Source organism: Camellia sinensis, chromosome 1 (genome assembly GCF_055761805.1).
Source record: "Camellia sinensis isolate YWXY chromosome 1, ASM5576180v1, whole genome shotgun sequence".
Lineage (NCBI taxonomy): Eukaryota > Viridiplantae > Streptophyta > Magnoliopsida > Ericales > Theaceae > Camellia > Camellia sinensis.
The window spans coordinates 95,899,806-95,971,894 of NC_138961.1; positions in this window are offsets into that span (position 1 = coordinate 95,899,806).

The following is a 72,089-nucleotide window of genomic DNA, read 5'->3' on the forward strand; positions in this document are numbered from 1 at the left end:
GGACTCTTCAGCATCAACACACAGCTTATGCATTCCAAGATGACCTCTCTTGTACAGTTTACCCCCGCAGACGATGAACTAAGCAACCATTCTTCGAATTGCCCTCTTGTCTTTGGCATTTGCCCCTGGTGGATACGCTTCTTTTTCCAAGAAGTTCCAGACATCGTAATACCAGGGATTCTCCTCTTGTACCTCATTTATGGCAGCAAGCAGCTCGTAGGCCGGCACAAATTTCTGTTCGATGATGATCTGACGCATCCGGACTCCAAAAGGGATGTCTATCATAGAAGATAGAGTTGCTAGTGAATCAGCGAACCTGTTGTTCTCTCTTAATAAATGGGCAAAATTCAGTTTCTCAAACCGACGAATCAGCACGTCCAAGGTCTGGTGATAAATTTTCATCTTTTCTTCTTTGACTTTCCAATCTCCTTTAGCTTGAGATACAACAAGGTTCGAGTCCCCGATGACATCCAACCGTATTGCCCCTAGTTCTAGGGTGGCTTCTAAACCGGCAATACATGCCTCATACCCTGCCTCATTGTTCGATACTTTGAACCAGAGTTTGAATGCTAGAGGTATGCGGGAATTATTGGGTGCTATCAGCAATACCCCAATCCCATACCCGTATTGGTTTGACGCTCCGTCAAAGTACATCGTCCAGGTCTCTTCCTCGACATGCAGAATGGCCTTGTCTGGGAATAGGTACTCAACTGCTTCATCCCCTTCAACTGGGTGATCGGCTAGGAACTCCGCTACCGCTCTCCCTTTCACTGACTTACACGTCACATACTTCAGATCAAATTTAGAAAGCAGAAGCAACCAATGAGCTAGCCTACCCGTAAGTGCCGGTTTCTCGAAGAGATATTTGATGGGATCTAATCTCGAAACCAGTATTACGGAGTGAGCTAACAGGTAGTGACGTAGCTTCCTGGTAACCCATACCGAGGCCAAACAAGCCTTCTCTAGCGAGTCTAACGGGTCTCGTACTCCAACATTTTCTTGCTCAGGTAGTAGATAGTTCTCTCCACTTTGTCCTTAGACTCTTGTGCAAGCATGCAACCCATTATAGTTTCAGTCACTGAAAGGTACAGAATCAACGGTTTCCCCGGCTCAGGCGGTGACAACACAGGTGGGTTCTATAGATATTGCTTGATCTGCTCGAAAGCTGCTTGGCATCAGCCGTCCCATTGGAATTTCTTTCCTTTCTTCAGGAGACCAAAGAGTGGTTCACAAGTCAGGGTTAATTTTGCGATAAACCGTCTTATGAATTGCACTTTACCCAGAAAGCCTCGCACCTCCTTTTCAGTCCTCGGTGGTGGCATTTCAAAGATGGCCTTGATTTTGAAAGGATCGACCTCGATACCTCTCTGTGTGATCAAGAACCCCAGCATTTTCCCTGCTGTAACACCGAATATACATTTCTGAGGATTCAGTCGCAGCCTATACTCTCTGATCCGTTGAAAGAATTTCTGCAAGGCGGTGTAGTGGCCTTCTCTTTCCTTGGACTTGACAATCATGTCGTCCACGTACACCTCAACCTCCTTATGGATCATGTCATGCAGTATTGTGGTCGCAGCCTGTTGATACGTAACTCTAGCATTCTTCAGCCCAAATGGCATCAGGTTCCCAATGTGGTGGTAAAAACAGTCTTCTCCCGGTCTTCGGGTGCCATCAATATCTGATTGTAGCCTGAAAATCTGTCCGTGAACGAGAGCAGCGCATGCCCAGCAGTGAAGTCCACTAATTCATCGATATGTGACAGAGGAAAGTCGTCCTTCGGACTGGCTTTATTCAAATCCCTGAAATCCACACATACCCGAATTCTGCCATCTTTCTTCTACACTGGAATGATATTGGCCAACCAAGTTGGGTATTCAGATACCAGCAGGAGCCCTGTGTCAATTTGCTTGGTGACCACTTCTTTGATCTTGACAGCCCAATCTGGGCGGATCCTTCTGAGCTTCTGCTTGACAGGTCGGGCCTCTGGGTCAAGAGGGATCTGGTGCTGGACAATCTCAAGATCGATTCCGGGCATGTCTTCGTAGGACCACGTGAAAACATCTTTGAAATCTTTTAACAAAGCGACTAAGCGCTCGCGCTCCTCCGAAGACAACGTGGACCCGATCTGGACCAACTGCGAGTCCTTCTCAGTACCAACATTAATTTGGGTGATTTCATCAACCAAGGGTTTTACAAACCTCTCCTGCTCTTGATCAAGCAAACATTGCAAAACCGGAGCAATTTCTTCCTCGTCGTTTTCATCAAAATTTTGAAAATCCTGATTCATGCAATAAATTAAGGGTACAGAAAATTAATCGAAGGCCATAGCCGCACAGTTCTCATTAAGCACTTCCAAATCGTCTAATTCCTCTGTTACAATAGACTCAGAGGAAAAAGAAAAAGACGACCTAGACAAGACTGTGGCATCCGGGTTGTCACCCCCAAGAATACCGGACTCAGACTCAGACTCAGACGAGCTGGAACCTGATTTTGACTCACTAGACTCAGTTGAATCAGATTTTGGCTCACTACTTGACCCGGTGCTACTTGATAAGAAGCCCTCCTCGTATTGCCAAATGAGGGAGGGTACGATAGATGCATCTAGAATGTTTGAAGATGGGCTCACAACCGTTTCATTCCCGATCACGGACACTGAGAGGTCATCCCCCAAGCAATCTTGTAGGATCTGAGGATCTGAGAGTAGACAAGCCAACGCTACCCCCATTTCAAACTCTATGCCCTCGGAAACCTCCTCTTTGAACTATTTAGCCTTAGCTATCGGGTCTGTCTGCTCCTCAGCAACATCATCCCCAGACAATTGCAAGTCAAAGAAAATCTCGAATCCCTGCAAGCGCTGCTTCTCTGCATTCAACCATGGCTCTGGGAAGCCGCAGAACGTGAAGTCCTCCCCCTCTCGGATGAAGCGTCCGTTCAGGGTACCCTAGATTGGTCGGTGCATTAACTCAAAATGCTTCCCCGCCTGCTTAGTCTGGCTCTTCTGTCCATTTCTTTCCCTTTCCTCACGTAGTCCTCCTTGGTAGGCAGATAACCTAAACCAAAGGTATGTGGGTTATGCGACACGTCGGCCGATATAGCAACGCCTTTCTGGCCATTGCGTCCTAATCCCATTCCGGGGATATGCCGGAGCTTGTTCATAAGGTAGACTGATTGTGCGCTAACATAGAGCCCCTCATCAACAGCTAAGATACTATGTACAACCCGAGCCTCGGCTAAGGTAAATCCTGACAGGAACACATCCTCTGTACCGTGTTCAATTTCCAAGACCGGTGTGGAAACCTCTGGTGGTGGATGGATTGAAGAATTCCCGAAAACAATGGCCACCCCCTTCCCGTGGGGGTATTTGAGCATCTGATGCAGGGTAGAAAAGACCGCCTTCATCTGGTGCAGCCACAGCCGCCCCAGGAGTAAATTGAAGGTTGCGGGAATGTCCAAGACATGAAAGTCAATATCATGTTGTCCTGGACCAACCCGTGTCTGAATCTGTACAGTCCCCATCACCGCTCTGCTGGTATTGTCATATGCCCTTATCACCTGGGCAGTTGGCGCAAAATCCGCGGGCTTCATCCCAATTGCATATGTTGTCCTTGACGGGCATACATTAATAGCAGATCCTGTGTCAACAAGAACTATTGGTATCTACTTGTCTCTACACTCCACAAAGATGTAGAGTGGTTTGTTATGGTTTGAGCCCTCAGGCGGCAACTCCTTGTCTGTGAAGGTCAACGTTTGGGAAGCTCCTCCCGAAAAAACCAATCATACCTGCTGCTCAGGCGTTGTGTCGATTGAAAGTTTAGCCCTGTCCATTGCAGAAAAGACAGCCTGTCAGTGAACTCTTGAAGCCATAAGCAGTCCCCAGATGCAGATGTCTGCTTGTATCTTCTTAAGCTATTTCAACACAACCTCCTCTTCGAGTAACTTTTCTTTCTGCTTCTCCGCCTCTTTGTCCTTTCTGGACGCCTCTGGTTGATCCAAGTGTCGGGGCTTAAAATACCGCCCACTCCTAGTCATGTGGTCAACCTCTCCCACGTACCAGGTATCATCCAGCTAGTTGTTCCCCCAATCTTCCTCTATGTGGGGAAGACATAGGTCGTCATCTTCCCACCACATGCCATCGGCCATCGACAAGCAGCTATCTGGTTCTGGTACAACTATTCTTGTGCCCACAGCGCATTCTGCTCCCGTGCTCACAGCACATTCTGTTCCCGTGCTCACAGCACATTCTGTGCCCACAGGGGTGTAGCACGCGCTCGCGAGGGACCCCGCGCTACACGCTACAGTTCGGACTCGATTTTGTTTGCGGTTCTAAATCTGAACCAAAGAGTCCAAATCCGGCAAATCGTTTTGAGAAAACAGATTTTTGAAAAGAAGTGCCAAACATAGACTACTTTGCCAGATACAGAGTCGCCACCTAAATATTTTAATGGGGAAATTTAGGAAACCCTGACTCGGTGCCAAAGGCCACGTGTCCGTCATCACCAAAGTTGCCTCGGCTCGAGAACTTGGGTACGATCGGAAGGTCAGCTATGAGTACCCCCTCTCGCCCGATCCGAAGACCGGCCTCTACTAACCGTGATATCCGTTTTTGAAAACATTATGTGTTCTTATTCCAGTTATTAGCCTAGAATTACTATGTTATGCGCACAGCAAACAAGTATAGACTAGATTGCCTAATTTGGAAATAAGCATTGCATATCCGTTTGTCTTGAAAAACACTTTGGAATTTGCTACTCGCAAGTAGGCTAAAATACGGATTTCAACGAGTTTTTCCAACTCAGACAATCCAACTTTCACCCACAGGCATTCAAACAGTTTATCACATAAGCATCTAGCCACATGGTAAGCATGCTGTCACGATAGCATTCACACGCATGCGATATGCTAAAGCATGAAAATACTTACATCGTACTCCGTGCCAAAATAATAAACTAGTTAGCCAACATGCATGGTCCTAGTTCATGTCAAATTGACTAATGCAACACATACAGGATGCAATTAGAGTAGGCTCGGCTAACCTAAACATGGCATGTGAAATGCAATCAATTGATGCAAGTATTCAATTTGGAATTGAAGTACAAATGCAGTTAGCATGATGTACCGAGCCCGGTGCATGCAAGACAAATGTATGGATGCACGCATGCATAACATAAGGTATGCTAATTTAAACATGCCCTAATCTACCTTCATAAGCGGGCAAATAAAAGCGAAGAAAGAAGTGGGGATTGGAAGACATGCACACACACGCACCCACACTTATTACAGATTCGCCCTCGCCCGGAGGGACGAAATAAATATTACAAATAATTAACCTACAAGCTAATTAAATATTACAGGCCATCTAATTAGCTAAGCAAATTAACTAATCTAGAGAAAACATATAAACCGCCTCGGGAAGAGAGCCCAATGCAATGCATGCTCGGTCCTGCTCGAAAGTACAATGCCATGCGCAAGCTGCCTCTGTTTTCCCTGCTATACTCCTCTGAAGACTGCCAAAAGTCTCAGGATGTGCTTACTGGATGTTGAGGAGTGCCACCGGCTGGAGGGAATCATCACCGGCTCTGATTTGGTGTCCATCGGCACACAATGAATCCATCGGCCACCGATTTATTGCCGATCGGCACTCTATGCAGTCGATCGGCAAGAAGTTCCTGCAGAACCTGTTTGACAGCAGCAGAGGACAGAACTTTGCATGGCAATGCAATTCAAGCCATATATGCATCAATCATGTCCCTTATCATGTGAGTGAGTCAAAGGGACATGCTCCTTGGTTCTCAGACCATCAATCGCGCATTTCCATGCGTGATGGCCCAAGGGACCAAGTGTGCACATTTTGATGTCAAATGCAATGCAAACCAACAAACCAAAGCCCAATTCCTATCACTAGATCAAGGAACAAGACATGCATGCTAGATGCAATGCAACCTAGGCATGCAAGCAAAGGATGCAACATGGGAATGCAAGATGTACATGCAAGCATGCAAACAAACATGCAAGGTAAGCATGCAAGAAAGCAAAGGATGGACTTAAGCATGATTTAGGCAGCTCTAATTAGGCCCAAAACAGTGGCCATAAGTGCTATGAAATGAGGACTAAATACACATACACACATGCACATGTTAAAGGGCTAACACTCAAACACAAAAGGGCAACTCTCAAGCACACTTGAAAGAGGCATAACATGGACTAATGGCATGCAAGGCAAGCATTGAAAATCATGTTACAAAAGGTGCTAAGCCAATTAAACAAGATAAACAAGACATGCAAACAAAGCCAAAAACCCAAGACAAGCCAAGAGGCTTAAACCAAGACTAAGTCAACCAAGCCTCACAAGGCTAAGAGGACTTAAAATAGGTCTAATGCGAACCTAAACAACACCCAAGGGGCACCTAGATGGCATCTAAGTGGCTCAAATTCAAAAGCATACACAAAGGCCAAAACATGGAGCATGCAACACAAGCTTTCAAAGCTTCAAAGAGGCATCCAAGGCAAGCATACAAGCTTGTTAAAGGAACTGAAATAACATGGCAAATGGTCCCAACCCACTAAATTAAGGCAAGGATGCATGCTATACATTCACACACTTAAGGCCAACAAACCAAAAATGCAAAGGGGCTATACTAAGCATGCCAAAGTCGACCCAAACAACTAAGGACAGACCTCAAACATAGCAAAATAAGCACAAAAGCTTCACAAAGCCAAGCCTAAAACATGCTAGAACAATGGTTTACAACCTAAGGCATGTTAAGGCAACAAAGTGGCATTACAAGGCATGTATGCTAAGCAAGCATGGTGTACCAAAACCAACTAAAAACCGAGGCATATTATGACATAATAAGCACAAAAATCAGCTAAGGCATGGTCAACAAGAGCCTAAGCTAGATGCTCCCTCAAGAGGCAAAAATGGTCCTTTTCAAGGACAACAAGGAGAGGGGGTGACACTCTCCTTCTTGGGACTTCAAGGCACCATCCTCACCTCTGAAATCCCTCAAGATTTCAGTGCTAAGGAGGCCCAAACACCAAGGTCTCGGAGCTTACACAAAATGGCACAAAATGGAGCCTTACAAGGCTTAAGAGGGGTCAAACAACCTCAAACCATAAAACACTCTAAACAAACTATTTGAAGGGCCTAAAAACAGAACTTTTTTATGTTATACCCTAAACACAAAAACAGTTGTAAGGTAGGCAAAAATACAATGCAAGAAAGGGGTAAAAAGGGGCAAAGTTGCTTACCCTTGAATACCCTCTTCAACAAGGGAGCTCCAGCAGCTTCTTTAGGTTGAAATCAACTTCAAAACTCTAAAAACAACTCTCAAAGGCCTTAGTTCCAAGGAAAGGTGTGATAGTGTGTGTTTGTGTATAATACTATGAACAAACACACCTAGAACACTCAAGAGAGAGAGGTATAGAGATAGAATACATATATAAGCCCTAACCCTAAAAAATCAGAGCTCTCTAACCATTTTTTCTAACCCTAATGCCAAGAGAGGAGACTCTCTCTTATAGAGCTCTCTCTTGTAAAGCTTGTCAAATAAGCTTGTCAAGAGAGAAATCCCTCCATACACAGAGTGGGTGCCAGCTATCACAGCTGGCACAAAATATCTACCAAAAGTAGATGAACAGTGATCGGCCATTCAAAATTTCCATTTTGGCAAAATAAATGGCCGACCGGCAACAAAGAGTGCCGACCGGCAATATACATTGCCGATGGAACAAAATCACTAGCCGGTGGCCTCAAGCCATGGCCGGTGATGTGTGAGGATGCCTCACAAGGCATTCCCTGCCCCTCCAAGGCAAAACACAAGTGTTTGGTGCAAAACCAGACACAACACGGTTGAGTCAAGAGATCCTGAGGCAAGGCGCACAACCGAGACCTCCGGGAACTCAAAACGAACACAAACAAGGGTAATCACCAAGTGTTCCAATGGTGACGTCCAAGTCTTGAGGACGGTCAAAAATGGGGTGTCTACAGTTGCCCCTCTTTGACAGAACTCGAAAGTCATAACAATGACGGGAGTGAATGTCAAAGCCTAGAGACGACCCATTTTTGACAAGGCCGAAGACTTAAACAAACATGCAAGACAAACAAGATATGCGCCCAAAGGCAGGGGCAAAATGCAAGACAATGCACAGAGCCGGACATAACTTATGATCATGCAAAGAAAGCTGTAACGAAGCATACATGCGACAATTTTAAGCTAGCATACACCAAACTACACTATAATACAGAAAGGATGTAAGAGAATTATGCAATTCTCAATACATTTCACTCGGAGGATACAATACCTGTGCGGTTCGTCTGGTTGCACCAGCCTCAAATGAACCGTACATACAATATCGTGCCTGTAAAGAAAACAACTCAACAGGTACAATGTTATTAGCAACATGCATAACATGCAAAATGAATGCAAGATGATATGCAATATATACAAAACTATGCATAAACAATGCAAATGAAGATGCAATGTGATTGAAACAATGCAAACTATATGCAAAGCAATTGAATCATGATCCAATCATGAGCGGTTCGAAACCACACCTATGTCAAATAGATTGATAGAGGCAACAAGTCTGTCTACCATAGAACAGTCAACTGAACTATGAGTAATGTAGACGGACACAAGAACAAGTATTGGGGGGGATGACAAAGGTGGGGAAACGACCCGCTGGGGAAAAGACTACGATCCGAATGCTGGATGCAACAATTACACTACAATGTAATATATACAATGAAAATGCTGGGGAAATGGCAATGGATATGGCACGCGGGCCAAACCAGATCTTGCCTAGGCAAAGCATGTACGCATAAAAGCCACGTCTAACATAGAACGGTCCACTGAACTATGCTTCGACACGAGAAGTATGGGCACACACCGGTCCAAGCTCAACATGGAAAGGCGCAAGCCATAGGTGGAGGTGATGCAATGAATGCATGCAAGCTACAATGAAATATCTACAAATATGCAATGGAATGGAAATAGATACGATGGATATGGCCTGCAGGCCAAACCAAATCTTGCCTAGGGAAGGCATGTACACATACAAGCCGTGTCTAACATAGAACGGTCTACTGAACTATGTTTCAACGTGAAAAGTATGGGCACATACCAGACCAAGCTCAATCATGGAAAGGCGTGAGCCATAGATGGAAGGTGATGCAGTGAATGCATGCAAGCTACAATGCAATATACACTATATGCAATGGAAATGGATACAATGGATATGGCCTGCGGGCCAAACGAAATCTTGCCTAGGAAAGGCATGTACACATACAAGCCGTGTCTAACATAGAATAGTCTACTGAACTATGTTTCGACGTGAAAAGTATGGGCACATTCTAGACCAAGCTCAATCATGGAAAGGCGCGAGCCATAGGCGGAAGTGATGCAGTGAATGCATGCAAACGACAATGCAATATACACTATATGCTAATGATGCATGACAATGCAACTATTTACGATGATGCATGACAATGCATGTTTTTTTTGTTGTTTTTTGAAACGCAAATGATGCATGAAATGCATGTTGCATGGAATGCGCGACAACACGCGATTTTTATGATACATGACAATGTAAATGGACTGTGCACATCAATGCGCCAAAGGTTTTGCACCTTCCAAGGATTTAAGGTCTCCTAGGCCGTGGAAATCCTCGATATGTCTCACTCGGAGTATATCATACCTGTCCGGTTCGTCTGGTTGCACCAGCCTTAAATGAACCGTACATATAATATCGTGCCTGCAAAGAAAACAAACTTAACAGGTACAATGTGATTAACAATATGCATATTAATGTATTTGAAAATGCGTGACAACGCAAAGCAAGCGGGAAGCATAACAATGCTGTGAAGGCACAGACATGTAAGTGGAGCACGCGGTCTACACAGGCAACGAAATTGATCGTAAGCATGTGGTCTACGCAAGCCATGAAATTCATTATAAGCATGCGGTCTACGCAAGTAAAACATGCGGTCTACGCAAGTAATGTGTGCGGTCTACGCGAGTAAAACATGCGGTCTACGCAAGCAAAACATGCGGTCTACGCAAGTAATGAATTTGATTGCAAACATGCGGTCTACGCAAGCAAAACATGCGGTCTACACAAGTAATGAATTTGATTGCAAACATGCGGTCTACACAAGTAACGTAATTAATCATAAACGTGCGGTCTACGCAAGCAAAACATGCGGTCTACGCAAGTAATGGAATTGATTACAAACATGCGGTCTACGCAAGTAATGGAATTGAACAAACATGCGGTCTACGCAAGTAATGACATTGATTACAAACATGCGGTCTACGCAAATAGTGTAATTAATTATAAACATACGGTCTACGCAAGCAAAACATGCGGTCTACGCAAGTAATGAAATTGATTACAAACATGCAGTCTACGCAAATAGTGTAATTAATTATAAACATGCGGTCTATGCAAGCAAAACATGCGGTCTACGCAAGTAACGAAATTGATTGAATGCATGCAAAATGCAATGAGATGCGCAAAACCGCGCGATGCGTTTTAGACAACGTGAGCGCACAAGACAGTGCGATTGATATGCGATACGCATGGGGCAACTTTTGAGTTTTGTAAAAGCCAAAAGGATACAAAAAGGATACACCTTGCACAAATTCGAGTGCCACGCACAGAAGACACGACCCGAGGTCAAAACGGAGGCCGGTTGAGCGTTGGAAATACATTGTTTTGCACTATTTTGAGCACTAAAGGCCCTGGACCCCACACATAACTCAAACAAGGGTGTAGGAGGCTCCAAAATCACTGTAGGAGACCACCGGATGTCCACCGGCCTTCAAAATGCATCACCGACCGTCCATCGGCCATCATACAATTTCCATCGGCACAATATTTTGCCGACCGGCAAAGAGTGTGGCCGACCGGCAAAAATTCCTTGTATCGAGGCAGTTCTGTCATTTCGCTACGGGTCTTTTAAAATAGGGCTTCTAGTCCTATTTTGTTCACTTCCTTTTGCTCGAAAATCCTCTCCCTCCCTCTCTAGAGTGTTTTCCTCCTTCGATTCTCTCATTTTCGTGCGTTCTAGCCCCCGTTTCGTTGTCCGATTCGCGAATACCTTCGCGTTTCGAACGTTTTGAACCGATTGAAATTTCATTTCGGTGTCTCGTTCTTGATTTTCGCCACTCGGGGCTCGTTTCCCTCGAGTTTTTCTTGATACCCGTGCCTTTTCTATACTTCGACTTTTTCGGCCTTTTCTAGCCCTCTCGGGGTTGACTTTCTGTTGACTTTTCACATTCTCGCCCGGTTTTTTGTCTTCCGGCAATTTTCACACCCCCTTCGAGATGGCGGACGATCTTCCACAGGGCGGGACCCCTCCAGAGCTCGAGATGGATCCCGAGGCTGACCCCTTGCCACTTCATATCCGGCCGTTTGATCCGGAGACCTACAGGCCTGCAGTTCATGTGATGCTCCTCGATGGAGTACGCCAGTTCCGGAGCTTCGAGAGGGGCGTGGCACCCGACCTTCTCCTGCGTGAGCCCACCTCCCATCTGTCCTTCGGCACTTCCGAGGTAACATTCTTTCTTCTGTTTTACTATTTTCTACAATGTAGAACATAACTGCCATTAGTTGATTCTGTTCTCTAATTGCTTAGCCCGGATTCACCGATACACTGTACACTGTAGTTGATTGCAAACAAACTTACAACCAATATCTATTTGAAACTTACACGTGCACACACACTGCACTGATCCTGAATCACCCAAACACACGACGCACACTGTATTTCACTGCATACACACTGGTACCCGATATCTGCTTGAGTTTGAAAACATGCACACATGCTGTATTTGCCCTGAACCACTCAAACACGCTGACGCATCACATGTTGTAGTTCACTGTAAGTACACCGGCACCCGATGTCTCTTTGAATTTGAAAACATGCACACATGTTATACCTGTATGCTTCTTAAAACTGCGTTTTGAATATTGCCTCGCAATTGTTTTTGATTACAGGGGGATTCCCATACCATCCGCAGGTATGGGAATGTCGTCGCTCGGGATTGGTACCTAGAGCTTCCAGACGCTATTCGTCGTATCGTTGACGAGGCCAGCTTCGGCATCTTCTGCAGGGGGCTCTCCCGGCTCACGACCTGCAGGCCCTTGCTCGCCGCTCTAGTGGAGAGGTGGTGGGATACCACCAACTCCTTCCACTTCTCCGTTGCGGGGGATATGACGATGACCCCTTATGATTTCTCGATGCTCATCGGCGTTGGGGTAGGGGGTGATTTGATCCCCTTCGGCACCGATATGGGTGAGTGGGACGCCACCCAGCTATACCTTCTCGGCACTCAACCTCTCCTCGCTCAAGCAGGGTTTGTTAGGTACTCGTGGTTTGAGAGCCATTTCCGGATCCAGCCGGCCTTGGCGGACGAGGCGCAGATGACCCCAGAGGAGGTGGACCAGTATGCGCGGGGCTTCATCATGTTCCTTTTCGGGACGACTCTCTTCGCCGACCGGGCGAACACCGTGCCTCTATGCCTGTTGAGCGCACTGGTGGATATCAGGCGGATCCGTCATTACGACTAGGGTGGCACCGGCTTGGCCACTTTGTACGGTTACGTGAGCTCTTCTTCCCGCCTCAGCGGACAGCTTCTCGGCGGCTACTGGCGAGCTTGGGAGGTACATCTTCTTCCCCTTTTACATTTCTGCTTCACATTTTCTGTATTTCGTACACTGCACACACCACGGTCTGCCTCTTACTGACTATATACTACACACGCGGCTCAAATATACTCTGCTTTACTTTGACTGTATACTGCACACACTGTATACTCTGTACAATACACTGCACAACACACGGCTCTGCCATTTCTGCTTTGTTCTATATTTTTCTCTATCTGATAATCATACTTATATCTGTTCTGCAGTTGTGGGTGTATGCCTATTTTCCCAGGCTTGCCCCAGTACCTGACGTGGAGACCCCACTCGGTGTCCCCTTTTCTCATCGCTTTGACGTGCGATGCGTGCGGAGGCCACGGGAGTCTTTCATTTTCTTCCGCCGCTACTTCGACACCATCACCGCCGCGGAGGTATGTTCAACTTTAGAATTTTCTTAGGCTTCACTTAGATAACAAACTGCATTTCATTTTCAGATCACCTGGCAGCCCTGGGCTCCGTTGCCGGTCGTGGTGAGGGATCACTATGAGGGTGCAGGGGAGACTGCCCATTGCCGAATTCTGTTGGAGGGCCCGGTCTGTCGGGCTTGGTACCTGGGCGAGCGTTTCTTGCGTCAGACTCTAGGTTTACCGGAGCAGATAGTCCCGGGTCCACCTCCTACACACATGAGGCATACAGAGGGGTTCTCTCTTGAGCAGATGAGGGACTACACTGTCGGCTGGGGTGCAGAGCATCACAGAGGCGAGGGCGACTACGCGGAGTACGTCCAGACCTACATTATGCGACCCTTGAGCGGTGGTCACCGAGTTGAGGGAGAGAGGCCAGCGGCGCCGGCAGCTGGAGCGGGAGCGGGGCTGGGGTAGGAGCGTCGAGGAGAGCTCGAGTCCGCGGCAGGGGTGGAGTTCAAAGAGGGCGGGGGACCAGCTGGCCTGCTCTACCCACTTTACTGACATACAGAGGGCAGGATGGGGCGACCTACCAGATCCCCTTTGCTCCTCTCCCGGCTGATCATGAGTTAGTCGGTATCCCCGACTTGCCTCCGGTATGTATTACTTCATTTTTCATCTTGCATTGGTATTTCATTTCAGTTTATTTGATATTCCGCGGAATACTGATACATCTTGTACTCTTGCAGGCGTCCTCCGAGTACACCCGGCAGTCCGTGGAGTTGAATGCCTCCATGATGGGGATGCTACAGCGGACCTTCGACCTCCTAGCCCTCTATAGTATTCCGGTATGTCCTTCTGACGACGGTCTCAAACCATTCATAAGCTGATTCACGTAATCTGATGCACGACACAACACCTGACACACTGATCTCACAGCATCTGATACACTGCATACACTGCATTTATACACTGCACTCTGCACTGATAAACTGCTCACGGCATTCATACACTGTACTCATACACTGCATTCTGCACTGATAAACTGCTCACGGCATTCATACACTGTACTCATACACTGCATTCTGCACTGATAAACTCTCGCGGCATTCATACACTGTACTCATACACCGCATTCTGCATTGATAAACTGCTCACGGCATTCACACACTGTACACTGCATTCTCCACTGATACACTTGCTCACAGTATTCTGATGCATTTGCCTTTTGTGCTTTTCCGCCTCCCTTCCAGATTCCTCCGGTGGGTGGTGCTCCGGCTGGGCCCTCTATTCCTGCTCGAGGAGGGCGTGGAGACGTTGTACATCCCCGTACCAGGGGGCCGTGTTCATGTCGGGAGTAGCTCTCGGGCGCCGACCCCTGATGATGACGATGATGATGATGACGTGTCCGAGGCAGAGGCAGAGGCCGGGTCATCTGAGGAGGTTGGAGACGACTCAGACTCAGGCTCAGATGACGATGCTGATGACGATGCCCCTGGACCTTCGTCAAGAAAGAGGGTGAGGACAGATCCCCGGGCCCGAGACTACTGATGACGATCCAGATTGCTGCTTTTCTTCTTTTTTGTACTTTTTGTTTTTCTTCTTTTTTTCTTCTCTTTGCTGGTAGTTAGATTACCTTGTACTGTCGCAGGCATATTTTTGTTTTCAAAGCTATATACTTGAAAAAGATAATGAAATGAACAAACTTTTTTCTTAAAAAGTGTTACATTTACATATCTCATGTATTGCATCGCATCACATCATGTCACAACTCAATGTCAATGGAATTGACTTGTTGTTTTTAAAAAAATTGAGCATTTGTACTATAATGATCAGATAACCAAATGGCCTCATAGCAAAACAGCCTAAGCAACACACTGCTCAAACTGAACGCACAGCCCATACTCTGTTGGGGATTAGTCTGCATACAGCCCCTAACACCACACTCGGTTCATTCTGCACACAGCAAATCCTAAACAAACGGCCCAATCTGACAAGACGGAACACAAAGACGGGACCAGTTGAAGTTGAAGCACGCTCAGATGCCCCCAAATTTTTTTCTTCTTCTTTTGCTTCGCACAAATGTAGAGAATGGCACAGCACTCTGAGCATAAATGATTTTTGAAATAAAACGAATTTTCAACCGGGGTATCGAGCCTACAACTGAACACAGCGGGGAGGACTCAAACAAAAGGGTATACGACCTAAACACAATGAGACACGCTCGGAAATGACCCAAAACAAAAGTTGAGGTGAACAAAACGGAAGACACGACACGCGGACATGTTCAACGAAAGACCTCAAATCTCGAGGAGCCAGTTCCTCCGGGTATATTTCCCACCCTTTCTGATTTGTGATTCTCACATCACTCGGTCCTCAGGCTCGGTTTTTTCCTCTCAAAACCCTTTTTCTTACTTTTCTCTCAACTTACACCTCTCTATTCTTTATTCTCTCATTTTTCGTCCCTCCCCAAGGTGATTGATGAATGAATAGGAAGTTGCAGGTTCATGCCTAACGTCGTTAGCTCACAGCTATTTCTTCTGGTGGGTAGAGTGCCCTCCTGGCAAGTATGTTGACGACAGGGGAAAGACAGAACGCCTGACTCACCTGTGCCCCTAGTTCATCATTTTGACCATTTTTTGTTTTGGTTTTTCTACTAAAACAGTTTTGATCAAGATGAGAGTCGGATTAACGTACTGGTTCGATTTTTGATTTGAAAACCATGCAGGTCAGGCTATAAGCACTGAAAATTTTCCTTTTTGGATCCAAGAAAATGGTCCAGTTTTGGAAAATGAAATAATTTTCAAGAAAACTTAGTCAACCTCAGTAAAAATTCTCAAAAACTATTTTTGCAAACGACCGGTGCTAAACAAGCGCGGAACTTACCCTCGAGATGCACAACCTCGATCGGAGGCAATGGAAAATTGCCCCTGGCTTGGAAGGGGTGGATGGCAACGGAAAGTTGCCCCTGGTTTGAATGGCGACATCATGGCAACGGAAAGTTGCCCCTTGTCTAGATGATGTCGCAGCATATTGTAAACAGTCCTTGCCAGTGATGATCACGACCGAACTTTCTCGGATACGGAGAAGACGAAGATGGTCAAAACCAATATATGGACATAGTCACTTTGAAGGTGCTGAGGGCTGGACTTCAGGACGAAGTTGCCTATGTATCCGGTTGCCACAACCGAACTATCGGATTCAGAGAAGGCAAGGATGATCAAAACCATTACATGGACTGAGGCGCTATGAAAGCGTTGAGGGCTGGACTTCAGGATGAAGTTGCCTACGTATCCCAAACATGGGAATCAAGCCTTACGTAGTTCCGATTAAGGTACACTCGGGTATTTTAACCTTCACTTTTTAGGCTCTAACTTTTGCCAAGGCGCCCGATGCGGGTTTTCGACCTTGCGAGCTTCTTTTCATTCTCTTTTTTTTGTTTTTTTTTTCTTGATTTTTTGTATTTTTTCTTTCTTTTTTGATTTTATTTCTTCTCTTTTTTTGCATTTTTTGTATTTTTCTCTTGCTCTAACTTTTGCCTGGGTCCCCCTTCTGGGTTTTCGGCCCAGTGAGCCTCTTAAAAGGGTAAAAGTGTAACAAGTCCATGCCAAATGGTTTTTGAAGTTGAAGCCTCTCTGTATCTAGGAGAACGGCTGTTGAAATGATTTGCAGAAGAATCCATCATGGCTGCTTCACATGCTTCTTCCAGTGAGATCTGATCTTCTTGATCTGATTTTGGTGCCTCTCGTTCGAGGGCTGCTTCAAAACTGGCCACACGGGCTTTACATGGCGGTTGACCGTTGAACGTTCTGAACGGGTTCAAGGTTCGAAAACAAACGGGTAGAATCTTGAGGCTGAGAGCGATCCTAGGCTGCACAATCTCAAGAGCGATTCCACACAGGTCTTCACAGGGCCGTGCAAAACATTTGTTTTTGAAAGTTTTTAAGAAAGCGACAAATCGCTCGCGCCGAAGATGGTGTGGAACCGGTCTGGATCAAGCCAGGGTCCTTCCCAGTACTCACGCTGACAAGCATGATTTCATTCATTAAAGGCTTAGCATGCCTCTCTTTCTCTCAATTGATCAAATTTTTGCAAAACCGGAGGAATTCCTTCCTCTTCGTTTTTATCGTAATGTTTCGAAAAACGTTTTGAAGAACATAGGTCAATGCAATAATTCTCAAGGCACAGAAGAGCAGGTAGAATGCAGGGCCGTTCCATTCAAAACCTCTGGCACAACTAGCCCAAAACAAACAATAAGCACGGAAACATGATAGCCGCGGCTGTTTCATTCAGGTTTCTCGAATGTAACTGGCTCCACAGCAGAGACAGACTCAAAAAGAAAGCAAAAAGGGTAAATACAAAAACGGTGTTCGAGGCAACAACCCCGGAATCACTCGACATTCGATACAACGGGACTGACTCGGTACCACAAGCCAGACCCAAAAACAAAAAGACTGACTCAAAGCAAAGAGGCAGACTCAAAAACAAAATAGAGAACTGACTCAAAACCCAAGCCAGAAGCTACAAAACTGCATTTATAAATGCTCAAAAAGTACGTGCCAGACGCCACATCTGAAATACACCGAGCGCCGCCCGCAGGTGGTCCAACCCCTGATCACATACTTGCCGTATCCTCAAAGTCCAACAGCTCGGTGGTAACAGACTTCGCTAAGGTAGGTGGAAGAATGACCTCATTATCGATCAGATCCTGCACTTCATGGCGAAGGCGGAAATAGTTGTCGGTGGCGTGACCAGTCTACTGGTGGTACGCCCAGTACAAAGCAGCATCATGCGTGAGAGGGAGATTCTTCGGGAGAGGTCGAGGTTCAAGGGGTTTGAGGTGCCCCCTTTCGGCAAGAGTCTGAAGTGCCTTAGATAGAGGCATGTAGAGAGCATGAAAGATCCTCCGCCCTCGGGGCAGGTACTTTGAAGTCTGAGTATTCTTACTAGACGCATAAGCAAAAGGGTCGGCAGGCACTGCCTTGGATTTCTGATCTTTCCCAGGTGCAGGGTTGGGAATAGGAGGAACTGTTCTGGCATGACGGGGCCTATCCTGATTTTCTGACTGACTTGAACTACCCTCAGGTGAAGTGGGGAAAGCATCCTCCACAGTTTTTGCCACAACTGCGGATATCTGTTGCTTGTTCATCCCCCCGGCTTTCAAAGCCTCGACTGCCCGTAGCAGTTGTTCAATGGGATCGGCATCTGCCTTCATTTTGTTCTTGCCTCTAGCCTCAGCCTGGTCAAGGGTTTGGGTTGCTACTTCAGAGCGAAGCTCGGTTGTTGCTAACACGTCGTGGCTGTAGCTGGAAGCCACCTCTAGCTGGCTGAGCTCTATTGCAATCCGCCCCAGTAGCGGGGGCTCCTGTGGTATGAAATTCCCGACATACGGTGCCACTGGCGGTGAAGCTGACATTCCATAGGCCAGATCGGCCACGGATCTCTGGAGGTCACCAATCATTCCCATCAGCTCAAATGTAGTGGGCTCGCGAGCCTGATACAATTGGGGAGTCCAGATCGGGTGCTCGACAGGCGACCTTGGCGGATGCGATACATCAACATTGGTTTCATCCTGCAGGGTGATCCCTTGATCTAGCGTAGCTGTCATAACCACAATCTCTTCTGAATTCTGCGTCATCATAAGTCCTGCCTCAGCAAGGGGGAACACTAGCTATTCTGTATCAATTCTCTGGACACTCTGAACTGAAAGGAAAAACAGACAGCATTTCAGCCCAAACAAATCAACCACAGGTGTAGCCGAACAACTGGACTCTATTGCTGATCACTGTTCCCCAGAATCACTATCCCCAAAACTGAACCTGATACCCACAGATAACTGATTCTCATAAACTAACACTGATGCCCTCAGGTCTAATACTCAAACTTGCAAACTGATATGTACGTTCCTGTAGAGATACACTCTAAAGCACATAGCAGATAAGTGAGAGCCAAAACACCCCTATAAAGGGGTAGGGTTTCCCTGTCCTATTTTGTCAGGAGCTAGGGTTTCACTTCGCACACAGCGATTTCAAACAACCTATAATCGGGTAAGCAACCTTTCCTAACTTGGAATGGTCACTGTGGATCCGAATATGCACTAGGTCGAATTGTCGAAAAGGGTGCCCCGGTAAAAATCGGGGTTTGTGTTCCCATACTGTTAAAGCCCATAACCGGTCAGCCTTATGGTCATGTCTTGACAAGACAAGCCTCCGGCAAACCGTTCAGGAACGGCAGTTGGCAAACACGGTGTCCTAGGTGCACCAATGCACATGCAATGCAAAGAGACACATAAATGAGATCAAAACAGGATATCATGAGTTCGAGTCAATCTCTCTAAAATCCCCAGCAGAGTCGCCAGAAACTGTAGCACGCGCCTGCGAGGGACCCCGCGCTACACGCTACAGTTCGGACTCGATTTTGTTTGCGGTTCTAAATCTGAACCATAGAGTCCAAATTTGGCAAATCGTTTTGAGAAAATAGATTTTTGAAAAGAAGTGCCAAACATGGACTGTTTCGCCAGATACAGAGTCGCCAACTAAATATTTTAATGGGGGAATTTAGAAAACCCTGACTAGGTGCCAAAGGCCACGTGTCCGTCATCACCAAAGTTGCCTCGGCTCGGGAACTTGGGTACGATCGGGGAAGGTTAGCTATGAGCACCCCCTCTCGCCCGATCCGAAGACCGGCCTCTACTAACCGTGATATCCGTTTTTGAAAATGTTATGTGTTCTTATTCCAGTTATTAGCCTAGAATTACTATGTTATGCGCACAGCAAACAAGTATAGACTAGATTGCCTAATTTGGAAATAAGCATTGCATATCCGTTTGTCTTGAAAAACACTTTGGAATTTGCTACTCGCAAGTAGGCTAAAATACGGATTTCAACGAGTTTTTCCAACTCAGACAATCCAACCTTCACCCACAAGCATTCAAACAGTTTATCACATAAGCATCTAGCCACATGGTAAGCATGCTGTCATGATAGCATTCACACGCATGCGATATGCTAAAGCATGAAAATACTTACATCGTACTTCGTGCCAAAACAATAAACTAGTTAGCCAACATGCATGGTCCTAGTTCATGTCAAATTGACTAATGCAACACATACAGGATGCAATTAGAGTAGGCTCGGCTAACCTAAACATGGCATGTGAAATGCAATCAATTGATGCAAGTATTCAATTTGGAATTGAAGTACAAATGCAGTTAGCATGATGTACCGAGCCCGGTGCATGCAAGATAAATGTATGGATGCACGCATGCATAGCATAAGGTATGCTAATTTAAACATGCCCTAATCTACCTTCATAAGCGGGCAAATAAAAGCGAAGAAAGAAGTGGGGATTGGAAGACATGTACACACACGCACCCACACTTATTACAGATTCTCCCTCGGCCGGAGGGACCAAATAAATATTACAGATAATTAACCTACAAGCTAATTAAATATTACAGGCCATCTAATTAGCTAAGCAAATTAACTAATCAAGGGGAAACAGATAAACCGCCTCGGGAAGAGAGCCCAATGCAATGCATGCTCGGTCCTGCTCAAAAGTACACTGCCATGCGCAAGATGCCTCTGTTTTCCCTGCTATACTCCTCTGAAGACTGCCAAAGTCTCAGGATGTGCTCACTGGATGTTGAGGAGTGCCACCGGCTGGAGGGAATCATCACCGGCTGTGATTTGGTGTCCATCGGCACACAATGAATCCATCGGCCACCGATTTATTGCCGGTCGGCAATCTATGCAGTTGATCGGCAAGAAGTTCCTGCAGAACCTGTTTGACAGCAGCAGAGGACAGAACTTTGCATGGCAATGCAATTCAAGCCATATATGCATCAATCATGTCCCTTATCATGTGAGTGAGTCATAGGGGCATGCTCCTTGGTTCTCAGACCATCAATCGCGCATTTCCATGTGTGATGGCCCAAGGGACCAAGTGTGCACATTTTGATGTCAAATGCAATGCAAACCAACAAACCAAAGCCCAATTCCTATCACTAGATCAAGGAAAAATACATGCAAGCTAGATGCAATGCAACCTAGGCATGCAAGCTAAGGATGCAACATGGGAATGCAAGATGTACATGCAAGAATGCAAACAAACATGCAAGGTAAGCATGCAAGCAAGCAAAGGATGGACTTAAGCATGATTTAGGCAGCTCTAATTTGGCCCAAAACAGTGGCCATAAGTGCTATGAAACGAGCACTAAACACACATACACACATGCACATGTTAAAGGGCTAACACTCAAACACAAAAGGGAAACTCTCAAGCACACTTGAAAGAGGCATAACATGGACTAATGGCATGCAAGGTAAGCATTGAAAATCATGTTACAAAAGGTGCTAAGCCAATTGAACAAGATAAACAAGACATGCAAACAAAGCCAAAAACCCAAGACAAGCCAAGAGGCTTAAACCAAGACTAAGTCAACCAAGCCTCACAAGGCTAAGAGGACTTAAAATAGGTCTAATGCGAACCTAAACAACACCCAAGGGGCACCTAGATGGCATCTAAGTGGCTCAAATTCAAAAGCATGCACAAAGGCCAAAACATGGAGCATGCAACACAAGCTTTCAAAGCTTCAAAGAGGCATCCAAGGCAAGCATACAAGCTTGTTAAAGGAACTGAAATAACATGGCAAATGGTCCCAACCCACTAAATTAAGGCAAGGATGCATGCTATACATTCACACACTTAAGGCCAACAAACCAAAAATGCAAAGGGGCTATACTAAGCATGCCAAAGTCGACCCAAACAACTAAGGACAGACCTCAAACATAGCAAAATAAGCACAAAAGCTTCACAAAGCCAAGCCTAAAACATGCTAGAATAATGGTTTACAACCTAAGGTATGTTAAGGCAACAAAGTGGCATTACAAGGCATGTATGCTAAGCAAGCATGGTGTACCAAAACCAACTAAAAACAGAGGCATATTATGACATAATAAGCACAAAAATCAGCAAAGGCATGGTCAACAAGAGCCTAAGCTAGATGCTCCCTCAAGAGGCAAAAATGGTCCTTTTCAAGGACAACAAGGAGAGGGGGTGACACTCTCCTTCTTGGGACTTCAAGGCACCATCCTCACCTCTGAAATCCCTCAAGATTTCAGTGGTGAGGAGGCCCAAACACCAAGGTCTCGGAGCTTACACAAAATGGCACAAAATGGAGCCTTACAAGGCTTAAGGGGGGTCAAACAACCTCAAACCACAAAACACTCTAAACAAACTATTTAGAGGGCCTAAAAACAGAACTTTTTTATGTTATACCCTAAACACAAAAATAGTTGTAAGGTAGGCAAAAATACAATGCAAGAAAGGGGTAAAAAGGGGCAAAGTTGCTTACCCTTGAAGACCCTCTTCAACAATGGAGCTCCAGTAGCTTCTTTTGGTTGAAATCAACTTCAAAACTCTAAAAACAACTCTCAAAGGCCTTAGTTCCAAGGAAAGGTGTGATAGTGTGTGTTTGTGTATAATACTATGAACAAACACACCTAGAACACTCAAGAGAGAGAGGTATATAGATAGAATTTATATATAAGCCCTAACCCAAAAAAATCAGAGCTCCCTAACCATTTTTTCTAACCCTAATGCCAAGAGAGGAGACTCTCTCTTATAGAGCTCTCTCTTGTAAAGCTTGTCAAATAAGCTTGTCAAGAGAGAAATCCCTTCATACACGTGTATGGAGGGGAGCAGAGTGGGTGCCAACTATCACAGGTGGCAAAAAATATCTACCAAAAGTAGATGAACAGTGATCGGCCATTCAAAATTGCCATTTTGGCAAAATAAATGGCCGACCGACAATATACATTGCCGATGGAACAAAATCACTGGCCGGTGGCCTCAAGCCATGGCCGGTGATGTGTGGGGATGCCTCACAAGGCATTCCCTGCCCCTCCAAGGCAAAACACAAGTGTTTGGTGCAAAACCAGACGCAACACGGTCGAGTCGAGAGATCTTGAGGCAAGGCGCGCAACCGAGACCTCCGGGAACTCAAGACGAACACAAACAAGGGTAATCACCAAGTGTTCCAATGGTGACGTCCAAGTCTTGAGGACAGTCAAAGATGGGTTGTCTACAAGGGGCTTTGGCCTTTCTAGCCTTTTCCAGATCTTCGATCTTTTCCTGCTCAAACTGTTTCAGTGCAACCTGCTGCTCAATATCCTCTATACTCAAAATACTCTGATCCCGAGAAACATTCTTATCACCGGTGCTCTCTAGTGGTTGCTCCTGATTCGCAGCCATTCCAGCCACTATTGATGTCCCCGTTTCTAACGGTCCTTGTTCTAGCTGAGGTTGTTCAATAACATCTGGCTCGTCACTGAGCCATCCAGTGGCTTCCGCTGACCCTTCCAGATCAAACCAGTTGATAGTCATGTCCCCTGAGTCCTGTTCATTAAAGAATTGAAAGTTGGCTATGTCCTCTTCCAATTCTGCTAGGTCATCTAGCCCCTGATTAGGTCCATCCTCCCGTACGACATTGATCTCTGCCCCCGCTGGCATTTCCACCTTTAGCTTAGGCTGATCTATTAGTGTGATGTAACCGTTTAGGTTATACACAAATCTCGCAGACCCCTCAGGCTCTGAATGATTATTCCCATCTGCTCCCACAATCATCCCGGTTCTATCCTTGATAGTCACCACCACCGGCTCAGGTTGGGTTTGGAAGGTGCTCAACATGCACAAATATGTGCTATCCGGAATGAACACCTCTAGCTTGGTTAAGTGAGAAGGGGTGATATATATGCTAGGGTCGTATGACACAACCCCAGTTTGGATCAAGTTGATGCGCTTGGGAGGTGGAGCTCGGTTATGTGGTGGGAGAGGGTTGGTTATGACGTTTGGTTTTTCCGGAAGTGCGATCACCTTGTTGTCGATGAGATCCTGAATCTCATGACGTAATCGAAAGCACTAGTCGGTTTCATGACAATGATGTTGGTGATAGGCATAGTACTTTGCTGGGTTATGAAAGGGAGGAAGTTTTTCTGGCAATGGTCGCGGCACTAGGGGCTTCAAGTGCCCTTTCTTGATCAAAACCCCCAAAGCTTTGGATAGGGGCATATATAGTGGAGTGAAGGCTCTTTGGCCTCTGGATGCATATCTAGCTGTTTGTGAGCTACTACCGGACGCACCGGTGAATGGGGTAGCTGTAAGGGTTTTTGGAGCGGCGATGGTGACCATTCCTACATCTGAAGTTCTGGCAGCTGTTGCACTGCTTGTGCCTGCATTCGTACCACGGTTGAATGCCCTCTTGGGCTGCTCTCTTTCATGGTCAATCAGACCCTGTTTCACGGCGTCCTCGATTTGCACCTCAATCTTATGAGATCTGCAAAGGTGGGAAGGGGGAGGATGATCATCTTCTGCATGAGCTTGGGCTGGAGGTTGCGCACAACCATCTGTATCTGATCTTTGTCAATCGGCCTGATGGTCATCATCGAGGCCTTGGCCCTTCAATGGGTTACGAAGTCGGAGAAGCTCTCCTTCGGTTCCTGCCTGGTTGTCTCGAGATCATGAGTTGTGACCTTGATCTGCGTGTTATAGGAGTATTGAGCAATGAAGGCCACAACCATCTCCTCCCAATTCTTGTTAATAGAGTCTTCCAATTTTGCATACCAAATAGCTGCTACACCCGACAGGGTCCGACCAAACAGGGAAAGCTTCTGCAATCTGGAGAGGCCCATCAGCCTTAGGATATCTGAAAACAGCCGCAGGTGCACCATAGGATCCCTAAACCCATCAAAGCGGTCTATGTGCGGCATTTTAAACCGGTCTGGCAACATCACGACAGAGTCGGTATATCCATCCTCTATATCCGGAATGGAATGAACTCCTTGAGACTTCTTGAAAATCTTTTCTAGCTTGCTTACTTTTAGCGCTGTTGGATCCACCTCAAATTCAAACGGTGAATCCACTAAGTTGGTGGGCGCTTTGGACAGCTGAGGTAGGATTGGGGGCGGAGCTGGCCCCGTTGGCACGTCCGTATTTGCCTAGACGGTGGCAGTCTCCCCGGGTGTTGGAACTCCGAGTGGGGAAGGAGCTTGGTGTGAAGCAGATGCTCCGGTTTGTTGCTGTAGCCTGGCAATTAAATCTGCTTGTTGTGCCACAATCTCTGTTTGACGGGCAGCAGCCTGTTGCATGTTTTTCATAGTCTCCTGGAGCTGACGTATCATCTCTTTCATTTCGACTAAAAAGTGTGGGTCTGACTGAACTGATGTGTATTCCCTCTCTATGGGAGAAGCAGAACTCTGATCCCTACTGTACTCAGGTGGGGTAGACAAAGCCCTCAGAACTGGCTGCTAAACTGATATCCTCTGCCTAACTGCCCTATGTCTAGTAACCGGGGGTAATGAATGGAACACTGGTTGTTCGTCTATCAGATCCTCAGAACGATTAAGCCTTCGACCTCTAACCCAAAGTGCTCGGGGAATATCTACCTGGTTGGAAGCAATAGTGCTAAACTACCTTGTAAAAAGATAAATAAAGCATAATAAGGAAACAAACAACCAAAACGTGTAGTGTGCTATGTTATGAGCTGAATAAATTAAAGACAACACACAGTTGGCCCGACAACACACAATTGGCATTTGTAAGCTGAACACACTGTTCTCGACACTGATCACTGTTCCCCAAATTGCTGCCCCAAAACTGATATCCTCTGGTAAAACTGATTCTTCAAATACTGATGCCCGTAGGCCTGATACCCAGACTTGCAAATTGATACACACAACCCTGTAAAGACACGCTCTGACAGCACATAGCAAGCAAATGAGAGCCAAAACACCCCTATGGTGGGGTAGGGTTTCTATGTCCTATTTTGTCAGGAGCTAGGGTTTCACTACACACGCAACGGTTTCAAACTACCTACAGCAGGATAAGTAACGTGTCCTAGTTTGGAATAGTCACTATGGATTCTGATATGCACTAGGTCGAATGGTCAAAAAGGGTGCCTCAACCTTATGGCGCGTTTCTCAAAGCAAGCCTCCGGCAAACCGTTCTGGAATAGCATACAGCAAACACGGTATCCTAGGCGCACCAATGCAAATGCAATGTAAAGAAACACATAAGTGTAGTCAAAACAAGGTATCATCAGTTCGAGTCAAGTTCTCTAACTCCCCAGCAGAGTCGCCAGAAACTGTAGACGCGCCCCGAGGACTCTCCGACGCTCCGCACTGTGAAGGCAAGAAATTCGGTTTCGCTCTCTAGCTACTACAAGTTCGGACTCATGTCACGGTTCTAAATCTAATCTCACAATGTGCGATGTAAGATCGATAAATCACCAAAGAATCCAAATAAGGCAAATCGTTTTGGAAAACTGATTTTAATAAAGAAGTGCCAAACATGGACTGCTTTGCCAGATACAGAGTCGCCACCTAAATATTTTGTTTTTGGGGAATTTAGAAAACCCTGACTCGTGTCAAAGGCCACGTGTCCGTCATCACCAAAGTTGCCTCGGCTCAAGAACTTGGGTACGAGAGGGGAAGGTCATGCAATAAGCAACCTCGCTCGCCCAATCAAATATCGGCCTTTACTAACATGATATCGGCCTTTATTCTGGTTATTAACCTAGAATTTACTATGTGATACACACAGCAAACAAGTATAAACTAGATTGCCTAAGTTGGAACAAAACATTACATATCCATTTGGAAAAATGGTTTAAAGTTTGCTACTTGCAAGTAGGCTAAAATGTGGATTTCAATGAATTGTTCCAATTCAAGTAATCCAACCTTCACCCACATGCATTCAAGCAGTTAATCACTTAAGCAGTTAGACTCATGGCCAGCATGCTTTCATTGCAATCAATAACACACATGCAGTATGCTAAAGCGTAAACACTCACAGTGTACTCCGAGCCAAAACAAAGAACTAGCTAGAAATCATGCATGATCCTAGTTCATGTTAAGATGGCTAATGCAACACATGCGAAAATGCAACTAAGATAGGCTCGGCTACCTAGAATATCATGTGAAATGCAACTCGATAACATGTTGTTGAACACGTATTCAAGTAAATGTATTGAAAATACAATGCAGTTGGTATGATGCGCCGAGCCCGGTGCATGCAAGACAGATGAATGGATATAAACATGCGAGCATAAGGCACGCTAAACAAAATATGCCCTAAAACTAACCATCGTAAGCGGTTAAGTAAAAGGGAGAAAGAAATGGGGTTTGGAAAACATGCATCATACACACACACGCTTATTACAACAATTGGCCCTCTCGAGGGAGAGACCTAATAAGAAGCTGACTAGCTAATCTAAGCTAATTAAACTAATTATTACACAACAAAATTAATTAACTAATCCTAGTTAACTAATTATTACAAAACAAATTGAAATAGTTAAACGCATTAACTATTAAAGTACAAAACGAATGCCTAATCTAGCTAAGCAAAGAAGCTAAATAAAGCAGTAAAACAGGAGGTTCTAAGAGGGAGAAGAATGGATGCATGCCCGGTCGCCTCGTTCGGAAATCTGTCGCGATGCCCCAATTTGCCTCTGTTTGCAATTGTCCTCAGAACTTTGCACAAAGCTGCAGAAAGCTGAAACTCCACCTTGGGAACCTGTAGGAGGGTGGCCGACCAATTGTTGGTGTCTGCAGCCACCTGCCGACCACTTTTTGCTACTGCAAACCAGAAAAAGTGGTCGGCCAACTAGTTTTTCTGGTTGGCCGACCAATTGTTGCTGCACGTCACCAATTTGCTGCAATAGAGAGCAAGAAAGGGCATGGCAATGTATTTGCAAGATATGTATGCGCAGCCACCCTCCCTATCATGTCATGAACTCAAGGGAGTGTGGTTCTCGACCCTCGGGCCACCAACCGCGAATTTCAATGCATGATGGTCGAGAGGCGAAGTTGCACAATTCAATATGAAAATGAATGCACAAGTAAACACATAAAGTCTAAAACTCTATCATGTATGATCAAGAGCGTCGGTGACCGATAATTGAGGCATGTCTCATCACTTTAAGTATGAAACATCCCTCGCTCCTCGTGTTTGGACTAACACTTAATCCAAACAACAATGCAACAAGTAATATGGCAAACATGCAATGTAACTTAAACATGCAAACATGCAACTACATGGCATACACAATGCAATGTGATATGATCAACTTAACAAAGCTAATGACATGCAAACAATGCTAATGCATGCATGCACAATGCAAGCTACAAGGGCAACTTAGCAATGTTATGGACATGCATACTCAATGCAAAGAAACAACTTGGCATACACAAGGCAAATAACCACATGGCATGCACAATGCAATGTAGGATGGCATACTCAATGCAATGAACAATAAGCATGCGAACAATATGTAAGTAAACATGCTAAATGGACTTAAACCAAAAGGGGTAGACCTCAATCATGCCCAAGTTGGTGGCCATTGGTGATAAAATTAAGGCACATAAAGCACATACAAGCATATACAATGCAATGGCCTATCAAAGAGGCCTAAGAGCACAACTCTCAAGAGTGCTCAAAGAGTGACAAATGCAGAAGTGTAACAACACTAAATGCACTGAAATAAGGTAAGAAATGATGCCAAATCACTCAAACAATACAAGTATAGCATGCAAGAATCCTAAAGCATGAAAGCTAATAAAGATGACTACAAAGGAGGCATGCAATATATGGAAAATATGCATGAACCAACCACAAACAGAGCTCAATTAGGTCAAGACAATGACCAAAACATGCTAAGATGGAGGCTCAAGTACCTAGGCAATATGGCATACATGCTAAGCCACAAACTAGGCAACAATGCACAACACTCAAAGGCACTTAAACAGTGAATGAAGTGGGAACATGGCAATGCTAAATGCTCTGAAATGAAGTATTGAATGATGTCAAATCATGTACACAACACAAATGAAGCATGCTATGGTGCTCAAAGCTTGAAGCAAGCACGAGCACTTGCACTATAGCTATTCAAAACATGAAGCATATGGCTAAGGCAACCCAAAACAGTCCTAGAACATGTTAAAATGAGTATAAAACATGCATGGAAGGAAGCCAAAATATGCTAGCATGGAGGGCATAAGGCATGATGCATACAAGGAAAATAAGGTGGATTACACTACACCTATTAAGACCAAGCATGGGATGACTTAAACAATAAAAATCAGAGTTATATCATTGCAAAATAACCACAAAAACACATTGAAATGATAGCTCGCAAGCTTAGGCATGAAGGCATATACAATGACTCATGTTAAGGCATAAAAGGGGGAAATCCTCCAACGCATTGAATAAGTGAAAGATGTGAATGCATGACCATGAAACATGAACTGAAATCACTTTATAAATGATGCCAAATCATTCAAATAAGCCAAGCAATGCATGCTAGTGGACTTGATACACAAAGCTAACAAGCTAGAATGCACTATAGCTATACAAAGCATGGCCTGCATGACCAAAACAACCAAAATTAGAGCTAAAGCATGTTAAAATATGGACAAAAGCTTCTTGAAGTTAAGCCAAAAGCATGCTAGAATGACATGTCAAAGCAGGATGCATGTTAGGCTATTTCATGGAAATGCACTACAAGTGCATGGAGCATGCAAGGGGCCAACCAAACCAAACCCAAACAGAGGTATGACATAGAAAACCATCACCAAAAACATGCTGAAATGGAGTCAAACCAAGCTAGAATGACATGCTACTTCATGAAGCATGCAAGACTAGTTTGTGTGATTTACACTACAAGTGTATTAGGCATGCATTGAGTGACAAAACCAAGCAAAAACGTTGGTATGCCATAGCAAAATAACCACAAATACATGCTAAGATATGGCCAACATAAGCTTAACAAACATGCTCACACATGAGGCATATGAAACAAGTATACAAAATACAAGGAAAGGGGATGACCCTCTCCTATTTACGACCCCAAAACCACCTTTCCACCACTAAAATCCTCTGGATTTCATTGGTAGAAAGGTCATGCAAACGCTACAACAAGAGCCTAAATGGATGGCTCAAAACAAGGCCTAACAAGGCCTAAGAGGGGGTAAATCACTCCCAACGAAAAAGTGACCTTAAACAAAGATTTTAAGCATAAAAAAAATAACTTTTTCCAGTTAAGAGTTAATCTTAAAATAGTATGCAAATAAGGCTAAAAGCTTAAGCAAAAATGGGGGATTTAAGGGTTAAGAACTCACCTTTGATGACCCTCTTCAAGGCTGCAACTCCAGCAGGTTTTTCAAGCTCAAACCAACCCAAGAACACCAAAACCAGCTCCTAAGCACCTCAGCAACCAAATGATGGTGTTTGAGTGTGTGTTTGTGTGTTAAAGTAAGACAAAATGACACTTTAAGGCACAAAAATGAAGAAGAAGAGCAATATAGAGACAAAGCTATATGTATAACTCTCAAGCAATTTTTCTGAACCTAGAGGAGGGAGGAGGAGCCTCCCTCTTATAGAGAGCAAAAGCACAAGCTTCTTGAAGAAGCTATGGCTCAAGGCCATCCCTCCATACACGTGTATGGAGGATAGTTCTTGTGCTCTCCAGCTGTGCCAGCTTGCGAAAAATATCTCCAAAAAGGTGACAAAAAGCAGCCGACCACTTGAAGTGGTCGGCCAGCTAGTTAAAGTGGTCGGCCGACCACTTCAAGTGGTCTCCCAAGAAGACAACTAGTCGGCCATAGGTGGGAGTGGTCTACACACTAAATGCAAGGTGGTGGTATGGTGGCCGACCAGAAAAGATGGTCCAAAGACCAAGAAAGCAGTTATCCGACCAGAAAACAGGCTAACAGGAGAAAAAGTGGTCTCCAAGGGGAAAAACTGGTCTCCCACCCTTGTTCCACCTTCCAAACAAGGAAAGCAAGGTTTGTACCAAAAACAAACCAAAACAGATGCAAGACAAGAGATCGGGAGGCAAAGCACGCGGCCGAAAGCCTCGAAAACTAGTCTACGGGCAACAAAAGTCGTCTATGACCACAAAAGTGGTATCCTGGACCACAGTGTCCCTCTAGCCAGAGGCAACAAGGTGTGGTTCAAAAACCATGCCAAACGAAGAACGTTAAGCTGTCCCGAGACAAGGCGCGCGGCCGAAGGCTCCAGAAATCGAAAACTAGTCTCCAAACGGAAAAAGTGGCCTACGACCACAAAAAGTGGTCTACGACCACAAAGAGATGGTCTACAAGACCTCTCCCTCCCTCTAGGAAAGAGAAAACAAGAATTGGTCCACAAACCGAGCCAAAGCACAAAGGGTTCAAAGGCCCGGAGGCAAGGCTCTCAGCCAAAAACTCCGAAACCTCGAAACGAGCACAACATGCACCATCACTGAGCGCTCAATCGATGACGTCTGAGTCTTAAGGTCAGTCAAAAATGGGGTGTCTACAGTTTTCTAGTTAGTTATAGTGTTGTAATTAGTAATTAGCTTAGCCAGTTATTCATTTGATTTGTAATAATTAGTCTAACTAGCTTAGCTTAGATTACCTTAGTTCTTATTCATTTGGACCCTCATTCGCGAGGGCGTAATGTTGTAATAAGTGCGCGCGTGTGTGTGTATGTCTTCCAACCCCACGTCTTTCTCCCTTTTATTTAATCGCTTTCGATGGTTAGATTAGGGATATATTTCAATTAGCATACCTTATGTTTACATCCATTCATTCGTATTCCATGTACCGAGGCTCGGTGCATCATTCAAACTGCATTGTCATTTCAATACATTCTTCAATGCGTGTTTAACCGCATGTTGTTCAAATCGATTCATATGCCATATTAGTAGTTGAGCCTATTGATCGCATATTGCATGTGCTGCATTAGGCATCTTGTATAGTTAGGATCATGCATCTTTCTAAGTAGTTTCTGTTTTGGCTTGGAGTACTCGGTGAGTTTTTACACTTTAGGATACTTGCATAAGTGTGAATGTTTCCATGATTAGTATGCTTGCCATAGGGCTATGTGCTTATATGCTAAACTGTATGAATGCCTGTGGATGAAGACTTGTTGTTTGAATTGGAATGATTCAACAAATGTGCATTTTAAGACCACTTTGTTATGTGGCAAATCATGTTTTAAGCCCACTATATTTGGTGGCAAATCCGAATCTTTAGGCCCACTTGTGGTGGCAAATTCAAACCATTTTCGCAAATAAACACGAGTTGAATTGTTCCAAATTAAGCAAACTAGTCTATACTTGCTTGTGCGCATCACATAGTAATGTTAGCTAATAGCTGGAACAAGAATACATAATGTTTATATAAAATCATATCATGATTAGTAGAGGCTGATCTTTGATCAGGCGAGCGGGGGTGCTCAATTCATGACCTTCCCCTCTTGTACTTAAGTTCCTGAGCTGAAGCAACTTTGGTGATGATGGACACGTCGGCTTTGGCACAAGTCATGGGTTTCCTAAATTTCCCCAAAAATAAAATATTTAGGTGGCGACTCTGTATCTGGAAAAGTAGTCAAATTTTGGCATTATTTGATTTAAAATCGATTTTTCAAAAAGATTTGCCGGATTTAGACTCTTTGGTGTTTATCAGTTTCATATTGCACTTGTGAGACTAGATTCAGAACCATGGGAGTCCGAACTGTAAGGCCTTCATTTCAAACCTTCCAAAAAGAGGCACAAAAAAGATGAGCCACAACCTCCTTCCTATCTTATGGGAGCACAACCTCCCTGATGTATTTGACGATCGAGTCCATCCACCTTGCGCCATAATTGGTGCATAGAATTTGTTGTGCGTCTTGCTCTGATTTTATTGAAATACTGGATTAAGGCAAGAATTTGATGGCGATGGTTCTGGCCTATACTTTTTCCACCGTTGAGGTGAAGGTGGCCAAGGCATTAGCATGGGAATTCTTCTCTTTTTCTATCTGGACAATCTTGAATCTTTGAAGAAACTTCATCATTTCATGAACATTGATTAGATAGGATTGCATCCTTTTGTCCCTGGCAGCATATTCGCTAGTGAGTTGATTTACCACTAGCTGGGAATCACAATGTATCGTACGGTCTTGGACATTGAGAAGTTTTGTGATCCTTAGTCATGCAAGAAATGCTTCATACTCTGCTTCATTGTTTGAAGCTTTGAATCCAAGATGGATTGCTTGTTCGTGCAAAATATCTTTAGTGGAAAGTAGGGTCTCACATACTCCTACCCCTTTTAAATTTGATGCACCATCTACGAAGAGTTTATAGCTGTCCAGGTCCCCCACGTATATTTTCCTGTGACAACCCCGATCCGTAATTAACTACTAATCTGTAATTATGCCTAATAAGTATTTAAGATGAAATTGTGAGTCAATTGTGCATCTTATGTGTTATTTGTGTTTCTACTTGTCCATTGTAGGAATATCTGTTCAAAATTCTGTTTCGATATGAGAATTGAAAGCTTTATCGGTGTCCAAAACTGAAATTGGTTATATGAATAAGTTATTGGGAATATTTAGAACACTTTGGTAAGTTTAATTAAATATTGATTCAGTTTGCCAAATTAAGTTGTGTTTAATTGACCTAATATTCTATTTAATGTAATAAGCCATCATAACTATATATATTGAGCCTTAAGCTCATTTGTGAGCTCAACTTCACCATTTGAGAGTAAAATATGAAAAACAGGTTTTAGAGAGAGTGAGTAAGCTCACTTCTAAAGAGAGAAAATGTGTAATTGAAGAACTTGAAGAAATTCAAGGAGATAAAAGATTTGTGAAGTAGAACTCGAAGAATTTGTTAGTACAAGTGTGATTGAAGACTTTTGGTAAGAGTTTGAACTGTAATTCATGAAATTAAGTCATAACGTTTGTGAATTCAAGAAGAGTATATGAATAGTACGATAATTAAGCTAAGATTGTGAGAATTAAGGTCAATTCCATACATGCATGCATGAATTTATCATGAACTCTCTTTTTTTTAGCCTCAAATATGTCACTAGAGATGAAATTAGAAGCTATAAGTTACATGCATGCATGAGTCATGAAGTTTTGAAAGTAAGTTCTATGTTTTTTGAAGTTTAGAAAAGAATTTTTGAAAAGATTTCCACATGCATGCAAGTTCTGAGTTTAGTTTCTAAGTATTCACACATGCAAGTGTATATTTTCTAAGACCTGAGAGCTCACCATGATTTCATACTTAAACATCTCATTTGTCCATGTTTTGGAAGTTTGGATTTCAAAATCATTACATGCATGTGTTTTAAAGTTTGGTTTTGAAGAACTATTATGCTTTTGGGCTTTGATTTTACGAAATGACCTTCAATTTGTGATGTTATACAAGTTTCTAAGTGTTTTCTTGAGTTTGGGTCCAAAAGAATGAGTTTTGATGCTTTGAATTTGAGTTTTGAACTTGGAACTAAAATCTGGAAATTTCAGAATTCGCATGGTTCGCTCGAGCGATGGTTCCTTCGCTCGAGCGTACTTTGCAAGCTCTTAGAAGTTTTGCAGAGATTGATAGTTGACTTGAGCGACAAAAAGGCCACACGAGCGACCACTATTTATTTTCAGTCTTGGCTCGAGCGTGAATTGTGAGCTCCCAATACTTTTGCAAACTTTGCAGGCCGCTCAAGCGAACAAAAGTGCGCTCGAGCAAACTAACCTCTCTTCTGAAATTTTGTCAAGTGTTTCAAAGTGCATAATTGCATCATCATTCCATCATAGGCATTCTTAAGCCACAATAATGAGGATAAGAATTAGAAACACACCTAAAAGGAAATGTAATAAGTCAAGTGTATTCAAAGTGTGTGTTTCAATGTGTATAAGCAATGTGTTATGAAAGAATAAGAAGCTAATGTAAGGAAAGCCAAGCCATGATGGCCATATGAATGCATAATGATAAGACATTGATGGGTCATTTTACATATCAAAAATAAACAAAAAATCGTACCAAATTCCTTAGAATAATGGTAAGTCCAGGTATCAATCCACAAGAACAAATGTGAAATTAAACTAATTTAATTGTTAAATTCTTAAATTAATTTTGATCAAAGAGATGATTGTTCATAAACTAATAATAATTAAAATACTAAGAGATCAAACTAGCAATTAAAAGTAAAATTGGAATTATTGATTTTGGAAAAAACCTAGGGTAATGAATTCATCACTAATTACATAAATAAGGTCTCAATTTGAAAATCAATTATGTTACAGTTTGAACCAAATAATACCTCGCAATTACAAATTTGAAGCATTGACCAAGAGAATTATCACATTCAATGTATAGGCACGAACTATCTCAAGTGGCACGAATCATTCGCTCTAAACTAGGGTAGCAAAATGACTCGTCCCTCGTAGTATGGCTCGTCTCATACCTTGAATATGAAAGAACATAAAATCAATGCATCGAAAGCATTCAGCAATCACAGAAAGGAGAATACTTGAAGAAATAATGGAAAATATAATTGAAAACTTCTTGAATACCATACAACTTGTTCAAAACATTACTTAATCAAAAACCAAAAAGAAAACCCTATTTACTTGGCTAGGGTTTCATGGCATATCATCAGCACCTTAAAGTTGTTGTCCACATAGGATGAGCTAAAGCCTATTAGAGATACTTTAACACTATGTATGAAACTTAACGAAGTCAAAAGGTGAATGCATATGCAAGTCATTTACCAAACGTTATACTTTTCCATCTCAAAACAATGCAATGTCATCATTGTTATATTTCAATTCATGAAAATACACTTTTATATCGGAAAATAGGGCAATGAATACAAAGCACCGGAAATTTCTAAGTACGTGTCTGCTAGTAGACTATACAAGCATTACCAAAGCCATTTTATCGGTACTAACCAGAAGGATTTGCAACTAATCGTGTGTGTTTCTAGACTTTCACTAAGGACACACAGATCAACAATATAAACCATAACCACACCCCTAACTAGATCCACCAAGGTGTACACCACTTTTTCTCAAAACAATACATTTTCAATGTTCAAGTATGAAACAATTCTCGGTGCAAGATGTATAGTAATTAATTTCAATTTAACCTAATCCTTATGCAATTCTACAACAATTAAAACTATCCTCCACCGATAGCTCAAAACAGATATTTCTACTAAATAGATAATTTTTCAACAACAAATAAAATCTCATAAATTTCAAAATCGGAGCGATAATATATATCCAACTCTACTCTCATCATCAACAAATGCATTCTCCACATCTTTTCAAAACCCAACATCCTTTCCTTTTTCTTTCATAAATCAAATATCAGTGATTTCCAAACAAAACCTTTTTTATTTTCAAAATCACATTTACGGAATTTCCAACACAACCCAACAATATGCACACTTCCACAATCGTTTTTAAGAATTTATTTGAAAAATCTCTCTTTTACATCCCAAAATCAAATCCTAGATTTAACCCAAAATTCTCAAATCACTAAACCTTTTCAAAGAGCAAATAACTAAGTTAAGAATCATACCAAATGTTGAAGAAATCCCTTCCTTAAGAGTAGAAGAGGAAGAGAGCAATGGTAAAACTTTGATGGAGACGAAAACAAAATCCTGTGCGATTGAAATGAAACTTTTGACGAGCTCTACCTTTTTCTCCAAGGAACTATGGTTGAGAAATCAATGGGTGATGATGTATTTGAGGTTTTGAAGCAAAACTAGAGAGAGATATTGAAGATATTCGGGTTAGTGGTGTTTTAGAGAGAGAGAGAGAGAGAGAGAGAGAGAGAGAGAGAGGAAGTGAAAATCCGAACAAATTAAACGCAGATTGTTGTTCGATTTTTTGTTTGCTTTTAGTACTTTTTAAAAATATTTTAGTTAATATGTTTTACTTTTAAGATGTATCTTTATTAAGTGCATCTGAAAAGTACAAAAAATTGATTAAAATATAAAAATAAATCATTATAAATAAACGAAAACTCATATAAGAATATTTTTAAAAAAGCAAACCAAACAGACACCACAAATTATTTTTCACATCCATTCAACTATGAAAAATAATTATTTATCTCATTTTCACCAAACATAATACCACACTCTCTCAACCAATCTTTTATCCCATCATATAATTTATCTCTCATAATCTCCTAATATAATTTTTGTTCACCATTTAAGAGCAATAAATGAAATATAATTTATCACTATTATTATTATTATTATTATTATTATTATTATTATTATTATTATTATTATTAATTTTTTAAAATATAGTTTCTCACTTTCTTTTTTTACACTTCTATCGCAGGAAAAAAGAATTTGGCAGGAAAGCCCTCACTTTAGACATATTAGAAGGGAAAACACACATATTATGTGCCAAATTAATAAAAAGTATATATAAAAAACTAATATTAATTTGGCACAAAAACAAGTGTCGCCCAAATCAGTCCTCGGAGTCAGACTCCAGCGGCTCAACATCCACTTGCTTGTATGGAATTGGCATAGCCGATGTCACATTAGCAGCAGCAAGGGCTTGGAGCCAGCCATGTTTGAATCCCCGATTCTCAAATTTGGGGACTTCTTGCACGTAATTTTTGAGGGTAGTTCCTTCCCCGGCCTCATACGCCTTTGAAGCTTCAGCGTCGGCTACTTCCTTCGCCGCCTTTGATTCCGCCAAGTCCACCTCAAGTTTGGCAATTGCCTCTTGGGCTAACTTTAGCGCAGCTTCGCTCATGTCCGCCCTCTGCTCGGCAGCCAATCTTAGTTGGTCCGCATTTTTGGCCCTCTCTAACTCGGCCTCGGCCCTGGCAGCTTCCATTTTCGCCCTCTGAGCCTCAAACTCGGCATGGCTCCTTTGGCCCTTAACTTGGGTTTGTAAACGGCCAATTCGTTCGATGGCGTCGTGCTGGCGGCGGCCTATCTCGGCTATCCTTCTGACCGTCTGCAAAACAGGAGCAGGAGGTTAAATCCAAACATATATGCACAGAAAGGAAAAGACAAGATCAAGATCTTTACCAAAAGAGCCGATTGAGTAGCTAACGCTACCGCTAAAATGTCTGGCTCCGAGCGAAAAGTGGCCTTGTCAGACGGCAATGAGACTGATGAAGCCAGGCTCAGCGCAACGGCTGGGTCGTTTATAGCCGACGCGTCAGAGGAGATCAGCATGTTTCTTACCTTTGGTTGAATCACAAAAGGCACGACTGTATTCGACTCCTCTAAACGCGGCCGTTTGTCGGCAGGCTCTTCTCTCGACCCGGCCTCAACCTCGACAGGACGCTTCTCCGACGTCGTTCAGCCTCGTCATTTACCGGCACGATCGGCTCCAACTCGGCATCTCGTACTTCAATCGTATCCTCCGCTCGAATGGCCTCCGCTCTCCGCCGCGCGGCCATTCGTTCGGCGATGGCCTTTTTGGCGAGCTTTGTAAGTGACAAGCCGGCCATATCTTCAGGGAACGTGTCGGGAAGATCCTCTAATCTGTTAAAGACGTTGTCGTAACCTTCCCCTCGACCTGAGGTGGATGGAGGGTTGGCTGAATGGAGGCCGGCTTCCTCAAACGTTGGCCTTAAAGCCTTGTCTACTTCGGCCTCAAACTGGCCTGATTCATTAGCGACCACTTCTACGCACTCTGAGTCGGATCCTTCGAAGCTGATTTGGCGCAAGTTTCTGAAGTTGGTCAAAATAAGAGCCGTTGGAAACTCCTCGCACCTTGGAATCGGGATGTTTTCTGCTGCTGAGAAAGTCGTGTACGTCGGCTCGTATTGAAGCAGAATATGGGCCGCCCTCCCTTGTTTCTGAAGGCTTGAACGGCCAAAGTATTTCAAAGCAACTTTTATCTCTGAAATAATGGCGTCGTCGGTTGAGCTCAAAACTTTATTCAAATCATTTCCTGCACAAGCAAAACCATTAGGTCTCAAAAGTGAAGCTTTACAAATATAACAAAAGGAAAAATAAACACAATAGGTTATACGGCCACCTGGTTTGCCCCTCCGCCTAGGAATAGGATCGAGGCAATCCTCGCCTTCGCAGAATTTCCAGTTGCCTTGGACAACGACCATAACATCATCGACTCACTTCCCAGAGCTGGAAAGCATAGTCACAAGTTGATGGTCAGTGTCCTTGGTGCTAAGGAAATAACGACAGTGCCGACCGGAAGACTTGGCCAAGGCATAACAATGCCGAATAGCAGGAATTTTGAGGTTGATCCTAAGGTGACGGTTTAGCGCTACAATCCCCATTATGACTCTAAAGAAGTTGACATTGGGTTGGGAAGGAATTAGACCCCAATGGCAGAGTACATCCCTAAGGAGTGGGTGAAGGGGGAATCGGACTCCATCCTTTGCGATTGATAGGAGAGGGAAGACGATCGTGGTTTCATCAGCCCTCTCCATATCGAGGGTGCCGTCTGCCACCAGAGACAGACGGACGTCATCAGGAATGGAAAAATGGCGCCGGAAGCCAGAAATTTGATTCGAAGAGAGGAGATCTTTCAAATGTTTTGTCATTTTCTTCAGTTTGTAGATATATTCTAAACTAAAAACAAACCAGGAAAAAGGATTTAGAGCAGAGAGGGAGAAAACTTACAAGAGATGAAGAAGATTGTGAAACAAAGGAAGTTGCAGAAATAGTTTGGAAGGAAGTCCAACAACAAGTATCTGAAAGTGTATGTATTTGAAAGGACGACCAAATTTTAAATCATAATAAATAGGAGTGTACGAAGGGGTGGGAAGTTGAAATGATAACCGAGAAGCGTGTGCTCAGACATCTGCATTGGAATGAGGTCAGCCGCCGAATTTCGGCCTTGACTTTTCGAGTTCGAAACCAAACACTCCAACCAACTGTCATTAGTGGGGTGTTTGGGGGGGCAATTGTGGGGGCCGAATATGCGGATCATAAAGAGGCCAAATGGATGAACTTGGAAAGTTGGAATATAAAAATAGTATTCAGCTTCGCCCCACATATTCGGCCTCCTACCCTATCTAGTCGAAAGGCAGGTTGGGTAAGGGGCCGAGTGAAAAGCAGTTTGCTACGAAAGAGGCCGAATGCCGAATTGAAAATGGGCCCAATCCTAAGGCCCAAGAAAGAAAAGATATAAATAGAAGAGCATCAGCCAGAAAGAGATGTGTGAGAACTACTATGCTTAATTTAGAATACAAGTAAACTTGAGTGTGAAGACTGACTTACCCATCGGAGTGCTAATTCCGGCACCCCCGACCGGAGTGTTTATTTCTTTTCAGGTGACTAGAAGAGGATCACTAGTATCCCCCAGGATCTGGAGTGTTCATAACTGTTGAAGTTGGAGGTCATTTTTACCACTAGACAACCGGCCGGATGTTCCCTGGATGACTACCTTTTTGCAAAAATTTGTGAAAAAATTACATTGGCCAGTCAACCGGCCGAACATCCTCTCGGTTGTTCGTCAGATCGACCGGTGCTTTGATGAAAACCCATTCAAGAGCGTGATGTCAAGTGGAGTTTTTACTCAAAGTTTTACTCAAATTTAGTAGAAAAAAAAAAAGAAAAAGATTACATCGTTGGAGATACTCTTAGAAGCTTTTCTCAAGTCTAGCAATTGGACTGGAGGATCAGTCCGGCTCATTTTGGTGACATAAATATCTTTTAATGTCTACGAAATAAATTATTCGTACAAAAAATTAAATTAATTGAATATCTATAATCACGTAATTATATCATATTTGTTTGAAAAAGTAGATGAATTATTATGGCTACATGGCAATTTATTATTGAATAGTAATATTGGGTGTATCATTAATTATATTGAATTTTCTTCCCAAATTGAGACTGCACATGAACCAAATGACAATTTTATACATTTATAAAAGTTTTTTAAAACTTATTTTAAAATAAAATAATAATCAACCCCTTATATTTTGACTCAAGTTTCAAGTATAGCGTTTGGACTTAGTAAATCAATTTTGGAATTAATTTTAGTCATTTAAACCATTCTTCTTTAAAAATTTATTAAGTAGAATGAATATTTATGTATAAAATTAAAATGATTGGATATTTATAATTATATATTTAAATAATATTTATTATAAAATAATAAATAATAAATAAAATTTCTAAAATAAATATTCATTTTTTATAACACAAATTTAATTGAGAGAAGCCACACCATTTATTTTAATTGTGCCCCCACATCCATTAAATTTAAAGAATCTGTAGTTTTTTTTTTTTTTTTTTTTGGGTGATAATTGTTCGTTTTTCCTTGAACAGAAATATATATCAATGTCACAAGCCACGTTAGCTTAATAAGAACCACTGTCAAGTTTTTGCCACGTACTAATGTAACACAGAAAAAACAAATTATAAAAAATTATAGGAAAATAAAAAAGAAAATGACTTAAATTGAGGACAATCAAAATAAATCTTGCCAAGACTTGTATTTACTTTTCTTTTATTAATTTTTATTTTTATTTTATTTTTGAAGGGAAGACCTTTCTATTAAAATATCACGACTGACCCAAATATATAATGAAGATTGTGTTGGACCATATTGAAGTAATATGATTAATAATGAGTGGATTGAAAATGAATAAGACTAATGTATAATTGGTTGTTAAACTAAATTAGTAGAATACATAATATATACCGAATCAGTCATAGACAAGATACAAAGGTGGGTTCCACGTGTGGATCTCACACAAGTAAGACTCACATTTTGTGTCTTATCTGCAACTGATTATGTGCGTCATTTTTTTGTACTTAATTTTTTAAAAAAATATATATATAAGAGAAAGTGTTACCTTTAATATCTTCACTAATTAATATATCATTAAACTTAAAAAGTAGACCTAATATTTAATTTTGAATACCATGCTCTTTCTATATAACTAAAATTACATCCTAACTGCACTCTCACAACATTTCACTTATATTTCATCACAAAATTAGTTACACTCTATATATTTTTGTAATTTTTCCCCCTCTCACTGTATTATAATTTGCCCACCTATATATACAAACAACTACCTCCACAAATATGAGTTCGGATCCTCTGCCGCCATATCTTGCAGCGGTCCCTACAGTGCCTCAAAACAATATCGTTTTGAGGCAAAATTTCAAAAAACAAAAAAGCAAACAAAAACACAGAATCAGCTCTTTGTCTCTCTACAACTTTTCCGAATCCTCGGCCGCCTTATCTTGCGGCAGTCTCTGCGGCGCCCCAAAACGACGTCACTTTGGGGCAAAATTTCAAAAAAACAAAAACACAGAATCAGAGAAGATAAAGAGGGGAAGAAGAAAGCACAGAGGAAGAGAGAGACAGAGGAGAAGAAGAATACCTCTTCAAACAAAGCGCTTGTTCTTTCTCTATTGCCAGTGAAATGAAAGCACAGAACCAGAGTCATTTTCGCACTTTGATTTGTTTTCTTTTTTCTGTTTTTTTTTTTATCCTTTTCACATTTCTCTCTTGCCCCTCTATTCCCAAATCTGAAACCCAAATCTGAGAGATGATGACACTACTACAAAACGGACTTTTTGTGACGGTCTCAAATGTCGCAAAAGGTCCATATATCGTCGCAAAAGACTTTTTGCGACGGAGCAGCGACGGAAAATGAGGGGTGGCAAAAAGTGGCGTGACAAAATGTATTTGCGATGGTTACAAATCGTCGCTTTCTTGTAGCCACGGCTAATCAATAGTTTTTGCGACGGTTTCACCTGACACAAAAAAGGGGAAAAAATGGCATTTTTAGTGATGATGTTGATTGCCATCGCAAAAAACCTTTTTTAGCGACGGTATTTGCCGTCGCAAAAAGTATTATTAGCGACGGTCTAAAACGTAGCAAAAAAAGTAGTATTAAGTTAATACCGTATTGGTAACAGTTTAAACCGTCGCAAAAGATTTATTTGCGACAGTTGAAACCGTCACAAAAGATTGGAGCTAATATGTATATGCGACAGGGTAACCCGTCGCTAATAAAATATAAGGAAATGAGAATTATATTAGTGACGGTTTATTATTGTCGCAATAAAATTATTTTTTATAAAATCATATTTTATTAAATATTCCCTATACAAATTATTAATATTTTCTAAAATACATCCACATCCACATCCATATCCAAATTCACATTCAAAAAATCATATGTTAAGAATAATATAAGTACCTTGTAACAATTGTCAACCAAATATTCTTTACAAAAATATATAAAATAACTTCTAACAATACTAATAATTTTTGATATTCAAGAACTCAAATTTTTAGTATCGACAATAGAAATAAAAAAATAAAAACAGATATAGTGTAGCTTGTTTTGATATCAATAGTAAGCTCCCATATCGATATGCGAAGATATCACGTACTCAAAAGGTTTGCATCTGCAAAAAGAAACAAAAAGAAAAAAAAATCATCATTTACAACATAATTATTTTCAAGCTTACAGAAAATGTAAAAAATTTGATATTTTTTTCAATAAATAAATAAGATTGTAAACTCTAATATCGATATGCGAAGATATCATCACGTACTTAAAAGGGTTGCACCTGCAAAAAAAAACCAAAAAAAAAAATCCTTTACAATATAATTAATTTCAAGCATACAGAAAATGCAAAACATTTTATATTTATTTCAATAAATAAATAAATAAGATTGTAACATATACATGAATCGAGCGCCACACAATATATCTTCCCACAACTTCTCCAACTGTTCTTAGACATCGGGATATTGTTTCCAAAACAGCGTTCGGCTTGTTCACTTTTAAAACAAAAACTTTGCAATATTCAGGGCGAATTGGAACTCCATCAATTTCACACAACGAATCAACTCTAATAAGAAGTCCCTCCGCCAATTGGACTCTTGGTATTACAGAACTCTCCAAAGAAACTTTAATTACATCCTACAATGATGATAATACTATTAAAAACATGCAATGATTGTACATATTGAGCTATAATCTAACAATAATCGAATAAACACAAAAAGTGTCGGTAAAGAAGAAGTTTTCATCGAGTTCCGTCTTCTCCTACAAGTCATGTGTGCCAAGTATGTTGTGCGTGTGTAGACGCGCCCTCATGGGCCTCACTACAGTTCGGACTCAATTTGTGTCGGTTCTTAATCTGATCTCGCAATGTGCAATGCAAGACTGATAAATCACCAAAGAGTCCAAATCCAGCAAATCGTTTTGGAAAACAGATTTTTAGAAAGAAGTGCCAAACATGGACTGCTTTGCCAGATACAGAGTCGCCACCTAAATATTTTATTTTGGGAGAATTTAGGAAACCCTGACTCGTTGCCTAAGGCCACGTGTCCGCTATCACCAAAGTTGTCTCGGCTCGGGAACTTGGGTACGATTGGGGAAGGTCAGCTATGAGCACCCCCTCTCGCCCGATCAAAGATCGGCCTCTACTAACCATGATATCTAGTTTTTGAAAACACATGCGTTCTTATTCTGGTTAATTAGCTAATCTTACTATGTGATGCGCACAACACGAAAGTATAGACTAGATCGCCTAATTTCGAACAAAGCATCGCATATCCGTTTGTTTGGAAAATGATTTGAGGTTTGCTACTCGCAAGTAGGCTAAAACACGGATTTCAATGAATTATTCCAATTCAAGCAATCCAACCTTCACCCACGGGCATTCAGACAATAAATCAACTAAGCAGTTAACCTCATGGCAAGCATGCTTTCATGTTAACATTCACATACATGCGAGATGCTAAAGCATAAACACTCACCTAGTACTCCTAGCCAAAACAAGGAACATTTTAGTAATCAAATGTATGATCCAAGTCCATGTTAAGATGGCTAATGCATCGCAAGCAAAATGCAACTAGAATAGGCTCGGCTAATCTATAGATGGCATGTGAAATGCAGCAGATAACATGTATTCAAGTTAGATTTGAAATACTATGCAATTAGTATAATGCGCCGAGCCCGGTACATGCAATACAGATGAATGAATGCACGCATGCATAGCATAAGGATGCTAATTGAAATATGCCCTAATACTAACCATCAAAAGCAGGTAAGTAAAAAGAAGAAGACGTGGGGTGGGAAGACATTCACACACACACGCACACTTATTACAAATTCGCCCTCGCTCGGAGGGCCCGAAAGAATAGTACAAATTAACTAACTAACAAGCTAATTAATTATTACAAATTAATTAACTAATTAACAGATTAATTGAGTTAAGAAAACAATAAACAGCCTTGGGGAGAGGAACAGGTGCGTGAATGCTCGGCTTTGCTTGGAAATCCGTCGCCATGCACAAGCTGTCTCTATTTACACTGCTCTACCTCTCTGAAGACTGCACAAGTCCCAAGGATGCTTCAGCACCACTCCTTGATCACTGTGGAAGGTCATCGGCCAAGAGGAAACACCACCGGCCATGGTAAAATGGTCATCGACCATCTATTGAGCTCTCGGCCATCCATTGTTGGTCGATCGGCTCTCAATGTGGTTTGTCGGCCATCCGTTCCTGCAGAACCCTATTTTGACAGCAGCAGAGGGCAAACAAGACATGGCAATGCATTTCAAAGCAAATGTTTGCACAACCACTCTCCTTATCATGTTTAAGACTCAGGGGAATATGGTACTCGACCCTCGGACCACCAATCGCGCATTTCAATGCGTGATGGTCCAAAAAGTCAAGTATGCATTTTGATGTCAAATGTAATGCACATAAACACACAATGGCCCCAACCCCTATCATAATCAATTCAAGAGGCAAGGCATGCATGCCAAATGCAATGCAACCTACGCATGTGAGCTAGGTATGCAACATGAACATGTGAACACACACGCAAACATGCAAGCATGTAACAAGTATGCAAGCTAACAAGCATGCAAGATGCAATGTAAACATGCAAACATGCAAGACATGTAACATGTTTAAGCAACCAAAACAAAAGAAAGAATGCATGCCAAATGCAATGTGATTCAAACATGCAACAACATGCGATAGTCCAAACATGCAACAACACGCAAGGTGAGCATGCAACAACATGCGAAGGATGGAGCTAAACTAATTTGGGTGGCTCTCAAATAGGCCTGTAACGCCCTCAAAATAATACATAAAACCCATCATTTTAAACATGCATTAATATAAAAGAAACCAACCAATTCTATTCATCAGAGTAATTGTTATACTGTATTACATGTTAACAACAAAAGCAAATGCCCTATGGGCTTGCAGCTTTCAAAGTCAACACTTGGTTACACAAAGGAAGAGTACTAACTCTATACAAAATAAGCCCTTGGCTTGATATACATGTAATAGAAACAAAATAAACAAAAGGAGTCTTCAACTCTCATCATCATCCAAGCTATGTCCTTGGAGGTGGCATACTACCTGTACCTGAAAAATAATGTCCCATAAAGGGTGAGCCAATGCCCAGTAGAGATATGCTAAACATAGTATGAGCAATAACTAAGACATCAGCAATTGATAAATGTTCAATTTCCATAAACCAATTCATAACCCATTTCCATTTCATGACCACTATGTTCATGTTTTATTTCACTTTCCATTTCTTATCAATTTCACAATTTATATCAACGGCTCAGAACCTGGCCAACCACTTATATGAGACAGTGACTCATATTAAACATTTCCCATTTTTACAGTAGATAAACATACTAGTTGTATCAACATCTCAACAGATAAGCATACAAGCTGTATCCACATTTCAACAGATATGCATATTAGCTATATCAACACTTCCAATGATAAGCATATGAGCTGTATCAACACTTCCAAAGATAAGCATAGGAGCTATATCAACACATTATCTGACAAGCATATGAGTTGTATCAGTGGAGTCCATCCCCTATCTCCTCCCAAACAACATCCGGTTTAGAGGTCCATCCCCTATCTTCCCCTAAACCGTAGAGTACATCCGCTATCTCCTCCCACACACACAACGTATATACACAAAGGTCATATACACAATCAATCAATACTTAACGTTAATGTATTCTATCAATCGTCATACTCTATGATATATCCAATTGATTAGTTTTAGTTTGCCTAATCATCATGCATTGTCTACAACAATCAAAACTACCCTCCACCGATAGCCCAAGCAAGTATTTCTAAACAGATAATAAAAGCTCCAACAGATAAAATATCAATATTTTCAAAAGTGAGCGATTAATAAATCTAACTCCACTATTCAACCATATAATGAACCAATTTCAACATTTTCAACTCAATTCCATATAACCACAATTTTTCCAAATTAATCATACCAATTAATTTATACAACCAATTAGGGTTTTCTACCCCATTTTCCAATATTGACCCAATGGTCTAAATATCAACAACCAACATCAATAACACCATTTTGAAACCCAAAATACATATTATGAGCCCAAAATCACAAAACCCTCTTTAACACATTTTGAAACCCTAAGTCCCAAAATCAACCATTTAAACAACAAGCTCAAAATCTAGGTTAAACCCCATACTACCTCAAATTCGGAGCTCAAGGAAAGAAGGTGAAGAAACTCAACGTGCCCCAAAACTCAATATTCTCGGATCAAAGTGTCGCTCTCAACGATCAACCCAACTTTTACAAAGACCGAAGGAAAAGGAAACACTCTAACTAGATCAAACCCTAGAGAGAAGGGAGTTTCTAGAGAGAGGAACTCTCAAAAAGACTTTTTAGAAAGTAAAAGAGAGAGAGAGAATGTAAAAAGTGATTTTAAAATGCCCAGCTGCCAACTGATATACGACATTCCCACTCGAGCAGAGAACACAACGCTCGAGCATCAAGAACAAAAACTAGGTGGTACGCTCGAGCGCAATTATGCCCGCTCGAGCACCAAAACACAAGAATAAAGTGCATCCGCTCGAGCGCGAAAACCAGTCTGCTCGAGCGTAGATTTTCCACTCCCAGAACTTACACCAAAAAGTACTACCCGCTCGAGCGCCAGAGTACCCGCTCGAGTGCCACCGCTCGAGCGCAAGGAAACCCGCTCGAGCGCGAAAAACATGCCTGCAGAACTTCTGCAGAGCACCAAAATACTGGGAGCGTGCAATCTCCGCTCGAGCGCAATAAGACCCGCTCGAGCGGACCTCCTAAAAACTGGGCAACAAAGAATTGAAACCAAAGCCTAACCAACCTATAACAACTCTGCCCAATACATCCTAAAACTCAATCAAGTGGAATTAAAAGATGACAACAAAGTATACCACCACCAACATCACAGAACCGAGTCCGGAATACAACAAAACAGTAAAGGGACAACCAAGATCGCTATAACCTCCCCCCTTAAAGAATTTCGTCCCCGAAATTAAATACAAGTTTTTTCAAAAACAAGATTTTCTCAATTCCCAATATTATCACCACATAATATTAAACAACCAGACCCATTACCGGTCAATCCCATCTCTTTTCAAGAGGCATAACACATTATTCATAATAACCTGCATTATCAACATGCATTCTTTTGAAATTTACCAATTTCAACTCATTTTCGACAATTCCATAATACATGCAACATTATCATCATGCTACTTAACATACGCAATGTTAAAACAAACTTCCATTAACCAAAACACTCACAATGTTTTACAACTTAAGACACATACAATGTTGTTAAAGTTCAACGATATTACAAAATTACCAATACATGGTTACACATCAACAAACAAGTCCGGATATTTCTCGCGGACTTCCAACTCACGTTCCCAAGTGGCTTCCTCCACTCCGTGATATTTCCACAATACCGTCACCAAAGGAATGGTCTTGCCACGAAGGACTTGATCCCGCCTACCCAAGACCCGAACCGGTCTCTCCTCATACGAGGCATCCTCATCTACCTCCAAGTCGGTCCAATCTAACACATGGGACGGATCCGGCTCATACTTCCGAAGCATACTCACATGAAACACGTCATGCACTCCGGACAACTGCGGCGGTAAAGCTAAACGATAAGCAACCTCGCCAATCCTCTCAAGGATCTCAAAGGGACCAATAAACCGAGGGGATAACTTCCCACTCTTCCCAAACCTCATCAAACCTCGCCTAGGTGATATTTTCAAGAAGACATGATCACCTACCTCAAACACCAAAGGCCTCCTCCTACGGTCGGCATAACTCTTTTGGCGACTCTGGGCAGTAACCAGCCTCTTATGGATAAGCTCAACTTTCTCCGTCGTCTCCCTAACCAACTCCAGACCCAACAAAGGTGCATCACCCACCTCGGCCCAACACACTGGAGACCTACACGGTCGGCCATACAAGGCCTCAAACGGTGCCATACCGATGCTAGACTGAAAACTGTTGTTGTAGGCAAACTTCACCAAGGGCAAGTGCCTCTCCCACGTCCCACTAAAGTCAAGGACACAACCTCGAAGCATATCCTCAAGGATTTGAATAGTACGCTCGGACTGCCCGTCAATCTGAGAGTGATAAGCCGTACTAAAGGTCAACCTAGTGCCCAAGGCACTCTGCAAACTCTGCCACAACCTAGCAGTAAAACGAGGATCTCTATCTGAGACGATCGTCACTGGGACCCCGTGCAATCTCACTATGTCCCGAATATACAAGTCGGCGAGATGATCTACCGAATCTCTCACGCTCATAGGAATGAAGTGCGCCGACTTAGTCAACCAGTCTACAACCACCCAAATGGCATCACTACCCCGCTGAGTCCTCGGAAGACCTGCAACGAAGTCCATAGTGACATGCTCCCACTTCCACTCGGCAATAGGCAAGGGTTGCAACAAACCCGCTGGCCTCTGATGCTCGGCCTTCACTTGTTGACAAGTAAGGCACTTCGATACGAAAACAGCCACATCTCTCTTCATACCCCGCCACCAAAACTGGCGACCCAAATCCCGATACATCTTAGTGCCTCCCGGATGCACCGCAAGACGTAAATGATGGAACTCTGTACTTCCTCTCGGCAAGACTCCGGCACAAACAAACGATCTCGGTATCTCACACTCAGGTCGGGATACACCGTCAAACCCTTCTCAACCTTCCCATTTGAGATCTTCTCTCAGAGGGATTCTATCTCAAGGTCACCTCTCTGTGCCTCTAACACTCGGGTCACAAGTGTAGGCTGCGCAACAACAGAAAACAAGGCCGCAGCCTCAGCCGATTCACTTAGAAGCAAGTCAAACTCGCCAAGTGCACCCAACATCTCCCATTCCCGGATGGCTATACAAGCTACATCACTAATGGATTTCCTACTAAGGGCATCGGCCACAACATTGGCCTTTCTCGGGTGATAGTGCAACTCAAAATCATAGTCCTCAATGAACTCCATCCATCTCCTCTGCCTCAAATTCAAGTCTCTCTGTGTAAACAGGTACTTCAAACTCTTGTGGTCCGAGAATACTTCGAACCTCTCACCATAAAGGTAGTGCCTCCAAATGTTCAAGGCAAAGATCACTGCTGCTAACTCTAAGTCGTGTGTAGGGTAATTCTTCTCGTGTATTTTCAACTGACGTGAGCCATAAGCTATCACTTTCCCCTCTTGCATCAACACACAACCCAACCCTCTCTCTCCGGAATAATCAGAACCAGAGCGGTGGTCAATCTAACCTTCAACTCTTGGAACGACTTTTCGCAAGTCTCACTCCACACAAACTTGACCCCTTTTCGCGTCAATCTAGTCAACGGCGAAGCTAGCCTGGAGAAATCTTTCACAAGCCGACGGTAATACCCAGCTAATCCCAGAAAACTACGGATCTCAAACACACTCTTAGGCTGTGCCCAGACTTGCACTGCCTCTACCTTGGATGTATCAACAGACACCCCTTCCCCGGATACCACGTGGCCTAAGAATTTGACCTCTCCTAGCCAGAACTCACACTTCCCAAACTTGGCATACAGCCTATGGGCTCTAAGCAACTCAAGCACCACTCTCAAGTGTTCCTCGTGCACCTCCTCAGAAGGCGAATAGATAAGAATGTCATCCACGAAAACGACTACAAATCGGTCCAAGAATTCCCGAAAGATCCGGTTCATCAAGTCCATAAAGACTGCCGGTGCATTGGTAAGCCCGAATGGCATCACCAGAAACTCATAATGGCCATACCGCGTACGGAATGCCGTTTTAGGAATATCCTCCTCCTTGACCCTCAACTGGTGGTAATCCGATCTCAAGTCTATCTTAGAGAAACAACGGGAACCCTTCAATTGGTCAAACAGATCATCTATACGGGGCATAGGGTACTTATTCTTGACCGTAGCCCGATTCAACTTCCGGTAGTCTATACACAATCTCAAGGCACCATCTTTCTTTTTAGCAAAGAGGGCCGGTGCTCCCCACGGTGAAACACTAGGGTGAACAAAACCCTTATCTAGCAATTCCTGGAGCTGAATCTTCAACTCACTCAGCTCGGCTGGGGCAAAACGATAAGGTGCCATAGAAATCGGCGCTATGCCGGGCACTAAATCAATAGAGAACTCTATCTCTCGGTGAGGTGGTAAACTAACGAGATCCTCGGGAAAAACATCTGAATACTCAGAAACCACCCTTGGCAATACAATCTGGGTCTCATCACACTCACCACTCAAAAAGCTAGCAAGTAGACCACTAAGCTTATTCTGCCCTCGCGGATCATACATCGGTGGCAACACACTACCAACCCGATCCCCCAAGAAATGGAAACACTCCCCGCTCAAGGTACAAACCGTGACCCTCTGGCGGTAGCAATCAATAACAGCCCGGTATGACGATAGCCAGTCCATACCCAAAATAACATCAGAACCCTTCATGGGCATGACCACAAATGGAAAAGGAAGCCTATGGTCGGCGACCTCTATATCACAACCTCTAACACCTTGTTTCAGGATCAACTCACCACCAACAGGCGATACTACACATATAGGAGATGCTAACTGTGCCAACTCCAATTCCAAAACAGATGCAAATGCAACAGACACAAAAGAATGAGATGCACCCGTATCAATCAAAACACTAGCAACCGAGTTGCAAAACAGAAAGGTACCTCTCACTACCGATGGAGCCGGTACTAGATCCTGCGCGGTAACAGCATACACGCGCCCTGTAGGCCCCTGATCTACCTGCTCACCTCTAGAAGCAAAAGACTGCTGCACTGATTGGGATGACGAAGCTCCCGGGTTGGCCCTCGAGGCCTGCACAGACTGAGCTGGCTGATAACTCTGCGTCTACCTAGAACCAGACGCTCCTGAAGTGGCACTCAACTGTGGGCAATACCTCTTCAGGTGCCCAGGCTGACCACACTGATAGCAAGACAAAGGCTGGCCCCTGCCCTAACTCTGGCCCTGAGGTCTAGCTGAAGTAGAAGCAGCTCGCTGACCCCCTCCCTTCTGCGGGCAAACCGAAGACTTGTGACCCAGCTGGCCACACGCAAAACAAGTCAAGCCTCCCTGACTACCTCTCCCAGAGCCCGCACTCGGCACTGGAAAGGTCGATCTAGCCAAACCACCCTGAGACTGCTGAGGGTTAGAACCCCTCTATCTCCTGCCGTCACCCTAACCATCTTGGCTCCTCTTGGAGCCTCTCTGCCCTTTGTATTCCTCCTGTATCATAATCTCCATATGAGCAGCAGCATCAACCAAACATCTGTACTCTCGGATAAAGGACCCTCCAACCCTCAACTTGAGTCCACGCCTCAACTTCCGCTCAAACTCAAAACAATGGCATTCCTCGGACGCCACCAGTTCAGGTGCAAACCTGGACAGACTAGTAAAAGTAGCCTCAAACTCGGCCACTGACAAGCCCTGCTGTCTAAGCTGGCAAAACGGCTCCCTCAGCTTCTCCCTAGCAGCTGAAGATAAAAACTTCTCCTGGAAAGCATTCACAAACGCCTCCCATGCACCACCAACACTGCCCTTCTTGTACTTCCACCATTGACCCGCATCTCCCTTCAGCTGGAAGGATGCCAAGGTCACCTTTAAAGCCCCGTCCTCGATGCCAAGCATCTCGAACGTCTTCTCCATCTGTTCCAACCACTCGTTAGCCTTAAGTGGCTCCTTCGAATCCCCAACAAACTCGTCCGGATTGGACCGGAAGAATTCCCTCTTCAAAAAGGAAGGCCTTGCCTCAACAACCTGGGCCTGAACTGGAGTCTGAACTGGATTCTTAGCTCGGAAAATACCCACAGACTCCCTCAAAGGATCAGCTATCCCTCGGGCTAAAGCGCCCATAGCCTCCTGACCTGCTGGCTCGGCCACATTGGCCTGGCCAACCCCCTCCTGCTGTGCCGGAATATCATCCGGTAAAGGCATCTCCTGAATACCACGTCTGCCTCGTCTACCACATCCACGTCCTGACATCCTAATAAAGGTAACGAAGAACGTTAGCACATTCATAAATGTGCAAAACTAAACACTCGCGTCCTAATACATGGACAACTGTAATTCACTCCACGTAAGCACATAAACACATAAGCACTTACGAATTTCATTTCTGGATAATGATAGTCCCGAGGCGTTACTAGAGTTCCGGTTAGAAACAGCATTGATCAAGTGCATTTCCAACAAGACTCCCAGAAACCCAAGGATCCAATCAACATCCTAGAAACTACATTCCATACCCACATAGTCACATAAGCATGTTATCAATTAAGCACATAGCATATGACACTACATCTAAGTCTCTATCAAGCAAGACAACCCATTGTGATCCTAATCACTTCCCACGTACCCAAAGTATTCGAACCCGGTACGCTCTGATACCAAGTTGTAACGCCCTCAAAATAATACATACAACCCATCATTTTAAACATGCATTGATATAAAAGAAACCAACCATTTCTATTCATTAGAGTAATTGTTATACTGTATTACATGTTAACAACAAAAGCAAATGCCCTATGGGCTTGTAGCTTTCCAAGTCAACACTTGGTTACACAAAGGAAGAGTACTAACTCTATACAAAATAAGCCCTTGGCTTGATATACATGCAATACAAACAAAATAAACAAAAGGAGTCTTCAACTCTCATCATCATCCAAGTTATGTCCTTGGAGATGGCATACTACCTGTACCTGAAAAATAATGTCCCATAAAGGGTGAGCCAACGCCCAGTAGAGATATGCTAAACACAGTATGAGCAATAACTAAGACATCAGCAATTGATAAATGTTCAATTTCCATAAACCAATTCATAACCCATTTCCATTTCATGACCACTATGTTCATGTTTCATTTCACTTTCCATTTCTTATCAATTTCATAATTTACATCAACGGCTTAGAACCTGGCCAACCACTTATATGAGACAGTGACTCATATTAAACATTTCCCATTTTTACAGTAGATAAACATACTAGTTGTATCAACATCTCAACAGATAAGCATACAAGCTGTATCCACATTTCAACAGATATGCATATTAACTATATCAACACTTCCAATGATAAGCATATGAGCTGTATCAACACTTCCAAAGATAAGCATATGAGCTATATATCAACACATTATCTGACAAGCATATGAGCTGTATCAGTGGAGTCCATCCCCTATCTCCTCCCAAACAACATCCGGTTTAGAGGTCCATCCCCTATCTTCCCCTAAACCGTGGAGTACATCCCATATCTCCTCCCACACACACAACGTATATACACAAAGGTCATATACACAATCAATCAATACATAACGTTAATGTATTCTATCAACCGTCACACTCTATGACATATCCAATTGATTAGTTTTAGTTTGCCTAATCATCATGCATTGTCTACAACAATCAAAACTACCCTCCACCGGTAGCCCAAGCAATTATTTCTAAACAGATAATAAAAGCTCCAACAGATAGAATATCAATGTTTTCAAAAGTGAGCGATTAATAAATCTAACTCCAATATTCAACCATATAATGAACCAATTTCAATATTTTCAACTCAATTCCATATAATCACAATTTTCCCAAATTAATCATACCAATTAACTTATATAACCAATTAGGGTTTTCTACCCCATTTCCCAATATTGACCCAATGGTCTAAATATCAACAGCCAACATCAATAACACCATTTTGAAACCCAAAATGCATATTATGAGCCCAAAATCATAAAACCCTCTTTAACACATTTTGAAACCCTAAGTCCCAAAATCAACCATTTCAACAACAAGCTCAAAATCTAGGTTAAAACCCATAAGAGTGAGTAGGAATCCCTACCTCAAATTCGGAGCTCAAGGAAAGAAGGTGAAGAAACTCAACGTGCTCCAAAACTCAATATTCTCGGATCAAAGTGTAGCCCTCGAAGATCAACCCAACTTTTACAAAGACCGAAGGAAAAGGAAACACTCTAACTAGATCAAACCCTAGAGAGAAGGGAGTTTCTAGAGAGAGGAACTCTCAAAAAGTCATTTAGAAAGTAAGAGAGAGAGAGAGAGAGAGAATGTAGAAAGTGATTTTAAAATGCCCAGCTGCCAACTGATATACGACATTCCCACTCGAGCGAAGAACACAACGCTCGAGCGTCAAGAACAAAAACTAGGTGGTACGCTCGAGCGCAATTATGCCCGCTCAAGCGCCAAGACACAAGAATAAAGTACATCCGCTCGAGAAAACCAGTCGGCTCGAGCGTAGATTTCCCCCTCCTAGAACTTACACCAAAAAGTACTACCCGCTCGAGCGCCAGAGTACCCGCTCGAGCGCCACCGCTTGAGCGCAAAGAAACCCGCTCGAACGCGAAAAACATGCCTGCAGAACTTCTGCAGAGCACCAAAATACTGGGAGAGTGCAATCTCCGCTCGAGCGCAATAAGACCCGCTCGAGCGGACCTCCTAAAAACTGGGCAACAAAGAATTGAAACCAAAGCCTAACCAACCTGTAACAACTCTGCCCAATACATCCTAAAACTCAATCAAGTAGAATTAAAGGATGACAACAAAGTATACCACCACTAACATCATAGAACCGAGTCCGGAATACAACAGAATAGTAAAGGGACAACCGGGATCGCTATAAGGCCCAAAACAGTGGCCAATATGCCAAGCACATGAAGGCAAATGTACATACAAACATGCATAGATACATGGTTCAAGACTTAAGCATAGAGAGGGGACTTTTAAGCACACTTAAAAGGAGATGAACATGGACAAATGATAAGCATGATAAACTCTGAAAATCATGTTAAGGATGGTGCCAAACCAACTAAACAAAGCAATCAAAGCATGCAACCAAGCCCAAACTTGAAAACTAGCCACGGGACTCAAACCAAGGCTATATGAAGCAAGCCCCAAAGGGTCATGGGGACCTAAAACAGTCCCAATGCAGGTCTGAACAAGACCAAAGACACACCTAGATGGCATCTAAATGGCCTAAATCTAAAGGCATGCACAAAGGTCCAAACATGGAGCATAAAACACAAACCCTTTGAAGCATCAAAGGAGCCAGAAATGCAAGTATACAAGCATGCTATATGGACTAAAATGACATGATAAGTGGTGCCAAACCACTGAAATGATGCAAGGAGAGCATGCTAAAGGGGGCAACACTCAAGGCCTACAAGGGAGATTGTGTGGTAACTATACAAAGCAAGTCATGGACGACCCAAATAACCAAAATCAGACCTCAAGCACATCAAAACATGCATAAAAGCTTCACAAAGCTAAGCCAAAATCATGCTAAAAACAAGGCTCAAAGCACAAGACATGTTAAGGCAATTTCATGGCATTACAAGACAAGTATGCAAAGGATGCATGGTGTGTCTAAACCAACTTAAAACAGTGCTATAACATGGACAAATAACAACAAATAACAACTAAGACATGCCAACATGGACTTAATCTAGGTGCTCACACATGAGACTAAAATGACAAGTTTTGAAGACAATAGGAGAGGGGAAGGCCCTCTCCTTCTTAGGACCTTAAAGAACCATCCCCACCATTGAAATCCCTTTGGATTTCAATGGTGGGAAGGCCAAGACAAGGTGGTCCCGGAGCTCACCAAAAATGCACAAAAAATGAGGCCAAACAAGGCCTAAGAGGGATCAAACAACCCCAAACACCAAAGTGACCTTAAACAACTATTTTAAGCACTCAAAATCAGAACTTTTATCAGTTATAGACTAAGCTTAAAAACAGATGCAAGGATGGCTAAAAGCCTAAGCAAAAATGGGGAATAAAGGGGTAAAGTTCTTACCCTTGAAGACCTTCTTCACAAGGACCACTCCAACCTCTTCTTTAGGTCAAAACCAGCTCAAAAACTTCAAGGACAACCCTTTGGCACCTCAGCAACCAAGGTATAGTGTAATGGTAGGTATTTGTGCACAAAAGTAAGAACAAACACACACTTATACACACACAACTCAAAAAGAGAGGGAGATATAGAGATGGATAGATACACAAACCCTAACCCTAATCTCAGGGCTCTGGAATTTTTTGGAACCCTTGAGGAGAAAGGAGAAGCCCTCCTCTTATAGAATTCCAACTCTTAAAAAGCTTACAAAACAAGCTAAGCAAGAGTGAAATCCCTCCATACACGTGTATAGAGGGGGTGCAAAGTGTATGCCAGATATCACAGCTGGCATAAAATATCTGCCAAAAGCAGATGCACAGTGGTCGGCCCGCCAAAAATGACAAATGGACCAAATCAATGGTCGACCGACCAGAAAGAGTGTCGACCGGCCATTGATGGCTGGTAGCAACAAAACAGGGCCGGTGGCCTCAAGCCATGGCCAGTGAGGTGTGGAGATGGCCAACAAGCCTTCCTTTACCCTCAGAAGCAAAACAACAAGTGCTTGGTGCAAAACCAAACACAAACAGGCAAGTCGGGAGGTCATGAGGCAAGGCGTGTGACCAAAGCCTCCGAGAACTCAGGACAAACACGAACATGGATGATCACCAAGTGTTCAAACGGTGACGTCCAAGTCCTGAGGATGGTCAAAAATGGGGTGTCTACAGTTGCCCCTCTTTGACAGAACTCGAAAGTGATAACAATGACGGGAGTGAGTGTAAAAGCCCAGAGATGAACCATTTTTGACAAGGCCGAAATCTTAGACAAAGCATACAAGCTACGAAAAAAGGTATGCGCCTGAGGGCAGGGGCAAAATGCAAGACAATGCACAAGGCCGAGCATAACTTATGATCATGCAAAGAAAGCTGTAATGAAGCATAACATGCAACAATTTAAGCAATCAAACACCAAACTACATTACGATGCAGAAAGGATGTAGGGGAATTATGTAATTCTCGCTACGTTTCACGCGGAGGATACAATACCTGTGCGGTTTGTCTGGTCACGCCAGCTTCAAATGAACCGTACATACAATACCGTGCCTGAAAGAGAAAGAAAACTCAATAGGTACTACACCGTTAGCAACATGCATAACAATGCAATCTAAAACTGCGTGACAACGCAAGTGAAGGAGTGCATGACAATGCAACCTATGTGTGGCGCATAACAATGTGGGATAGATGCAAAATGATATGCAATATTTACAAAACTATGTATAAACAATGCAAATGATATGCAATGCATTTGAGACGATCAAACCATAAGCAATTCAAAACCACACAAATATCATAAAGATGATGGAGATGCAAAATCCATCTACCATAGAAAAGGTGCCAACACTCTCAAACCACAATCCCATCAGTGGAATAGGAGCGTACACATGTAGAACTATGTGTGTGTAGACGGAACACAAGATACAAGTAATTGAGTGGGATAATATAAGTGAGGCATGCTCTGCTCAGGAAAGATTGTGATCCTAAATGCTGGATGCAACAAACTACACTACAATGCAATGAATGCAGTGGATAAGGCGCGTGGCCAAACCGTGTCTTGCCTAGGAAAGGCATGGACACATACAAAACACGTTTAACACGGAAATGGTGCCGTCACCCACAACACTAGGTGCGTACACATAATATTAGAACCGTGCTTCAACGTAAAAAGTATGAGCACATACCAAACCAAGCTCAACTTGGAAAGGCGCAAACGATAGATGGAGGATGCAGCAAATGCATGCAATGCTTTCTATGTAAAATGCAATATATATTCTATATGCAATGGAATGTAAACTATGTACAATGCAATGTATTCTATATGCAATGGAATGGAATGGGTAAGGCATGCAGCCAAACCGTATCTTGCCTAGGAAAGGCATGGACACATACAAACCGCGTTTAGCATGGAAACAGTGCCGTCACCCACAACACTAGGTGCGTACACATAATATCATAACTGTGCTTCAACGTAAAAAGTATGAGCACATACCAGACCAGGCTCAACTTGGAAAAGGCGCAAGCGATAAATGGATGTGATGAAGCAAATGCATGTAATCTACAATGCGATATTTACAATATGCATGTAATGTACAATATTCACAATGGATGAGGCGCGCGGCCAAAACATATCTTGCCTAGGAAAGGCATGGACACACACAAACCACGTTTAACACGGAAACGGTGCTGTCACCCACAACACTAGGTGCGTACACATAATATCATAACCGTGCTTCAACGCGAAAAGTATGGGCACATACCAGACCAAGCTCAACATGGAAAGGTGTAAGCCATAGATGGAGGATGCAGCAAATGCATGTAATGTTTTCCATGTACAATGTAACCTACAATGCATGCATGACAATGCAAGCTATGTACAATGTAATATATGTAAATGCAATATTTACAAGGTATGCATGTAAATGCAATATTTACAAGGAATGCATGACAATGCAAGCTATGTACAATGCAACCTATAATGCATGCATGACAATGCAAGCTATGTACAATGCAATATATGTAAATGCAATATTTACAATGGATATACGTAATGTACATTGCTAATGAAACACGCATAACAATGCATGTTTGTTTTTTTTGTTTTTTTGTTTTTTGAAATGCATGACAATGCAAATGAGACACAAATGCGCGATAACTTTTTTTGTTTGAAATGCATGACAATGCAAATGAGACACAAATACGTGACGACGCGCGTCTTTCGAAATGCATGACAATGCATGTGAACTCGAATACGCGACAACACACGTCTTTTGAAAAATGCATGACAATGCAAATGAACTCGAATGCGCGACAACGCATGTCTTTTGAGATGCATGACAATGCATGTGAACTTGAATGCGCGACAACGCGTGTCTTTTGAGATGCATGACAATGCAAGTGAACAGTGCATATCAATGCAAGTTGTGCGCATTACAACGCGTGTAGACATGCATAACAATGCAAGGGATGATGAAGTAGTTTCCAAACCTTTGCAAGATACAAAAAGGATATGAAAAGGACACACCTTGCACGTGTTCGAGTGCTATGCACAGAAGACACGGCATAGAGACCGGTTAAGCTTCAAAATTGCAGTTCCTTGCACTGTCTTGAGCAAAGAGAGCCCCAAACCACATATCTGACCTAAACAAGGGTGTAGGAGATTCACCGATCATTGGGGGAGGTCACCGACCATCCATCGGCCACAAAACAAGGCCATCGGCCATCTATTTGGCCGACCGGCCAACAATGTGGCCGACCGGCCAAAAATGCCTGTATCGGGGCAGTTTTGTCAATTCGGCACGGGTCTTTAAATATAGGGCTTCTAGCTCTATTTTCTCACTTGCCTCTTGCTCGAAAAACCTACCCCCATCTCTCTAGGCCCTTTTCCAACCTTCTACCCTCACTTTTCCTCAGTTTTTGGGCCCATTTTGTCATTCGATTCGCGAACTCCTTCGCGTTTCGAACATTTTGAACCGAACAAATCTCAAATTCAGTGTCTCTTTCTCGATTTTCGCCACTCGGGATTTGTTTCCCTCGAGTTTACCTCGATTCTCGTGCCTTTTCCGTACTTCGACCTTTTCGGCCATTTTCCACCCTCTTGGGGTTGACTTTTCGGTTGACTTTTCACATTCTTGCCTGGTTTTCACATTTCCGGCCATTTTCGCACCCTACTCGACATGGTAGACGATCTTCCATGGGGCGGGACTCCTCTGGAGCAGAAGATGGACCCCGAGGCCAAGCTCTTGCCTTTGAGGGTTCGACCGTTCGACCCGGCGACCTACCGGCCGGCAATTCACGTGTTGCCTCCTGACGGACTTCGCCAGTTCAGGAGTTTTGCTAGGGGCGTGCCACCTAAGCTACTACTGCGCGAGCCAGAGTCACATCTATCTTACGGCGCTGTCGAAGTATACTCTCCCTCTGTTTCATTTTTCACAATGTAGAACATATAACTGCAATAGTCGATCTTGTTCTTTAACTGCTCAGCCCGGATATACTGATATACCACATGTTCTAGTTTACTGCGAGCACAACTATACTCGGTATTTGTTTTTATCTGAACACGTGCACACACACATACATCATATGCTGTAGTTCACTGTGAGTACACCGGCACCCGGTATCTGTTTGAATTTGAACACGTACACACATGCTGTATTTTCACTGAAATGATCCAAACAAACTGTTGCATCACATGTTGGAGTTCACTGCGAGCACACCCGCACTCAATATCTGTTTGACTAGAACATGTGCACATACGCTGTATTTTCATCAATTCTGAGTCCATTCAACACTGTATTTGTAACACTGCTTCGCAATTGTTTGTTTTGACTATAGGGGGATTCTCATGCCTTCCGGGGGTATGGGAACGTCGCCGCCCGCAGATGGTACATGGAGCTACCGGACGCGGTCCGCCACATCATCGACCAGGCCGGCTTCAGCACTTTCTGCAGGGGACTCTCGCACCTTATTGCGAGCAGGCCTCTTCTCGCTGCCTTGGTGGAGAGGTGGTGGGACACCAGTGACTTCTTCCACTTTTCAGCCACGGGAGATATGACGATGACTCCCTTCGATAGGGATATGGATGAGTGGGAGGCCGCTCAGATGCACTTGCTTGGCACCTTACCACCTCTTGCCCACCCAGGATTCGTACAATACTCGTGGTTTGAGGACCACTTCAAGATTCAGCCATCCTTGGCTCAGGAGGCACAGATGACTCAGGAGGAGGTGGAGCAGTATGCACGCGGCTTTCTTATGTTTCTCCTGGGGACCACCCTCTTCGCCGATCGGGCGAACACCGTGCCCCTTTGTTTGCTGAGCGCTTTGGTGGACGTGACCAGGATCCGCCTTTATGACTGGGGTGGTGCAGGCACGGCCACTCTTTACGGCTATATGAGTTCATCCTCCCGCCTCAGCGGACAGCTGCTCGGAGGGCACTGGCGGGCTTGGGAGGTACATTTTCTCTTCTGTTTACATTTCTACTTTACATTATCTGTATTCTGTACACTGCACACACTGCTCATCACACTTCATATACTGCACACACTGCACACATATAATCTGCTTTACACACTGCAAACATTTGCACAATACTTCATATACTGCACGATCTGCTGCCAACTGACTGTATATTGCACACACTGCAAACATGCAATCTGCTTTACACTGACTGTATACTGCACACTCTGCAAAATACACTGCACAATACACAGTTCTGCGATTTCTACTTTATTCTGCATTCTGCTTTATCTGATAAGCATACTGATATTTGCTCTATTTCACTCGTGCAGTTGTGGGTCTACGCCTACTTCCCGAGGCTTGCCCCAGTGCCAGACGAGGAGGTCCCCCTCGGCATTCCATTCTCTCGCCGCTTCGACGTGAGATGCGTGCGGAGACCATGGGAGTCTTTCATATTCTTCCGTCGATATTTTGACACCATTACCGCCGCAGACGTATGTTAGAACTTGCAGTTCATTTAAGCTTCGCTTTACATTGTTCTTTCGATAACAGTAGATAAACAACTGTGTACATTTGCAGATTACCTGGCAGCCTTGGGCTCCGTTGCCAGCCGCAGTTTAGGAGCAGTATGCTGGTGCTAAGGAGACTGCCCAATTTAGGATTTTGCTGGAGGGCCCGATCTATCAGGCTTGGTACCTGGGCGAGTGCTTCCTGCGCCAGACCTTAGGTTAACTAGAGCAAATAGCCCGGGGTCCACCTCTTACTCACATGAGGGATACTGAGGGGTTCTCCCTCGAGCACATGGCCGATTACACGATCAGATGGGATGCGGAGCGTTTTAGAGGCGAGGGCGACTACGTAGTGTACGTCCGGACCTATATCATGCGGCCTCTGAGCAATGGCGGTCGAGCTGGTAGGGAGAGGCCAGCGGCGCCGGCGGCTATAGCTGGAGCAGGAGCAGGAGCACCGAGGATGGCTCGGGCCCGTGGTAGGAGTGGGCCCCAGAGAGGGCGGGGAGCTGGGTGGACAGCGTTGCCCACGATGATGACAGGCAGAGGGCAAGGTGGGGAAACTTACCAGATCCCCATTGCTCCCCCTCCGGCTGATCACGAGCTAGTCGGGTTCTACAACTTGCCCCCGGTATGTACTACTGCATTTTGCATTCTGCACAGTCATTTCGTTTCATTTCTGTTAATATTTCGCAGAATACTGATGTTTCTAACACTTTTGCAGGCTTCCTCCGAGTATACTCGCCAATCCCTGGAGTTGACCGCCTCCGTGATGGGGATGCTTCAGCGGAGCCTCGATCTATTGACCATCTACAGTATTCCGGTAAGTTCCTTCAACCGCAGTCTCAAACTCTGCACAATCTATTCCATACATAATCTGATGCATCGCACTATCAACACAGCACTTGATACACGCCCCTCACGGCATTCGATACACTGTAACTCACAGACTGCTCACAGCATTGCCCACGGCATTCATACACTGTACTCATACACTGCATTCTGTATTCATACATTGCTCACAGCATTCATACTCTGTACCCATACACTGTATTATGTACTGCTACACTGCTCACAGTATTTATACTCTGCTTTGTGGAGCATACTGATGCATTTGCCATTTGTCCTTTTCAGGCTCCATTCCAGATTCCGACTGCAGGAGGTGCTCCAGCTGGACCATCTGCACCTGCTCAAGGAGGAGGGTGAGGAGGCACAGTATATCCCCGCACCAAAGCGGGGCGCACTCATGTTGGGAGCAGCTCTCGAGCACCGATCCCAGATGATGATGAGTCCGAGGCAGAGGCAGAGGCAGAGTCGTCCGAGGAGGAGACCGGGGATGACTCAGGCTCAAACTACGGAGCTGGAGATGATACTCCTGGACTTTCGTCCAGGAAGAGGACGAGGACAGACCCTCAGGCCTGAGGCCAGTTGACATTGAACCAGACTTTTGCTGCTTTTCTTCTTTTTCGTTTTACTTTTCTTTTTGCTGGTAGCTTGAACATATTGTACTACCGCTGGCAGGTTTTGCTTTCTTCAAAGCTATGTACTTGAAAAGATGATGAAATGAAACAAGCTTTTTGCTTGAAAAAGAAAGTGTTACATTTGTACATCACATCACATCGCATTGTATCACATTACATAACAATGTAAGTGAGATTGATCTTTTGTTTGAAAATTGGAAAACTTGCATCGTAATAACCAAATAATGAACCGGCCAACGACAAAACAACTCATACAACCCACTGCTCATTCTGAATATACAGCCCACAACACAGCGATTGGTTTACCCAACATACAGCTCATACACACAGCTCATTCTGAACACTGCTCATTCTGAACTCATAGCCCATAACACAGTATTCTGTTCACTGGCACACGGCGGATGGAAGGGCAAAATTTGCAGGAGTCATAACAGACTCTAATGTTCCGAATTTTCTTTATTTTTCTTCTACTTCGCAATCCGGAACCCAAAAAAGCTTCAGATAGGTCCAGGTTTTACTATTCTGACATGGCCTGGGTCAAACCCTATAGTTTCATGAAAGAACCAAATCATGTTTTGTACAAATGTGGAGAATGGCATAGCACTCTGAGCACAAAATGATTTTTTTTTTGAAAATGGGAAAAGGGTTCTCAACTGGGTATTGAGCTTACAACTGAACACAACATACTACGACTCAATAGAAGGTACACAACCTAAACACATCGAGTAACACTCGAAAAGACTCAAAACAAAAGTTGAGGTAAACAAAACAAAAGACACGACACACAGACATGTTACAAAGACTAGAGACCTCTCAGTTCGCGAGGAGCCAGTTTCTTCGGGTATTGTTCCCACTCTTTCTTATTTGTGATTCTGACATCACTCGGCCCTCAGGCTCTGTTTTTCTAAAAAAGCCCTTTTCTCACTTTTTCTCTCAACGCACATCTCTCGGTTCTTCACTCTCTCATTTTTCATCCCACCCCAAGGTGATTGATGGATAAACAAAAAGTTGTGGGTTCACGCCCAACACTGTTAGCTCGCAGCTATTTCTTCTGGTGGCGTCTAGTCGATGCCCCAGATGAGGGAGTGGAGTATCTTGACCGATTCCAATTCATGCTTCACACTTGACTTGATGCCTCGTTGCTTGGAGGATGAGAGAGCTTTCAGCCCTTTATTTAACAGCTCCAGTTGTGCCCTCTCTGGCAAGTATGCTGGCGATGGCGGAAAGATAGGAAGCCTGACTCAACTGTGCCCCTAGTTCATCATTTTGACCATTTTTTGATTTGGTTTTTCTACTAAAACAAGTTTTGACCAATACGAGAGTTAGATTAACATACTTGTTCGATTTTCTAATTCAAAATCATGCAAGTCAGGCTATGAGCACTGAAAATTTTCCTTTTTTAGGTCCAAAAAAATGGTCCATTTTTTGGAAAAAATGGAATAATTTTCAAGAAAATAGTCAACCTCGGTAAAAATTCTCAAAAACTATTTTGGCAAACAGCCAGTGCTCAATGAGCATGAAACTTACTCTCGAGATGTACAACCTCGGATCTGAAGGAAAGTTGCCCCTTGCTTGAAGAGAGCTGCATGGCAACGGAAAGTTGCCCCTTGTTTGAATGGCGACTCATGGCAACGGAAAGTTACCTCTTGTCTGGATAACGCCGCAGCATACTGTGAACAGTTCTCATTAGTGATGATCGCAACCGAACTCTCGGATACAGAGAAGACGAAGATGGTCAAAACCAATATATGGACACAGTCACTTTGAAAGTGTTAGTGGCTGGACTTCAGGACGAAGTTGCCTACGTATCCCAAACATGGGAATCAAGCCTTACGTAGTTCCAGTAAGGTACACTCGTGTATTAACCCTCACCTTCTACGCTCTAACTTTTGCCAAGGCTGCCCTTCCGGGCTTTTCACCTTGCGAGCTTTGTTTTTCTTTTCTTTTCTTTTCTTTTTTTTTTCTTCTCTTTTTTTTTCTTTTTTTCTTTTTCTTTTCTTGCTCTAACTTTTGCCTGGGTCGCCCTTCCGGGTTTTCGGCCCAGCGAGCCTCTCAGGGGTAAAAGTGTAGCTTGGTCCATGCCAAATGGTTTTGAGATCCTGAAGTCATCTGAATCCAGGAGAGTGGTCACTGTTCGCTGATGATGCAGGAGTCCACCCAATGGGGGGCTAAATTTGCCCTAATGTTGTGGATTGGAACTCGGTTGTCCTTCAACAATGTCTTCTCCTTTCCTTCCTTCTGGGATTTGGCATTCTTGCCGTTCTTCGTCGTGGACTCTTCGAGTACATTCTTCGACGTCTTTTGCCCCTTGTTCGAGGGGTGCTTCTGATCCGGCCATACAAGCCTCACATTGCAGTTGGCCGTCGAACATTCTGAATGCACGTTCAAGGTTTTGAGAGCAAGGGGTTGAATCTTGAGGCTGAGAGCGATCCTAGGCTGCACAATCTCAAGAGCGATTCTACACAGGTCTTCGTAGGACTGTAAACATTTTTTGAAATTTTTTAAGAAAGCGACAAATCGCTCGCGCGGAAGACAATGTAGGACCAATCTGGATTAAGCTAGGATCTTTCTCAGTACTTACGTTAACAAACATGATTTTATTTATTAAAGACTTAGCACGCCTCTCTTTCTCTCAACTGATCAAATCTTGCAAAACCCGAGGAATTCCTTCCTCTTCATTTTCACCACAGTGTTCAAAAGGTTTTGAAAAAACTTAGGTCAATGCAATGAGTTCGGGGTACAGAAAAGCAAGTGAGATGCTCCGCCGTTTCATTCAAATCCTTTGGCACAACTAGCTCAAAGTAGTAATAAGCACGGAAACATGGTAGCCGCAGCTGTTTCATTCAGGTTTCCTGGTTGCAACTGGCTCCACAGCAGAGACAGACTCAAAAGAAAGCAAAAGGATAATTACAAAACAAAATAATGATATCCGAGGCAGCAACCCTGGCATCACTTGATTTCTATACAATGGGACTGACTCGATACAACAGGACAGACCCTTAAGCAAAAAGACTGACTCAAGACAATGAGACAAACAAAAAACAAAACCAAAGAACTGACTCAACACCCAAGCCAGAAATTACAAAACTCAGCATTCGTAAATGCTCAAAACAGTGCGTGCTAGACGCCACATCTAAAATGCACCGAGCGCCGCCCGCAAGTGGTCCAACCCCTGATCACATACTTGTAGTATCCTCGAAGTCCAACAGCTCAGTGGTGACATACTTTGCTGAGGTAAGTGGGAGGATGACCTCATTGTCAATTAAGTCCTGTACTTCATGGCGAAGACAGAAGCAGTTGTCAGTGGGGTGACCGGTCTGTTGATGGTACACGCAGTACTGAGTAGCATCATGGCCTACTGGAAGATGACTAGGGAGAGGCCGAGGCTTTAGGGGTTTAAGATGCCCCTTTTCAGCCAGGATTTGAAGTGCCTTAGATAGAGGCATGTGGAGGGCGTGAAAGGCTCTGCGCCCTCGAGGCAGATACTTCGAAGTCTGTGGACCTTTGCTGGATGTACTCGAAAAAGGATCGGCCGGTGCTATCTTGGCTCTCTGATCTTTTCCCGGTGCAGGGTTGGGATTAGAAGGAACTGTTCTGGCATGACGGGGCCTATCCCGATTTTCCGCCTGACGAAAACTCCCCTCGGTTGGAGTGGGGAAAGCATCATCCATAGTCTTAGCCACGACTGTGAATACTTGCTGTTTATTGAGCCCCCCGGCTTTCAAAGCCTCGACTGCCCACAGTAGTTGTTCAACGGGATCAGCATCTGTTCCCACTTTGTTCTTACCTCTAGCCTCAGCTTGATCGGGGGTTTGGGTTGCTATATTAGAGCGAAACCCGGTTGTTGTTAACACGTCATTACTATAGCTTGAGACAACTTCAGGTTGGCTGAGCTCGATCACAATTCGCCCCAGTAGCGGGGGCTCTTGTGGTACAAAATTCTCGGCATACGATGTAGTTGGTGGTGAAGCCGACATTCCGTAGGCGAGATCAACCACAGACCTCTGAAGGTCACCAATCATTCCTATCAACTCAAACGTGGTGGGCTCACGAGTTTGAAACAAGTAGGGTGTCCAGATCGGGTGTGCGACAGGCGACCTGGGCGGATGCGGTACATCAACATTGGTCTCATCCTGCAAGATGATTCCTTGGTCTAATGCGGCTGCCATAACAACAATTTTCTCTAAACTTTGTGTCATCATAAGTCCGCTGAACTGAACGGTGACTGACGGATCAGATGTCTGTCTTGCCTCAGCAAAGGAGAACAATGGCTATTCTGTACCAAATCTCTGAACTAAAAGAGAAAACACGCAGCATTTCGGCCCAATCAGAACAGACACAAGCATAGTTGAATAACTGTACTCTACTACTGATCACTGTTCCCCAAAATCACTGCCCCAAAAACTGAATCTGATGCCCGCAGATATAACTGATTCCTCAAAACACTGATACTGATACCCTCAGGCCTGATACTCATACTGGCAAACTGATATATGCATTCCCTGTAGAGGTCAACTCAAAAAGCACATAACAAGCAAGCAAGAGCCAAAGCATCCCTATTTTGCGGTAGGGTCTCCCTGTCCTATTTTATCAGGAGTTAGGGTTTCACTACGCACGCAGCGGTTTCAAACAACCAACAATCGGGTAAGCAACCTGTCCTAGTTTGGAATGGTCACTATGGATTCCGAATATGCACTAGGTCGAATGGTCAAAAGGGTGCCCCAATGACAACCGGAATTTGTGTTCCCATCGTGGTAGAGCCCGTAACCGGTCAACCTTATGGCACGCTTCTCGAAGCGAGCCTCCGACAAACCGTTCAGGAATAGCAGACGGCAAACACTGTGACTTAGGCGCACCAATGCACATGCAATGCAAAGAAACACATGAGTGTAATCAAAACAAGATATCATGAGTTTGAGTCAAGCTCTCTAAACTCCCCAGCAGAGTCGCCAGAAACTGTAGACGCGCCCTCGCGGGCCCCACTACAGTTCGGACTCAATTTGTGTCGGTTCTTAATCTGATCTCGCAATGTGCAATGCAAGATTAATAAATCACCAAAAAGTCCAAATCCGGCAAATCGTTTTGGAAAACAGATTTTTAGAAAGAAGTGCCAAACATGGACTGCTTTGCCAAATACAGAGTCACCACCTAAATATTTTATTTTGGGAGAATTTAGGAAACCCTGACTCGTTGCCTAAGGCCACGTGTCCGTCATCACCAAAGTTGCCTCGGCTTGGGAACTTGGGTACGATTGGGGAAGGTCAGCTATGAGCACCCCCTCTCGCCCGATCAAAGATCGGCCTCTACTAACCATGATATCTAGTTTTTGAAAACACATGCGTTCTTATTCCGGTTAATTAGCTAATCTTACTATGTCATGCGCACAACACAAAAGTATAAACTAGATCGCCTAATTTGGAACAAAGTATCGCATATCCGTTTGTTTGGAAAATGATTTGAGGTTTGCTACTCGCAAGTAGGCTAAAATACGGATTTCAAGAATTATTCCAATTCAAACAATCCAACCTTCACCCACGGGCATTCAGGCAATAAATCAACTAAGCAGTTATCCTCATAGCAAGCATGCTTTCATGTTAACATTCACATACATGCGAGATGCTAAAGCATAAACACTCACCTAGTACTCGAAGCCAAAACAAGGAACATGTTAGTAATCAAATGTATGATCCAAGTCCATGTTAAGATGGCTAATGCATCGCAAGCAAAATGCAACTAGAATAGGCTCGGCTAATCTATAGATGGCATGTGAAATGCAGCAAATAACATGTATTCAAGTTAGATTTGAAATACTATGCAATTAGTATAATGCGCCGAGCCCGGTGCATGCAATATAGATGAATGAATGCACGCATGCACAGCATAAGGATGCTAATTGAAATATGCCCTAATACTAACCATCAAAAGCAGGTAAGTAAAAAGGATTAGACGTGGAGTGGGAAGACATTCACACACACACGCACACTAATTACAAATTCGCCCTCGCTCGGAGGGCCCGAAAGAATAGTACAAATTAACTAACTAACAAGCTAATTAATTATTACAAATTACTTAACTAATTAACAGATTAATTAAGTTAAGAAAACAATAAACAGCCTTGGGGAGAGGAACAGATGCGTGAATGCTCGGCTTTGCTCGGAAATCCGTCGCTATGCACAAGCTGCCTCTGTTTACACTGCTCTACCTCTCTGAAGACTGCACAAGTTCCAAGGATGCTTCAACACCACTCCTTGATCACTGTGGAAGGTCACCGGCCAAGAGGAAACACCACCGGCCATGGTAAAATGGTCATCGACCATCTATTGAGCTCTCGGCCATCCATTGTTGGTCGATCGGCTCTCAATGTGGTCTGTCGGCCATCCATTCCTGCAGAACCCTATTTTGACAGCAGCAGAGGGCAGACAAGACATGGCAATGCATTTCAAAGCAAATGTTTGCACAACCACTCTCCCTATCATGTTTAAGACTCAGGGGAATATGGTACTCGACCCGCGGACCACTAATCGCGCATTTCAATGCGTGATGGTCCAAAAAGTCAAGTATGCATTTTGATGTCAAATGTAATGCACATAAACACACAATGGGCCCAACCCCTATCATAATCAATTCAAGAGGCAATGCATGCATGCCAAATGCAATGCAACCTACGCATGTGAGCTAGGTATGCAACATGAACATGTGAACACACACGCAAACATGCAAGCATGTAACAAGTATGCAAGCTAACAAGCATGCAAGATGCAATGTAAACATGCAAACATGCAAGACATGTAACATGTTTAAGCAACCAAAACAAAAGGAAGAATGCATGCGAAATGCAATGTGATTCAAACATGCAACAACATGCGATAGTGCAAACATGCAACAACACGCAAGGTGAGCATGCAACAACATGCGAATGATGGACTTAAACCAATTTGGACGGCTCTTAAATAGGCCCAAAACAGTGGCCAATATGCCAAGCACATGAAGGCAAATGTACATACAAACATGCATAGATACATGGTTCAAGACTTAAGCATAGAGAGGGGACTTTTAAGCACACTTAAAAGGAGATGAACATGGAAAAATGATAAGCATGATAAACTCTGAAAATCATGTTAAGGATGGTGCCAAACCAACTAAACAAAGCAATCAAAGCATGCAACCAAGCCCAAACTTGAAAACTAGCCACGGGACTCAAACCAAGACTATATGAAGCAAGCCCCAAAGGGTCATGGGGACCTAAAACAGTCCCAATGCAGGTCTGAAAAAGACCAAAGACACACCTAGATGGCATCTAAATGGCCTAAATCTAAAGGCATGCACAAAGGTCCAAACATGGAGCATAAAACACAAACCTTTTCAAGCATCAATGGAGCCATAAATGCAAGTATACAAGCATGCTATATGGACTAAAATGACATGATAAGTGGTTCCAAACCACTGAAATGATGCAAGGAGAGCATGCTAGAGGGGCCAACACTCAAGGCCTACAGGGGAGATTGCATGGTAGCTATACAAAGCAAGTCATGGACGACCCAAATAACCAAAATCAGACCTCAAGCACATCAAAACATGCATAAAAGCTTCACAAAGCAAAGCCAAAGTCATGCTAAAAACAAGGCTCAAAGCACAAGGCATGTTAAGGCAATCTCATTTCATTACAAGATAAGTATGCAAAGCATGCATGGTGTGTCTAAACCAATTTAAAACAGTGCTATAACATGGAAAAATAACCACAAACAACAACTAAGACATGGCCAACATGGACTTAATCAAGGTGCTCACACATGAGGCTAAAATGACAAGTTTTGAAGACAACAAAGAGATGGGAAGGTCCTCTCCTTCTTAGGACCTTAAAGCAGCATCCCCACCACTGAAATCCCTCTGGATTTCAGTGGTGGGAAGGCCAAGACAAGGTGGTCCCGGAGCTCACCAAAAATGCACAAAAAATGAGGCCAAACAAGGCCTAAGAGGGATCAAACAACCCCAAACACCAAAGTGACCTTAAACAACTATTTTAAGCACTCAAAATCAGAACTTTTATCAGTTATAGACTAAGCTTAAAAACATATTC